This window comes from Amblyomma mixtum, chromosome 3 (assembly GCF_055824585.1).
Source record: "Amblyomma mixtum isolate Tamu chromosome 3, ASM5582458v1, whole genome shotgun sequence".
Lineage (NCBI taxonomy): Eukaryota > Metazoa > Arthropoda > Arachnida > Ixodida > Ixodidae > Amblyomma > Amblyomma mixtum.
In genome coordinates this window covers 128,427,597-128,499,685 of record NC_143014.1, presented here as the reverse complement: position 1 = coordinate 128,499,685, position 72,089 = coordinate 128,427,597, and the positions used below count along the sequence as shown (strand labels likewise).

Here is a 72,089-nt window from a genome sequence, read left to right as displayed (position 1 = left end):
AACGAACTTCGAAAAAATTTTCCTGCTTCCGGGAAGCGGACGCGCGCACATGCACACGCACACACGCATACACACGCACACATACACACACACACACACACACTCACACTCACACGCACGCACACGCACACGCACGCGCGCACACACACACACGCGCGCGCACACTCAGACACGCACACGCCCACCTGCACGCACGCCCGCACGCATGCACACCGTTCCTACCGTTCCTTCTTCTTGGAAATTAGCCAAAGTGCTCCCTCTTTTCAAATCTGGTGATAGACAGTGCTTGTCGAACTACAGACCGATTTCATTGACATCACAGTCATGCAAAATGTTGGAACACGTCATTCATAAACACATCATGCTTTTTCTTGAATCCAATAATTTGCTCTCTAACTTTCAGCATGGGTTTAGGCGCGGATTTAGTACGGTAACACAATTAACAGAATTCGCTCATGATATATTACATAACCTCGATGTCGGTAACCAAGTTGATGCCATTTTTATAGACTTCTCGAAAGCATTCGATACTGTTCTACATTCCAAGCTTCTTGCTAAACTAAATGCTATACTAAACAATCCTCACTTGGTTGATTGGATTTCTAGCTTTGTCTCATCTCGTTCCCAGTTCGTTTCCTATAATTCTTCTCATTCTGCTGCTGTTGATGTAACGTCAGGAGTGCCTCAAGGCTCCGTCCTTGGACCACTACTCTTTTTAATATATATAAATGACTTGCCACATAATATTTCTTCTAACATTCGTCTTTACGCTGATGACTGCGTTTTATACGAAGTAATTAATGGCCCTAATGATCATCGTCACCTCCAAGAGTCATTTGCTATGTTTTGTAGTTGGTGTAGTACCTGGCAAATGAGAATTAATTTCGACAAAACCGTCCTCATGTCTTTCTGTAACAAATCTTCCGTTTCCCATTTTAGTTACTCTTTCAATGGCCGTGTGGTGGATAGGGTCTCTCAGTACAAATATCTTGGTGTCATATTCACGCATAACATGTCTTGGTCTAAATACATTGATTACGTATGTAATAAAGCACTAAAAAAACTAGGTTATCTACGACGCACGCTACCCAATTCACCAAAAGACACAAAGCTACTGTTGTATAAATCTCTAATCCGCCCTGTTCTTGATTACGCAGCTGTAGTGTGGAACCCGTACAAGCAATTAGAAATTAACATCTTAGAAGCAGTCCAAAAGAAAGCTGTGCGTTTTATATGTCATCGTTATGATCGCGATTTCTCACCCTCTTCTACACTTCTCTCATTGAATTTAACCACGTTGTCTGCCCGTCGCCACACTGAATCATTAAAATTCTTACATTGTGTTGTCAATTCCTCAGTAAGGCTCTCAGCTAACCACTACATTAACTTTGCACCATTATCATCTACAAGAAGTCATCACGAGCTTAATTTGATACCGTATTTTGCGCATGCTAATTTTTTCAAATTCAGTTTTTTTCCCCGTTCAATAGAAGCCTGGAATTCTTTACCTGGGTCCATTCGTTCTCGTCCATTTCAAAACTTTGTAACTGCCATTGAAGACGCATAATAGCTGTGTATTCTTACCCTGTTGTTAACAGTTCCTTTCTTGTTTGTTATTTCATTTGTGATTTTAACTTTTTGTATTTCTCACTTTGTACATTTTGCTGCATTTTGTTTCCTTGCGTTTTGTGTTTTTCCCACTCCTGCCATAGCGCATACAAATTGCGCTGCAGTATGTATAAATAAATAATAATAATAATAAATAAACGCGCACGCACGCACACCCGCATGCACACACCCGCGCTCCTGCACGCATGCACACACTTACGCACGCCCACCCGCACGCACGCACGCACACGCACACACGCACGTACTGTCTTTTCCAAAAGTAATGGCGGCACTGTGGTTCCTTTCTCAGCCGCGTAGCGAAGCACTTATGGCAGCCTTTAAGCTCATACCCCTTACGGCGCGATTCAGGTGCCCGCCGAGATAATATATGTGAGACAGATACTGCGCCATTTCCTTTCCTCAAATACCAATTTACTAATTTTAGCTATAGGCCGTCGGCCTTCATTGGGTTCATTGGCGTTGGCGTTAACGTTCTACACTCCGATGATTTTGAGGAAAGGAAGCTCATAACTGGCTCCCTGGGTCAGTGGACACTCTCAATCGCGCTTTGAGGTACGTGACAGTGACGTGAGCGAGAGATGTGGGCTGCACGCGTTAGCGCTGACAACGTTGTGGCAGACACGCGGCACTGCAGGAATAGGCCGCAGCGTTCACTGGGTGAGCAAATTCTCGCGATCAATCATTAACTGCCACTTGCCAGGGTGGTAGGGTGGGTGCGCTACCTATCCAGTGTTCGGAATGCACTCAACGTTACAGACGCGAAGCCGCGTTTAGTTGCCCGATACACCACAGGTTTCGCTCTCTAACCAGCTTCAACAGTAGTTAAACCACAGCTAATTTTTCTCTTGATTTCGCGTGCAACTTTCCTTACGCCAAGGTTCAGGTGTCACCTGGAAAGATATAAGGAGAGAGAGAAAGTTAGTGCCTAGCTTCATTACCTTCATAGTTTGTGTGAAGTAAGGTGAACCCTTGTGTTCACGTTCTAAAACTTTTCGGTCTTTAGGTGTCGCGTAAAGATTCCGTAATACGGTTGAGAAGCTAAAGGCTGTTGCTCGGTTACTTTTGGCAAAGCGGGTACATTTTGCACAAGCGGGAACTGTGACGGACAAAAAATCTCGAATTAACTCCTCTTCTGCAATAGAGCTGCGTACACCTGGGACTATACGACTTCATCGCAGGGACTTTTGCGCTGCCTGTGATCGTTTATGTGAAGCGCCACCTGAATTGCTCCTTACTCATTGTACCTTTGTTGTTGGTATACTTTCAGTTTATAGTGCGTGAAGACGAACAACAGAAAAGAAATCTCCAAGGTTTCCTATTAATGCGTGCGCTTTCGAGAATAAAGTTTCTGTCGCGAGTTAGCGCTTGTACTCGCCGTTTCTTGTCGGTATTTCGTCCTCACTCACTCTTGTCTACCGCGTATCTTAAGTAACTGGCCGAACTTTATGCTCTTATCAGGGTTACTTTCAAATGTTTGCTCTGTCGTGTTCCGAAACCAAGATGTTATGATTGCCCCTGTGGTAGTACGCAGGCTGTAAGATAGGAGGTAATAGCAGAATGTGCATGTAATGGCTATCCCAGGTGGAGTTTTAACTTGTAAAATCTGAATTAATAGCTCCAGTCAACAGGTGCGCTGCTTCGTTGGAATATGAGGCGCGGCTTGACGCAAAGAAATATGCGGGGGATGCCTCTGATGAGTTCCTATCTTACCGGTGAATACAATGTTTCTCCATGCGGCAGCCAGATTACGCTGTTAAATGTGGTGCAGAGTTACTGATCATGCAGTTCACAACGCTCGTACTGCAGGCTTCGTCTGTTTTTATGGGTGTTTGGGTGTTGCTATACGCTTTGTGCAGCCTATTTGCTCTTGCATGTTAAGTATTGTGCGTACGACAGGTAGAAGCAAACATGAGTGTTCTTCATGTCATGTACTGTGTACTTTAGGGTCATTTGTAACTCTCCATTAAACGGTGGTCTTTTCTTCGCAACAAATGGATGTGATGTTGATTTCATGGTTTTGTGGCTCACGTTGAAACCCTTACGATACAGGCAATGTTACCTGACGCTTCACTGTGATTTAGGGAGACACTGTAAAGAAGCGCACTTACAGTAAGCAGAAAAGTTTTACGGAATGAGAGGTGTGCAAAAAAAGAAAAGAGTCAAGTAGTGAAGTAGCACTTAGCACAATCTGCATTATCGAGGGTGCAACCGCCCCTTAAGATTTTTAGATGAACACGCACATTAAAAAAAAAAGGAATTTAAAGCTGCATGACCAAAGGACTACACCTGAGTGCTTTTAAGCTACGTGGATGGCTAAGCACGCAAGCTCACCAATCGCTGAATGCGTGCCGTTCTTCGTGCCAAGTTTTTAGCCGGTGATTCTAGTTAGGAAGAAAAAGAGGGAAAATATGACGTTACAGTGGCTTCCCAGGGTAACGTCAGCTTTTCGTCGATTTGTATAGGCCATTCCAACGGCGCCGACGGCGATATAACGAGTCTAAAGAAAATAATTGAGTTTCCAGTTTAGCGGAGCTCGTCAGCGCAAAAAAAAAAAGAAAGCTTGGGTTTAACGAGCGCGCGCCTGGGGATAAGTTTAAGAAGCAAAAGGCATAAGTAAAAACCCTCAAGCGGCAGAACTTTAAGGGGAACGAAGGGGAGCGATGCGAAGTGAACGAAAGTAAGAGAAAAAGAGAAAAGGAGACGCCCTGCATGTAGGGGAAGGTTGACCGGAAGACCTTATTGAATCTCTCCGGACCGAAAAGCAGCGCCAATGACAAGACCGGCGCGCGAGCGCGCCCCGCGGCTCTCCCGAAGGAAGGTGGCGGCGCTCGGAAAAGGAGGGTTCCTCTTGAGGAGAGCGGATTAAAAGGGGCTGAGAATGGGGACCGGGGCTCCCTTGGCGCCCGCGCCTAAAGGAACGGCACGGAGTGGGGAAGCCGGCTTGCTCGGCGGCCCAAGGTAGCAATAAACGGACGATGGCAATAAGGGCAAAGTGCGGACAAGACGAGGCGAGCGAAACAATTGGCGCGAGGGAGAAGAGAAGAAAATGTACCCGCTCTCGGCAAGCAAGAAAAGCGAAACCTGTGCTGATCCCGAGCTCCGGGATTAGCATCAAATAATTCATGGTGCCAAACGAGATTCGTTGCGCGAAGAAAACTTGTGCCTATTTGTTTCTAAAGCTTTCTTTCTGATGCAGTATATGTATAGCTATGCCAATACGAGCGTTTTGAATGGTTAATCAGCGCACCTGAGTGCGAGGCAGCTTGGAAGCGCGTAGCCGCTTCTGCGGCAATATATTTGAGGCGTAATCACACCGGAAAGGTAAGAAAACGAACACAAGCGTTCGCTGCAGTTGAACCGCCTTTCTCGTCATCTACTGAGGCTGTATGAAGCAACACGAGCGCTGGATTGAGCTGCTTCAAATCCTTAATATTCTCCTCTAACCGAGAGGATGCCTCGGAACATCGTCATTATATTCTTCGTTCTTTTGGCACTCAGGTGTGCTGATTAGCTATTCAGAACGCTCTTACTAGCGTAGCTATACATATACTGCATCAAAAAAAGGTCGAGAGTTGTAGCTCGGAACTTAGCATATTCGCAACTTTTGGTTTAGTTAAACGAGTATGTTAAGAGAGCAAGAAATTGAAGCCGCGCCTAAATTCCGGATTAAGCGCTATTTTCATAGCTTGCTTTTCGATAGCATGCCAGTCCAGTAATAAAATGTAAAAGAAAAATTCTAAGTCTACTGATACAAAACGAAAAAATGTGATTACATCTATATATGGCAAGATTGCCTAAAACCGCAGATAAAGAATAACAGAATACGTTTATTCTTTGCTGCGCAAGGCACGAAGCTCAGCGAGAACAAGAGTTACCATTGCCCTTTCGTTCATTATATTTGTGTCCCTTTCCTCCGACGCGTAACTGCTTCTTTCACAAATACTGTCAAGGTGACCACCATCTCTCAGATGTACTGCTATCGCGCCTTCGATAAAAACTACTTATAACCTCCTCACAGACGTTTATAGAGCTACCCAAAGGTGTTTCGAAGCATTTGGCGGCATTCTACGACCCCCGTCCCGTTCGGTGACGCGAATGCGTTGAAGAACGCCAGAAATGGGGCGCTATGCAGGATGGCCTGAGTTTGGCGAAACTTTTGAATCTCCCCTTGCTCTCACGACGGCCTGAGATGAATGAACTAATGGTGCCAAGAAATAAAATCCTACGCTTGACACTCTCGGGGACGACTTTTCTTGGAAATGCAGTAGGCTAGGCGGGAAAGGGAAGGAAACGTACTTTGTCCCTCTGCCCTGTTAGTCACTGTTCGGCCTCATAGGTTCCCCCCTTTCACCCCTCCGCAGCCCTAGCCGGAACAATGAACAACCCGCGCCCTCACAGCACGGAGACAAAAACCCGCCTCCTGCCCTTTCCTGTCTAATCTCGGCAGCATATGACAGCCTATGCATATGCTCTGCAGCATAAGACAGAGTGCGGGAAATTAGTTGACACACGGCTACTACCGGTGTAATGACCGGAAAAAAGATTCAGAAACGTACACAATGTTACGCGATTGAACGAGTGCTAAAGTACAAGACGAGACAAAGAGCTACAAGGAGAAATAAAGAGTTTGAGAGAGCGGCGGAAGGGGTGCTTTATTTGCGGAGGGGCAATTCCGTTCGCAAGAAGCACCGCCGGGCTACAGATGCTCGTTGCAGTCCCGGTGTATTGTCACGGATGCCGGAGAGTTTGGACCGCGCCTCTTCGGGGCCGCCGCCATTCGCAACCAACGCTATTAGTGCAAAAACATTGTACGGCTAATCGGCAACGAAACCCGACGTCGGCGTTGACCAGCAGCAGTGGTCCCAAAAGCCCAAGATGTCACCGCGGTATCAGAGAAAAATAAAATTTATTTGGAATTTGCGAGGCATTGAAGCCAGGACTTCCAGACTGCGAGGCGAGCACGCAACGCAGAGGCGAGAAAACCGCGTTCTTTCTTGCCCAACAAAGGTCAACCTAGTGCATGCGTTGCCTTACGACTGTATGCTAATGAGTAGGTATATCGTTAGAAAGGAAGATAAAAAATAAATAAAAATAAAAAAGGATTAAAAAATGAAAGAGAACAATGTTTCTGCATTCAAAGCACGTAAGTACTCTTAAGTGCCCTCCATATTTGTCATCGCAGTTGTTGGGGCAGGCACCTGAAGTTCAGCCACACACATCATAGGAAGAGCTTCAAAGATAAATAGCAGAGGCTGCTGACATGCTACGTTCGCAGCCAGATGAATGTTTTAGCTCGTCATCTGTTTGCATCCTCCAGAAATTTTTTTCTTGACACGTGACTTTTAAGTTGCATTTTTCTTAGCATTTCTTCGGAATGCAAAATTTGCAGTTGATTTTGGATTATTTCTTCATTTCATTACTCCCACGGGCAGGTTGTCGATTTTTAAGGCTTGGGGATTGTTTTTGATACTCGTTTTTCCACCTTTGTACTTGCGTTTGGTTGTAGGATTACACGTCCCATTTGTTTATAAAAGCCATGCTGTCATTCACTAAATGTTCAGTTGGCAGTACATCCCTGTGTTGCCTACTGCGTCAATCCTGTGTCTTTTCGTTTTTTTTTGCCGTTCTAATGGCACCCAGAAAGGGCGCAAAAAAAAACATGAATAAACTGCCTCTCAAATAACGTATATTGAGGCATACGCCAGCCGAACGTCACGATAACAGAAGGCGTGCATATATATAATGTTGATTTAATATGTATTTCAAACTGAAGGTAGCAAATAGCACGATGGTTTTTTACCAGAACTCAGGCGAGTCGAAGACACAACCAATTCTTCAGGATATTTTGTTGAATAAGGCACTATTTTATGTTGCGATTGTGCGAGATTTCGTAGATTAGGTGTGCGTTTCTAGACCTCCGATTTTAATGTAGTGGTTAGTCGTTATTTAATACGTTAACATTTACAATACAGGACTTACGGAAGAAATATGAGGTCTGTTAGAAAAGTATCCGACCTTGGGCCGAAGAAAATAAACTGGCATAACTGGAGCGTTAGAAACCTAATAACCTTCAAATTAGTCTTCTTGGGGCTCCATATACATCTCCCAGCGGTGCTGCCATTGTTGGAAGTATTCCGAAAAGGGCCTTTTTGGAATGGAATTTAGCTCTGCTGTCGTTGCAGCCATAATGTCCTTTCTTTTCTGAAATCGCGCTCCTTTCAATGGCCTCTTGATTTTAGGAAACAGCCAGAAGTCGTAGGGGGACATATCAGGAGAGTAAGGAGCCTGTTGAACTACAGGAGTCTGGTTTTTCGCCAGAAAAGTCTGAATCAAATGCGAGGAATGTGCAGGAGCAATGCCGCGAGGGATGCGCCAATTTCTTGTTGACCTCAATTCCAGTCTCTTGCGCCGCACAGCGCCACGTAGGCGATGGAGGACATCTCTGTTACTCTTTAGTCATTCTTTGACCCTATGGGGTGCGTACTCGTGGTGTGCCACACAGAGGGAGTCAAAAAAGCAGTCAGCATCACTTTGACATTTCTGCGCACTTGGCGGGCCTTCTTTGGTCTTGATGACGTGGAATGCGTCCTCTCTGACGACTGTGATTTGGTTTCCGGGTCGTACCCGTACACCCAAGACTCGTCACTAGTGATTACGGCGTCGGCGAAAACAGGGTAACTGTTTGTGGAATCCAGCATCTCCTTTGAGACTTCAACACGAAGCTGCTTTTTCTCCACTGTCAGCAGCTTCGGCACGAATTTCGCTGCCACTCTCTCCATGGCCAAATCTTCGGTGATAATGGAATGTGCAGAAAAATTGCTGATGTCCACCTCTCCCGCAATTTCTCGGATAGTCACACAACAGTCCCGCATCACCACAGCGTTCACTTCGGCAATTACCTGGTCATTTCGTCATGTTGATGGCCGACCGGAGCGTGGCTCTCTCTCCACGGATGTGCGGCCGTCTTTAAACCAGTTGCTACACTGCTTAATCTGTGTGCTGCTCATAGCATCATCACCGAAAGCCGTCTGAACATTTCGAATGGTTTCCACTTGGCTATCGCCAAGTTTCTGGCAAAATTTGAGGTAGTAGCGCTGCTCCTCTCGCTGCGCCATTTTCCTTGCAACAAAAAACCGACGAGAGCACTGCGCACTGCCTCACTCAAACGCTGCTTGCCAGCGACTGAAGCTATCGGCAGGCGGGAAAAAATTCGTGCATGCGCCCGAGGGTTCAAGGTGAACTGCTGTAAGCGCGCTTGTTTCATATCCATCAGGTGTTCGCAAAAAAAAATAAAGTCGGATACTTTTCTAACAGACCTCGTATATACTGTTAGATTCATGTGGTTCGATATAGATGTGCGGAGCGCACTTTTTTGCAGTAAATGATTGAGCTGTATATTAGAGAAGGGTATTGTCACCCCCCCCCCTACCCTCTAACTCATTTGAGAGTAATTATGATTTGAATGAAAGAGGATTTTACACAGAATAATCTGACATATTTTAACAGAAGCCATCCGGTTCTACACATAATACTCGGCGCAACCTGCGCGGCTACTGTGTTGGAGCTGGCTTCCTGTGGAGAAACAGTGTCGCCTCCTTGGTAGCCCGGCGCTTTCCTTCGTCGCTTTGTCCCCTGCTACACGTGCGTTTCGAATGTTTTCCAATGTCATTCGATCGCCATCCAAATGTCATTCGACTCGATTGCCGAACTTACGCTGCTAGACAAAGTTTTTCAACGGCACTCGGTTCAGATGACATTCGAGTCGACGCGTTCCGCGGAGACATTGGAGATTTTGGAATGCCTTGAAAACGCGAACGCAGGCCGCACCAACCAGTAGTCGCCACCGTCGCTTCGCCCCGCATACAGCCCCGCCGCACGACTACTTCTTCTCTGTAGATGTTGACTTCGACATTCGCTGCCGCTTGCCTTCCAAGCGCAGACGTCGTATGGCATGTCATGCAGCATGTAAGGGCCAGAAAGTCAGCCGCCAATATTTTTTTCCTAAACGCTAGACAGCACAGCCATCATCATCACTATCATTGACTTCTACTATGTACTGTAAACTATAACGACGTGTACGCGCCAAGAGCTAAACGCTTTTCAGAACGTTTTATTGGTAGACTAATTTTTATTTATTATTCTACCTTAAAGATCCCACTATGCGGACAGTACTTGAGTTAAGAAAGCTTGCAGGCCGCTACTATGGTTCCAAACTTTTGTTATTGCAGAATCGCAGGATGAAGACTCCTTAATTGCTATTTAAAAAGATCAAACACGCTAAACTGCATGAACATCCGACGAGGACCCAAAAAAATGTTACGTTTTATCGTGAATGTAGGGCTTACGGGGAGTTTGCTACTGCAGAGCGAAAGTGTACACCCTTTTGATGGCCCAATAGTAATGAAGGTTTAAGTATGCAACTCATATAGCCACGTATTAGAGGGTACGTAATAAGTTCCAATGCGCTTGCCGAAAGGGAAGGCCAATTAACATCTACACGACAGGGAAGAAAAATAGCTCTAACGGCTTGACATGGACATGGGAGGCCTAGTGTCTCCTCTACACGCTGAATGAAAGCCGAAACGTTTCATTGCGACACACCAGCCTTGTGTATAAAACAAGGGCGTTTTCTTTCTAGAACTCGCTAAGTACGATGTTGTCGTCGACCAGTACGTAGATAAAGCACATCTTAATGCTTTTGACCATTCTTGTAGTTGCAAAATTGCATACAACAAATAGACACAGTGACACTGCACTAGCATCGCGAAGTATAACATTTCATAATTGAAATGGCAAAGCGGACGACGCACTTATGTATGGCAAGGGTGGGGGGGGTCAAAGCATCGGGTGTAGTTTAGTGGACTCGCCTAAGTGTAAAATCTTTGGGTTAGTGCAAAATGTACCCAACAGCCAAATATTATGGGTGAACGTTTGCTAGTTACGAAGCAGCTAGCAACAGTTACACGCCGATATAATGACCGGCACCGCTACGTCGCGTGACCAAGTCTGCGTGTGGACAGCTTCTTCTCCACCGCTACTTTGGACATTACAAAGCTCTGCGCTCAACTTCAGGTGTTACTTACGAGGTTGTTGCAGACGGTACGGTGCGAAGTTACAGTCGTCAGCGCGTGTCTCGGTGCATGCACTTCACATGAAGCCGTATTTCACCCGGTGAAAGCCCTATTTCACGCCAGAAATATTTCTTTCTGTGGAGATGTCTTTCATTTAGAGGGAGATAATGCAACCTGGTGGTTTCAGGTGGCGCCCGAAAGACGACGAAGTTGGAGACTCTCGCGCTCTTCGATCTGGGGCTTGCAGAAGAACAGCTCTTGACTCTGTGTCCGCCGTTTTACTTTTTGTACACTTCTCTGTTTTCGTGACATAATGTATGTATGTATGTATGTATGTATGTATGTATGTATGTATGTATGTATGTATGTATGTATGTATGTATGTATGTATGTATGTATGTATGTATGTATGTATGTATGTATGTATGTATGTATGTATGTATGTATGTATGTATGTATGTATGTATGTATGTATGTATGTATGTATGTATGTATGTATGTATGTATGTATGTATGCATGTGTGTGTGTGTGTATGTGTGTGTGTGTGCGTGTGTGTGTGTGTGTGTGTGTGTGCGCGTGTGCGCGTGTGCGTGCGTGTGTGCGTGTGTGCGTGTGTGCGTGTGTGCGTGTGTGCGCGTGTGCGCGTGTGTGCGTGTGTGCGCGTGTGCGCGTGTGCGCGTGTGCGCGTGTGTGCGTGTGTGCGTGTGTGCGTGTGTGCGTGTGTGCGTGTGCGCGTGTGCGCGTGTGCGCGTGTGCGCGCGTGCGCGTGTGTGCGTGTGTGTGTATACACTCGAAAAAGGCTGTTCCTCCAGCCGAAACGTCGTGAATTAAATCCTGTTATGTTTTTCAATTTCTGGTGACTTTATCATATATATATAATAAGGATCAAACGGGGCACGCCACCGTTCTTTCGAACGCTCCCTGTTCAATCACCTCTTCGCTCCTTGTTGCTGCCTCCGCTCTCTCTTCGTTGCGACTCCTGTACACTATATATATATATACAGTCACACACCTGGCAGGTAGCACACCGAGTTACGGGCAACACCTGCCACAAAGCAGACCTTAGACAAGCAGACAACGGCCAAATGCGAGAAATGGCCAAAAATGCTGGGGGCTCAGAGGCATGGATATTAAGACAAGAAGGTAGGACGCTGCACTTGTGTAGCGAGGTGGGTGTGTAACTTTTTGCTGATAATGTGAGAGATAGTGTGTATAAAGGCGTCCAGACGCAAACAATGTCATAAGAGAGATCACGAATTTTTCTCAGCACCGCTGAGTCCTGTGGCTTCGTCGAAACAGTAAATGAACCCACTGTGCTACATTTCGCGGCGGCACCGCCTTCAATAAATCTTCACCTCGGGTCTAAGTTTGAGCTCTCACAGTTTGAAACGGTTTCAGTTCCTTAAAATGACGTTCACTAAAGCGCCGGATTTCCTGTAAATAGACCGAGCGGGTTTCGATTGGTTTTCTCGATCCCTGTGAGATGTTTAAATATTTATACTATCATATTGCGATGCACCGTACCGAATACAGCTGTCTACTGCAATAGACTATAGGCTTTGATCTCCGTGAAATTGACTGGCCGCGGAACTTCAAGGAGTCGATGGCTGCGCATCTTTCCTGTGTGTCGGTGTATTATTTGTCCGCACTCACGGAGCCACAGGTCGCGGAGAGCCAAGGAAGGTGGGAGGATTCAGTGATGCGTCACGATATGATGGACGATGGAAAAAACGCGGAACCAGTGAGCTCAATTCAGGGCACAGCCTCAACTGACTTCCTACGAAGTTCTGCTGAAGTCCGGCAGGACTTTTCTAGACAGAAGGTAGTGGGCATATATCTTCCGTGCCAAGTATAAACGCTACAAAAGGGGATTTCACCTTGACTTTTATTCCTTGCAAAGCAGTGGCATTAGGCTATACGTGCGGTGCGCGCATGCCAGTAGAAAATGCGACTGAAACGCGGTTAAAATAGCGACAACTCCTTGAAATGAGTTCCATGAAAAACACCTTTATGAAAACTTTTGTGAAAAACACCATTTCAGTGATAATGCCGCCTGGTCAAACCACTTGAAAGGCTCAGGGTAGTTGTTTAGAATAGGTGGTTGCTCATACGAAGAAAAGTTCGGAAGAGACACTTATGACTGTTTACGTATGAGAATGCGAAAGCATTATATGTAGAACTGCGGAAAGTAGATGGAGAGGTTAGTATTTCCAATGCTTCCGATGCTGCCGTACCCAGTGACTGGAAAGCCAGCGCGAGGCACATTTATAGCTTTATTGCCCTGTGTCGCCGCCTGGAGCCCCGGTAAACGGTACTCTGCGCGTGTTGATGCAGAATGATCGTGCAGGCACTGCAAAGGGGGCGAAATTTGAACCACTTGCCCAAGCAATGCATGGTGGTCATGCGCAGATGCGTCGACCACGAAGAGGCGGCACCGAAATGAAATTTGGTGCCACGTGAAAAGATGTTCTGATGTCATTCGAATTTCGTGCCATGGGCGGCGCCACATGGCGGACGGCGGCTTTTGTGCTAATGAGACGCACAATGCTTTCGCATTGAAGCTGCAGTACAGAGACTGACAGAAGCGGACAGCACTTTCGCTAACGCACGTGTTTCGTCTCCTGAAAGGCCATTCAGAAACCAGCTACACGTATTTCTCGGGATGTTCGGAAGGACGTGCGGAGAGACCTATTGAAGCAACAGTTCAGTCGATTATACGCATTGTGGCATGACACTTCTCATAAATCCTTTCCTGTAGTTTTGTGGAAGGGATTAAAATTTCTTTAACCGGTTTGTCTAAAATGAGCAAAGCGACTGTTTTAGGCAACTGAGCATAGTCATCAAAATCTGAACGACCATGGCCGTGAACGAAGGAGTTCTCGTGCCGTACAAATTTTTCAGTCATTTGTTTCCCCTTGCAGTTTTAATTCGTACTGCTAATTACCCCGTACTGTCGGTTTAGGCAGTGAAAATTATTGGTAATAGGATTATACTTCCCTGGAAGTGTTCAAGTTTCTCTGGTTGGCACCGTATATTATGAAAGTGTATAATTTGTTTTATGATTTTTGACGGAATTTTTTATTTTGATGACGCAAACGTACCATTTCAGTTGACTCTTCGGTATATCGGACACATTAGCCATTGTTTGGGATTAACGTAGAGTCTGCTGCCTAATACATTGACTCCCGGTCATGTACGTGTTTAATAAGTTTTTTCCTGTGTTACTCCCTCACACAGGAACAATCAGTCAAACCTTGCCGCAGCAAGGCAGCTTACTCATACCCTTACAAAAAATGTATCATATTGTATCACAATTGTACCATATTAGCTCTTACCAGTGAGGTGGAAACTTGGAGGGTAACGAAAACGTTTGACCGTAGGAGCGCAGTGAGCCATGAAGCAGAAGGTTATAGGGCTAACCTTCAGAGTAAAGAGAGCAGTGCCATGACAGACATAACATGTATCATGACAGAACAAACATGAGAGTCATGGCTAACTCCACCGGTGGCCAACAACGACCTAAACCTCAAACTCATGTCAGTTTCAGCTTCTGGTTTCAACTAGGACATGAAAAGGGCAAATTTCGCTGGAGTTTATCACATCTTAGCTTAGAAAAGAAGGATAAAATGGGCTTGGGTAGAAAATGTAATGGGGAAGACCGATTACTAGTGGGTTTCCAGGAAAAAAAAAAAACCTAGTACCTTGGTCGCCGGCAAGTCAAGTGGAGAAGCGAGGTTAGGGAAACAGTCCTCTGTGTTAGGGCGGACACGACTGAAGGCCAGTGAGAGAGGCCTTCCTCCTCTAGCGGATAGTACCATGCTGATGATGATAATCGTGAGCTGCGGCGAATGCAAGGGTACAACACTAAATAAACAAACCATATAAACTAACCCTTCGTGCCCCTCCCGCTACCCTTCAGTATCTATTATGTCATGTCTGCCATCCTTTTAAGCGCTTCTGAGGCAGTTAGCTACTTCGCGCTAGCCGGTAGTGAACAACGGGCTCTGCCTGAGCCGCGCGAGGAGACAGCCAGAAGACGGTCCCTACGAAGTTACTGCTATGCTTGTCTCTGTTTACCTGGTTGATCTCACACCTTCTTACCACCAGCGCTCACGTTCTTTAAAAATGCACTGGCTATTCACTTGCGTTACTGGTACCCACTAAAAGCGACGGAGTTTCGGGAATAAAAAAGCGCACCGAATGCAGAAGCTTCTGGCTCAAGAAACGGCACTTCTTTTAGGAGAGCGGTCTCTGCAAACAAATATACGGGCCGCGTACGAGCGCACGCCGAGACGCGTAAAAGAGGGCGGAGCGCGCCTTCGCGATGAGGAAGCAAAAAACAAAGACGCGCCTGCAGACTCGGTTTACATATTATGCGTAACTTGGTTTGGCAAACCGCACCGTTAGAAAGGAAAAGAAGATAAAAGAAGCCGCTGCTACGTTTTCGTGACAACACGGTGAAAGCGCCTTTGGTTGGTTGTTCGGCCTAAAATAGCCTCCACTTCCGTGGCGGCCGTGGGGCTGCCGGCGCATCAACGATGCGAATGCGCCGTCGTTTCTTTGGGAAAACACGGATTTCGAGCCATAAATAAAAGAACAGCGGCGCGGTGGCTCCAACCACATGCCTGTTTCATTTTCTATTTCCCTCCACGTCTCCGGCGCAGGCAGGACGCAGGAGGCAGCATTTCGAGTCTTGTATTTCGTGCGCTTCTTTTCTGAGGCACTCCTTTCTCGTGTTTTTTAATACGTCAGCTTAGGACAAGCTGAACTGAGAATGGTAGCCAGCAAAAGGGCTAGGTGCTACCTGAAATACCAAGCTGGATTTCTGTTCTCCTTTAGCACACGAAAAGAAAAACAAAGAAGTAAATTGTAAGACAGTACCATGAAATTCGTATAGTTTTTACTTAGGTAGAAAGTTGCTATGGAATCGTCACACAACACTGGTAAGAGTGTGCCTAGAAGATTGTTTGTGCAAGTACTGCAATGAAATAGTCATAAAACTGGGTGCTTTTAATTATTTGCTGCAGATTTTTTTTTTATAGCCGTGAAGGATGCTTCGATGCGACCCGTGCAGTTGAGTTGTGCGGTAGGGTGGACATTACTTGTGTGACAAAGTTAAATCAAAAGGCGGTTAGTTGAGTAAAGTTAACTGGTAAACTTTAAAATTTCTGATTTTAGAGCAAGAGGTTCTACTGCGAAATTAAAAGCCGTCTACATCGAGAGCGAGCCCGAGATCGTTTTTTTTTAAATTTCGGAATCAGCAATGCCATCCGATATACTGAACGTGAAAATCATGATTTCAAACCTATTAGATAGGCTTCCCATGTTGCGCATTCACCAAATGGCGTCGATATACGTGGTTTCGTCACGGAAACAACACCATTATGCTTTGGGACACAAAACACACGAGCTCAAAACACGTGAAAAAATTTGAGCGACACTATTTGATCTATATGCAGTGTGGAAAAGCTAACATAACAATTTTCAAGAGCGGGTGTTTAGAGTTTTATATCTCGATCCACAATACCTATTCTGACATTTAAAAAGTCAAAATCGCCTTCTATGATAAAGGCCTTCAGTTTCTGCGCTGCTATCTTGGCGCCCATAACCAACAAATAAAGGGTAGCTTAGTTAATTCTTTCCATTTTTATTTGCAATTCGTCTAGCAGATAATGTCCACCTTTCCGCAAAAGTCCCCTGCGCAGACCGCAGACCGTAGAAAGCAAGAACTTAGTCGACTAATTTGAAACGCCAGGTGTATCAAGACATGAGGGTACTACCTCCTTCTGTTTCCGAGATTTCCAGACAGCTTCTGATTTCCCAAATTTACAACATCCCTCGTACACGTATAAGCAAAATTAGCTACCGGGAGTGATGTTCACGTCTGCACCGTGTTTCTGGTTTTCACGATACTGAAACATTTGGGCGAACTTTTGCTCGTCCGGCTGTCCCAGCGACTGAAGCCTTCACACATGGGCCGTGCCATCTTCATTCACAAGAAGTGGATGAGTTACACGAGTCTGTAAGCCGGATCCGGTATTAGCGTGAAGTTTTATACGGCTCTCAGACACTGCGGCTTGGCTGAAAGAGGCTGATGAAAGCAGAGATCACACCGTCGGCATGCGGTTGTTTTTTCTTCTGCTTTTCTAATCAATTACCTTTAAGCGATAACATATTCATTAATGTTCTAAGTTGATCAACCCCACAAAATAAATAAATTAAAAAAAAATCCCCTGTGCCCCTTGGTTTCTGTGGCTGTTGGCTTCTCTCATATTTATAACGAGCCCCTCATTCCCCTTCCCTTGTTTGCTTAATTGCTTAGCGAGGGCCTCGGTTCTGGCAGCCTTGATGCCATAGGAAGCATAAGAGGGTTCTCACACAGCTTCCACCCTCGCCGTTCGATGGCGTTCTACGTCACACCAGCGGTAACTCAGGACGTTCTACGTCCGCCGCTTACGAACATGGGTGGCGCTGATGAACACTCTCAAGGTTAGGTGATTTGTAAACATAATATACCCCCGAAAGCAGCAGATTTGACAGCCGTCGCCGTAGCTCAGAGGTAGAGCACCGGACGCGTAATTCGGAGGTCGTGGGTTCGGATCCCACCGGCGGCATGCGGTTGTTTTTTCTGCTGCTTTTCTAATCAATTACCTTTAAGCGATAACATATTCATTAATGTTCTAAGTTGATCAAAAAAAAAAAATCCCCTGTGCACCTTGGTTTCTGTGGCTGTTGGCTTCTCTCATATATATATATATATATATATATATATATATATATATATATATATATATATATATATATATATATATATATATATATATATATTATATATATATATATATATATATATATATATATATATATATATATATATATATATATATATATATATATATATATATATATATATATATATATATGAGAGAAGCCAACAGCCACAGAAACCAAGGGGCACAGGGGATTTTTCAATTTTTTTTTTGTGGTGTTGATCAAGTAAGAATATTACTGAATATGTTGTCGCTTAAAGCTAATTGATCAGAAAAGCAGAAGAAAAAACAACCACATGCCGGCGGTCGGATCCCACCGGCGGCATGTGGTTGTTTTTTCTTCTGCTTTTCTGATCAATTAGCTTTAAGCGACAACATATTCAGTAATATTCTTACTTGATCAACACCACCAAAAAATAAAAAAAATAAAATAAATTGAAAAATCCCTTGTGCCCCTATATATATATATATATATATATATATATTGTAACGACGAAGAAGTTCTTGTTCCGGCGAAGACGACGACGAACTTCTGACCGTTGTGTTGAGCGGCATTGCCATCGCTTTGTGTGTGAGCTCTCGGTGCTAGACCTGTGTGTCTACGAGGTCTGTGTCTGCGTCTACCACCGGCGCCCTGCTCCTCTAACCGTCCCAGTGCCCATCTTACATTTGGTGGAGGTCGCCGGGTAGAAATCTCCATCGTGGAGCTGCGTAGCCGCACTCTTCCCACGCTTGAAATGCCAGAAGACGCCCAAAATCAATCTGTCCAAACGGGACCAGCTCTCATCTGCGCCGGCTCCCTTCGCCAGCGAGATCCGGCAATCTTCAGCGGAGCAGATGAGAATGACGTGGAAGACTGGCTCGCGTCATACGAACGGGTGAGCCTGTACAATAGATGGGACGACGATACGAAGCTGAACAACGCAATTTTTTATCTAACGGGGGTCGCTAACCTCTGGTATCGGAACCATGAGGGAGACATCCGAACATGGACAGCCTTCAAAACGAAGCTTGCCGAAGTCTTTGGTCGCCCCACTGTCCGGAAACTTCGGGCTGAACAACGTTTGCGTGAACGCTCGCAGCACGTCGGCGAAAGCTTCACCAGCTATATAGAAGAAGTCATTGACTTATGCAAACGTGTCAATGCGAACATGTCCGAAGCCGACAAGATAAAACACATCTTGAAAGGTATCGACGATGATGCCTTTCAGATGCTATTAGCCCGTGACTTGCGCACCGTTAAGGAAGTGTTCACGCTCTGCCAAAGCTTCGAGGAGCTGCGCAAACAGCGGTTATTGACTCGGAAACACCAACAAGCCCAGGTTGAATCGCTTTCTGGACTGGCGCCTGCAGCTGACAACACCTCTATGCTGCAACAAATCAAAGATTTCGTCCATGAAGAGGTAGCTCGGCAACTTTCTCTTCTGCCTAGCCCTCAACAGGCGCCGCCTTATTTGGCCCCGGCTCTTCGACAGGCTATACAAGACCAGGTTACTGAGGCGCTTCCATCCTTCCATCCTCCGCCACCTGTCGCCGCACCCTTGATTTACGCCGATGCTGCTCCTAGGTCTGTCACCAGTCCCATGCCTTGCGCCGACGTCGCCCCAAGACCTGTAGCCGGTCCTCGGACTTACGCCGACGTTCTAGTACAGCCCCCGCCGTCGTCCTATCCTACAATGTACGTGCCTGTGCAAGCGTCGGCACCTACCCTGCCACCGAGCGCCATGTTATCGAAGAGCAAGTTGATAAAATGCTCCAAGACGGCGTGATCCAGCCCTCCAGTAGCCCTTGGGCTTCGCCTGTAGTGCTGGTCAAGAAGAAAGACGGCTCCATCCGATTTTGTGTCCACTACCGCCGCCTTAATAAGATTACGCGGAAGGATGTCTACCCTCTTCCGCGCATCGATGACGCTTTGGACTGTTTGCAAGGGGCCGAACTATTTTCTTCCCTCGATCTTCGTTCCGGATATTGGCAGGTCCCCATGGAAGCGGCCGATCGCCCCAAAACCGCTTTTGTAACCCCCGACGGCTTATACGAATTTACAGTTATGCCATTCGGCCTTTGTAATGCGCCTGCAACATTTGAGAGGATGATGGACACCATTTTGCGGGGATTAAAATGGAAGGTATGCCTCTGCTACCTCGACGACATCGTCGTCTTTTCTGCGGATTTTGCCACCCACCTTCATCGCCTGAGGCACGTCTTGAACTGCCTTTCTGACGCCGGTTTGCAGCTAAACTTGAAGAAATGCCGTTTTGCCGCTCGTAAACTCACTATCTTAGGGCACGTTGTCTCGAAGGAAGGCGTTTCTCCAGACCCAGCCAAACTTCGAGCGGTCGCTGCTTTTCCCAAGCCTACATCTGTCAAAGAACTGCGCAGCTTCCTTTGCCTGTGTTCCTACTTTCGTAGATTTATCCAAAACTTTGCATCGATTGCTGCCCCTTTAACACAACTCCTATCCAGCAGCTCCGACTTTTCACAGTGGTCACCCGCATGCGACAACGCGTTTTATACCTTACGCCGCATCCTCACCGCACCACCTATCCTGCGCCATTTCGACCCGACGGCCCCTACCGAGGTCCACACCGACGCCAGTGGTGTTGGTCTCGGAGCTGTACTCGCGCAGCGCAAACCTGACTTTCATGAGTACGTTGTCGCCTATGCAAGCCGCACCCTGACGAAGGCAGAGTCCAATTACTCAGTGACGGAAAAAGAGTGTTTGGCTATCGTTTGGGCTCTTACCAAATTCCGCCCTTATCTCTATGGTCGTCCCTTTGATGTCGTGACGGACCACCATGGGCTTTGCTGGTTATCCTCCCTGAAAGACCCCTCCGGCCGCCTCGCAAGATGGGCTCTTCGAATGCAGGAATACGATGCCCGTGTAGTTTATCGCACCGGACGCAAGCACCAAGATGCCGACGCCCTTTCTCGCTGCCCACTTCCGGTTGAGCTCTCCGGCCTCTCAACACTCGACGACTCCCCTCCGTTGCTTCACATCAACGACATGCCTTCAGCGCAGCGCATGGACCCTTGGATTGCGTCTCTGCTTGATTTCCTCTCTAACACTACGGCGGCTTCTCCATCACGCGCTCTCCGTCGCCAAGCTCCTCACTTCGCCATTCGTGACAATCTCCTTTACCGCCGCAACTACAGCGCAGATGGTCGCAAGTGGTTATTGGTTGTTCCTCGCCACCTCCGCTCGCAAGTCTGTGATTATTTCCACGCTGACCCACAATGCGGACACGCAGGAGTATTCAAAACATACAATCGGATCCGGCTGCGTTACTACTGGCGCGGAATGTATAACTTCATCCTTAAGCACATCCGCTCATGCCTGCCCTGCCAACGTCGCAAGCGCCCTGCCCACCCTTCTGCAGGCGAGTTGCAGCCACTACCTTGCCCACCGCGCCCATTCGACCGCGTAGGCATTGATTTGTATGGACCTCTTCCCTACACTGCAGCCGGTAACCGTTGGGCTATCGTCGCAGTTGTAACGACGAAGAAGTTCTTGTTCCGGCGAAGACGACGACGAACTTCTGACCGTTGTGTTGAGCGGCATTGCCATCGCTTTGTGTGTGAGCTCTCGGTGCTCGACCTGTGTGTCTACGAGGCCTGTGTCTCTGCGTCTACCACCGGCGCCCTGCTCCTCTAACCGTCCCAGTGCCCATCTTACAATATATATATATATATATGACTGAAGCCAACAGCCACAGAAACCAAGGGGCACAGGGGATTTTTTTTTAAGTTATTTTATTTTGTGGTGTTGATCAATTTAGAATATTACTGAATATGTTATCGTTTAAAGATAACTGATCAGAAAAGCAGAAGAAAAAACAACCACCTGCCGTCGGTGGGATCCGAACCCACGACCTCCGAATTACGCGTCCGGTGCTCTACCTCTGAGCTACGGCGACGGCTGTCAATTCTTCTGCTTTCGGGGGTATTTATGTTTACAAGTAACCTAACCTTGAGAGTGTTCATCAGCGCCACCCACGTTCATAAGCGGCGGACGTAGAACGTCCTGAGTTTCCGCAGGTGTGACGTAGAACGTCATCGAACGGAGAGGGTGGAAGCTGCGTGAGAACCCTCTTATGCTTCCTAAGGCGTCAAGGCTGCCAGAATCGAGGCCCTCGCTAAGCAATTAAGCAAACAAGGGAAGGGGATGAGGGGCTCGTTATAAATATGACAGAAGCCAACAGCCACAGAAACCAAGGGGCACAGGGGATTTTTTTTTAAGTTATTTTATTTTGTGGTGTTGATCAATTTAGAATATTACTGAATATGTTATCGTTTAAAGATAACTGATCAGAAAAGCAGAAGAAAAAACAACCACCTGCCGCCGGTGGGATCCGAACCCACGACCGCCGAATTACGCGTCCGGTGCTCTACCTCTGAGCTACGGCGACGGCTGTCAATTCTTCTGCTTTCGGGGGTATTTATGTTTACAAGTAACCTAACCTTGAGAGTGTTCATCAGCGCCACCCACGTTCATAAGCGGCGGACGTAGAACGTCCCGAGTTTCCGCAGGTGTGACGTAGAACGTCATCGAACGGAGAGGGTGGAAGCTGCGTGAGAACCCTCTTATGCTTCCTAAGGCGTACTATATATATATATATATATATATATATATATATATATATATATATATATATATATATATATATAGTACGTGGGGGGGTCACATTGAAAAACTTTACCGATTTATTCAACGTTTCGACCAATCCCTGGTCTAAACGTGTAATAAATCTGTTAAGTTGGTCAATGTGACTTCTTCAACTTACTATGTTTTTAATCAGTTTGCCTTGAATAATTTGATATCCTTTGTATATATATATATATATATATATATATATATATATATATTTCAGTTTTCTCCATCAAGGTCCATGATATTCCTTACTGTGCTTGGTTGCAGCGATTTACCGAAGTTAGAAGAGTGACAGCATAGCGGACTCCATAAACTCGGCCCAAACTTGCGTTTAAGGCAGCTGGTCGAAATTTGTGCCTAAGGCCATCAGTGCACCAGCAGGTCACTCAGGCATGCTTTATAAACCATCCTCTGTCTGCAGCGGTAATGTTTGGCCCTGGCAAAGATCAGCAGGGCGCAGGACGAGCAAAAAGGATCGTTCATTCCCACGAGCCACCGAGGAACCCGAACTCCAAAGAGGACTTCTGATCATCGAATATGCAAGCTGGTCTTCTTCGTATGAACCGTGGCATGATCCTCTCCACTATCTTACTTCCCTTTTCCTTCACACAATGCTTGGTAGCGTGCAACGCCTCCATTAACCGAAACGGTCATTGCGCCTGCTCTCGCTAATCTTTTAGTTTCTTTCTACATTCTTTCTTCTATCTGAAAACTGTTTTCACCTCTGCGTCACAGGTGCGTGCCCCCATAAAAAACGTCATGAGCAGCTGAAGTTCAAGCTACTATAAAGCTTGCTAGGCTTAGTCTGCTGTGGGTATATCAAGCCGCCTTAGACACTGCAACGTAAAAGCCTTTGAGCCGCACTTCTCAGTCTCTAATCTAGGGTTGTTTATCAGGGAAGCGGATCAGGAAACATTCCACATTATCAAAACACCAGCTCTGAACTGACGTCTATTCGCATCAGGGCTGAGCACGATACCTGAAAAAATATCTTCGATACCCGATGACCTCAAAAATTGTACTTCCGATACCGATGCAACTTAAGGAACCAAAATTCGTTTCCGATACAGATACTCGATACTGTGTCTTCGATACTTGAATACATCACTGATATTGCCAATAACAGAGCTGGTAATAATATTCGCTGAGTTCATGAATTTTTCCTTGTTTTCTGCAATCTTTAGTGGATTGCATATAGCACACTGGTTTTAAAAGCACTCCCCCCCCCCCCCCCCCCCCCCCACACGACAGTGCTTTAAATTTCACAGCACTGGCGGTACGGACTGCGGAGTCAGTCATTGAACATGCAACAGGTCAGGTACAGGACAACAAGGCAGGGCGGAATCTTTCCGTGGTGATTAGAGGCTTGATTGACGTTCTTAGGGGGAAAGGAGGAGCGGTGGCAAGGCGCATTGCAAGGGGAATGGAAAACCTGTGAACGCTGACCCCGCAGGTGCGGATCCCGGTGTGTCCAGTGCGATAGTTGTGTTACGAGGGCATCCGTGTGGAGGATGCAGTGTTGGCTGCAGACCTAGATACCAGGAAGCTGGGATGTGAAATGCAGTTTGCGGGAGTGGAAATCAACACGCAACTGTGAGTAGCGGGACACAACAAATTGTTCCTAGGGGCTGGCATCTATATAAATACGAGGAACAATAGGATGGCGGCTTGTGTCTAGAGCAGTACGTTTTTGAGGGGGTCCAAAGTCACTCAGAAAGAGAGAGGAATGGGAGACGGGCAGTTTTCGGAGCCTAAAACTAAAGCACGCAGGGAAGACCTTTGTGCTGAGCCCAAAAGTGGGCTGGAGGACCCAGACGACAGCAATATGACGAGGCGCGCAAGGAAATATGAGCGAAATCGTAAAAGAAAGCAGAGGAAGAAGGATAAGGTTAACAATATAGCAGGCATAAATAGGCAGGGAGGAAGGGCGCCAGCAAAGTAGCTTGAAACCAAACAACAGATAGAGAGAGTATAGCGATTTGCGTGCTAAAGGAAACACACCTTTCGGACCTCTGAGAAGCTCCGCTTATTTCAGTTTGTAGTTGGGAAGGTTGCAATAGGGAGGCTGGAGAACGAAAAGCAGGAGGGGTAGGAATATTCCTTAGTCATGGGCTGACTTGGCAAATAGTAAATAAACAATGTGAGGAGCATATATGGGTTAAATGTATTACTGCAGGCAAAGAAGCCCTATTAGGAATAGTGTATACTGTTGGACGAGAAGCAACAAGGCGAGAAACGAAGCTTTGATCAAAGATATCAAGCTAATGCGAGTCAATGGAGAGGTTCTTATACTGGAGGATAAGAGCGCTCACATAGAAGACCTTGACGGATGCGTGGACTGTACAGGAAAAGTGATGTTAACCATGTGTGAGCAGAATCACCTTATGCATATAGGGAAGTGATATGTGAAGGCGTAATCACTTGAGAATTGGGCGCTTCCCACTCCAGCATTTCATAATGACTGGAGATTTGCATGAAAGGCTGAATGTAATGAAAATATACGAGGAAGGAATAAATAGCATTGGGAAGGACTGTAAGAGGTTAGTCGTAATGGTTGAGTACAGAAGAAAGGATCAACATGCTCCGCGAAAACAACATGCAGCACAGAATTCTGTATATGAATGACAGTCATTTGATGATCGCATCACAAGCGGTAGAAAAGTTCATTCGAAAGGGTTAAAATAGATCATGGACATATGATACATTTCTAGCGTTAATTCAGAAAGCTAGTTTAATACTTCAGAAAAAACGATGGAGGAGGAAACAGAGCCCCGAACGTTGGTGGGACGTGGTTATTAAAAATGTAATATCAAGCCGCCAAGCAGCTCCCAGGGCACACCTGAAATCAAAACAATAAAATAGACCTTTGCTCAAAATTCAAGAGAATAGGCATGACTACAAAAAGCAAAAGAACCAAGCCCAAAATACGGTCCAGGAACAGATTAAGGCTATAACCGATAAGTGAATGGCAGGTATTCAAAGAAGAGATAAGCAGGCACCTAGAAAGTTCTGGAGCCGCTTTAAAGCGCATGGTACTAATTCGAAGGAAACGCTTCGACATACACTGGATGACAACAGTTATTTATTGGAAAATGAAATGGCCCTGCAATTTATTTCTGAACAGTTAAATGAAACTTTTAAAGCGTGTGATAGCGCCAGCAGTACGCAGCTTGATTCAGGCACCTGCCAAGGGGAGGTTTTTGACCTAGACTAGTTAGGCTGGAAAAAAGCGGAGAAAAAAACTCCCTTTCATACAGCAACAGGTTTGGACAAAAATGCGATAGAGACTAATTCCGTTGCTTGGCAAAGAAACAAGAAATAGTTTATGTGCTGCTTTAAGTGACGAAGTGAGAACTAAATAAAGCCCAGCAAGCGAAAGAGTACAATAAGCCTGATATATGAAGGTAAAGGTGGAGCAGTTGGCATTATGTGCTATAGGCCTCTAACGGTGACATCGGTATTGTATCGAATAGCAATGCAAGCTAGAAGGTTGTACTGAACAGGCAGATGTTTTGACAGAACAGCAGGATGGATTCAGACAAGGACGTAGATTCGAAGCCAGCTTGTTCACAGTCATTCACTGCATCGAAATTGCTGCAAGTGAAAAACGACCACTGTGGATGGCGTTTATAGACATGAAAGGTGCTCGCGAAAATGTAAACCTCGCGCTGTTATGGCAAATTTAGGAAAAAGTGGCTGGGGGCTTTGAAACAGTGTGTCTTACAAGAAGTTTATAACGAGAACAACGCAGCTGTGAATTGGCAGAAAACAGAAGGTGCAGGAAGAGTTGCCGTTGAAAAGGGACTTGGCTAGGATGTCTTTTATTGCTGCCCCTATTTATGCTCTACATCAGAGAGATTCAATGGAAGGTAGAAACGAGCGGATTAGGGTTTACCATTAGTTAAGGCGTACAAGTATGTTGGTATATGGGTAAATGGTTTCGGCTTTTTGGTTTTGCAGGGTTTAAACATCCCTAAGTGACTCAGACCACGAAGGACGCCGTAGTACAGGGCTGCGGATAAGTTCGACCACCTGGGATCTTTAACGTGCACTAACATCGTACAGTAAACGGGCCTCGAGCATTCCACCTCCATCGAAATGCGACCGCCGGCCGCGGACGGGATCAAACCCGCACCCTTCGGGTCAGCAGAAGAGCGCCATAACCACTGACCCACCGCGGCGGCTATATGGATAAATGATTGCAGAGACTACATGCGAGACCAAAGGGAGTAAATTATAAAGAAAGCGAAAAGAAACTCAGCTGCCATGAAGAATCACGGCCGCTAGGGATAAAAGAAATATGAAAGATTTTAGATTTTAGATTTTTTCTAGATTTTAAGAAAGCTTTTGATTTAATTCCGCACATTAAACTTATCCATAAACTTGAAACTGCACTAAAGTTACACCAACGAATACGCTTAGTTGGAATAAACATATTGACGCCGTATGCTCTTCTTCGTTTCGCAATCTCTGTTTTCTTAGGCACAAGTTAAAGCAGGCTCCCCTAATGTTAAGCAACTTGCATATTACACCATGATTAGACCAAAACTTGAGTATGCATGCATTGTTTGGGATCCTCACACAAAGGCTAACGTTAATGCCCTGGAAAGAATTCAGCGCAAAGCTGTGCGGTTTATATTTTCTAAATATCGCACCACTGACTCACAAACTGCTCTATTGCTTAAACATAATACACAGTCCCTTGAAGCTTGGCGCAGAATACTAAGGCTAAGATTTCTCTTTCTATTAAAAAATAACAAATTTTCAATGAATCCCGATTTGTATCTTCAACCGATAACGTACAGGTGAACAAGAAACAGGCACACTGAATCGTTAAAACCTTACTTTGCCAGAGGTAAGATATTCCAATTTTCTTTTTTCCCCGCACCATTACCGAGCGGAATCAGGTACCACCGTCATAAGTAATTGACACTGGTGCCTCAGAACAGGCCGTTCATTGAATTGTTTTTGTTGATGTCTTGCCTTGTACTTTTTGTTTTGTGCTTATTGTGTCCCTCCTGCAGGGCCGTTCACTGTGCCTGCAGTATGCTCTAAATAAAAAAACAGTTACATGAGGAATCTGGAGCGGCTCAATGGTGCCGGACTTGACGTTTTCCACCGCTGTGATGTGTTTGAGATCTGCCGCAAATTCGGCACTGGAAATAAAGCATAAGGCGGTCGGTAAGCTTGCCTTGGAAGCACATTAAAACACTACTAATGAAGCAGTTCAAGGTGATAAGGGGCGGTCAGCATTTGAAGTTATAGTGACACAACCTTTAAAAAGAAAGTACAATCCTCAGAAAATATTCACTGGCAAAAGAAAATGCTGGATAAGCCGACGTTGGTCAAATGTTTAGGGGAATCCCCCAAGGTGGAGTAGATTTGTAATAAGGGAGTAATTACTCATTGGCATCCACCCGAGCGCAGCCATACGGCTAGAAAGGAAAGCTATACAGCTTTCTCAGAAACTTCGTAGTTAAAGAAAAATTCGTCCTGGTCCGGGGTTCGAACCCAGGACCACCGCCACACCGGAGCAGTCGCTCTACCAATTGAGCTAACCAGGACGGCAAGCTTATGGTAGGACGAGAGCGAATTGATCAATAACTCTTGATAAAGTGGGAACTTGATAAAGTGGGAACTGTGTTGGTCAAATGTTTAGGGGAATCCCCCAAGGTGGAGTAGATTTGTAATAAGGGAGTAATTACTCATTGGCATCCACCCGAGCGCAGCCATACGAAGTTTCTGAGAAAGCTGTATAGCTTTCCTTTCTAGCCGTATGGCTGCGCTCGGGTGGATGCCAATGAGTAATTACTCCCTTATTATAAGCCGACGTTGTAGCGATATAGGGCGGCTAAATCTCAGATTGAAAGGGAAAAAGCTTTGACAATTCCAAAGGGAGAGGTTTACTTTTCGAGGCCAGGGCTGGGTGCTTGAGGACGAAGTGTTACCGGTAAAAACGTTTTACACCACAGATGACGTTCGCTGTATCTGAATGCAAGACAGGGAAACGATAGAACATATACTTATCCAGTGTAAGACCGTCCTACCCTCAGTGCACGATACCTGCCTGCCCATCTGCCCGCCTAAGGAAAACCTGCATCAAGCATTAAAAGCGAGATCACGCCTACCATCATCTTTAAGCTCCAAATGCTTCAGGCCCCCTGCCGGCACAATTAGTTGTGATAAAACTTCATCATTTTTGCACTGACTCCATAATGAGTAGAAACGATCACTTTCATTGGCAGCCTAGCAAAATCTGTTTTGAAAGCTAATGTTCACGCTAACTGGTCTCTAAGCACTTGACTACGAAGGAATAAACTTGAAACTTTTTCTGATGGTTTACGTTTGAAGTTTGAAGCCCTGTGCTAAATGTGCAAGCTCTGTTTGATTGGGAAATCAGAACAGTTATTTCTCCAGAACTGTGTTGAACAAACGTTTCAAGTTAAACATTGTGTGTTAAAATCTAGAAGGAAAATGAGAAAAAAAAACTTGTACGGTGTTTAACCTACCCTTAAGAGTACAGTTCGATAACATTATAATTCCTTCCCGCGCAAGTACTCTTTCTCTACAAATCTATAGAATTATAGATCGCGTGGATTCCTAGTACCGCTACTGGCGCAGTGGTACAGGAGTTTAGCGACGTGCCACTTTTCCAGCATGCGGCTGTTTCAAACCCAGGAAACGGTGGGGTTTGCGAGACCTAGGTTGCTCTTCCCAAGTTATTGCGCGAGGATGCACGCTAATATTTCATCGGCAGGCTGTCTATCTCTCAACCAGTGAAATGATGTTAAATGACATGCTGTTCAGGTGACGACTCCATTGAATTTATTTTAATGAATTTCACGGCCACCTTCCGCGGTGGGCAAACTGGCCACCTGCTTTATCCGTGTCATGAACGGACGGTCACCAGCATTTCTCGTGATTGTGACCTGCAATGTAAAATGCTAAAAGTGGTTATTTGGTTATTAGGCAAAACATATACTGCTTATCTCTATTGTTTATATTTAGTTAACTTTGTCTGTCCTGAATGTTTTTGTTAAATCCTGGGATTTTCTATTGACTTATTCAGCTTCTTTACCCTCTCATGCAAGTATAAAAATGTCGCGCGCATGTGCAGGGGCCGAACAATGGGATCGTGCCCTCCTCATATGAAGGCGCCAGGGCGCAGTGGTCGCAGTAGCCATGTATTCGGCACGTAATCTTTAATCTATGCCTTTTGGTGCACTAATATATTTAAGGGACAAAACCGTCGTCTTGATGAACTGGAGCGCAACTGAAGCTTATGGGAGCAATAAGCCCACGTGAAAAGCTTTCGAGCAGTCGTTTTTCAGGTACTCAATCCGGAATCTGATTATTCTTTATTGATCCTGAGTGTTCCGGTAAAAGCTCTATCTTGAAACGCTTCTGCTTCGCGGCCGCTAATGGCCATTTTCTTCAATCGAACATCCTTTTCTCTAAACCGCCCAGAAAGCCTTGGCATTTTCTGTGGGTGCAGTGTGGAACATGGTCATTTTCCGATACTTCTATGCTGACAAGCACTGCTAATTTGTTCCTAGTGTTCCACTACACTATCGCTGAATGCGAGCAAATCGATTTTTCGTATTTGTTTTCTTTTATTACTTCTACCATTTAATCTTCATCTCCCTTTACCTTTGCTTCTCTTCTTACCTCTACAGATGCTACTCATTATGGACGTTCGGCAACTTCAAGTTCCACAAGCCCACACTAATAAGTTATCTCACAGAAAAAAACGTCCGAGGTGAAATTTTCGCTTTTCAAACAAGAAAGCAACAAAGTTTTATGAAGAGGCTTTTGTTATATTTAGTTACGCAACTACCAAGCCCTGACTACGTTTAAAGAGTACATGGAAACAATCACGCACTGTGTACATTTATTATTATTTTAATGATAGAAAAACATTTTACTTGTGTTATCGTCGGCAGCAAACTTCAAAAATATAACTTTATGACAGCGCTTAATTGCGTGCTTAAAGAATAAAAACATATGAACATGTACACCCCCCGTTAAAAGTATGCAGCCCAAGGGGTTTGCTTGCAAGGCCTTCAGCGTGCCTGGTTATGCCTACTTAGGGACGAAAATATCCTGATCGATAAATGGATTCGAGTCCTCAGTCCTCCCAAGCCTTTTATTGCTAGATGTTGTGGGAGCCCTACTAAAAGCTTAGAAGTGAACCTCTTGGTCAGCACACTTTTGGCGGGGGCTGTACATACTATGGTGTCATATTGTATGACTACAGACACCTAACTTTACTTTGTGTTTTTTTCTTTCAAATGATGCGTTATACAGAATATATGGGTCACCACTTAGTACTGACCTAAGATCGCTAAACAATTTATGATAGAATTTCTTCTCTCGTGCTGTTTCAATTTAGGTTTCAACCCAACGACGGCTGTAACGTGTAGTTGAACTTTAGGTCACGTGAGGCCTCCTCGTCCTTTCTGTCATTGATTGTGGAGAAGCGCAGCATGTACAGAGGGCAAAACACATGTCTAGAACGACCGACCTGTGTGTCCGACAGCTCCCAAAGGCACTGCGACCAGGAAGGCAAAAAACTACGATTAAATCCTATGAGCTTAACTGCACCTGCTTACACCCATATCATTTCTAACCAAATATTATCCCTAGATATCCCGTCTTCAGCCGGAAACACGCCCAGAACGTGTTCTAGGCCAGCGTTTTACCCTCTGTACGTCGTCTATCTGCCAAACAATGTGTTTGGAAGTCTTACCGGGCCAAGGCCATTGGCATCGGCTCTTGCTAATTCTACTCCATCCCTTTTTTTCAGCGTGCTACCACTTGAGTGAGTAGCCTCAAAATCTCCGGCAGTTCTTTAGTTTTTGTTATGGAATATTGTAAAATACACGGTACAAGAAAATTGTATTTTCGACACCGATACTCCGATTCTTTCATATTTGGCAAGGAAAACATAATAGGGATACATAAAATGTATCGAGAAATAGTATCGAATGTGCATGCATCTTCCAGACTGCCCATTCGTGATTTTGCGGGCTCTGCAATGACTTAAGCATCGGCGATACAAGAGCCTCCTATAGATGGTTCAGATATGTGACGAGGTTCCGTGAGACATGTAGTCGCACTTCTCCAATATGGCTATGGCACTGTCTCGTTTTCTGACTCGAAACAGCACCGAAGAAGCGCAAGCCTATAGGAAAACAAAAAAGGATTCACTCCACACAGCGCTAAGTTCCAACAGCATCAACTAGGAAACGCGTCCTTTACATCGTGAAGTCGCAAAGAGTACCAAAGGTATTCACAGAGAGAGGAACTATCCGCATGCAAATACAAAATGCATTCAGTCTGGACGAGATATATTATGTCGGGCTAACTGTGCGCTGTAATAACTACTGACTGCGGGAGCACGATTGCAATGTTACAGGGTCCATGTGGGATGGCTTTCATAGCGCTGCAGATTGTGGGGCTGTTCGCCGTTGTTAAGTTACTGCATCATGCTGAACAGGTATAAGGACGGTGTATAGCGTGAAATGAAGGCAAACAAACAACCTGAGCTGCTTATACGTGCGTCAACACAACTTTTGTGTCACTCGCTTGCAGAAAGCCTCCTAAATTTCAGGTCGACCATGTCTTGATCGGCCAATATAAGCTTCACTTTCTAGGATCATCACGGTAAAACTATATCATCACGATATTATCATCTATTGGACGTGTGCTTCCTTATAAATGTCAGTAGAATTCAGAGCACTATGACGCGTTACCTTCCCTCCACTCTCTTGTGCTCTCGTGCTGTTGTTCCAATCAAATCAAACGACTTACTTTCTTTTTCTTATATCAAATAATTTCTTTTCTTTTTATAAAGGAGGGTTCAGCCGCAGAATGCTGCTGTCAAAACAGCTTTCATGTGGCAACTGCCTCTGACTGGCCGGCAAGACGTTTTGCTTACAAACCTTGATTCTGACATTTGGAAAGTACCTGTGCACAACTTATACAGTTAAATTAGTCACGCTTAGAAGCACTTGGAAAATACACAAGTACAACTTTACCAATAAGTGAGTTGGGCTTAGAAGCATTGCAAAATACATGCGCATAAGCATATATGTCAAAGGAAAGAATACTGCTCAGAACAAAAATAAAAAATAACTGAGGACGAAAGAGACTTGACACACATGGACGCACATATAATAGAACAAAACAAGCTTGCAAACTGCTTTGTTACGATTTTTCCTGATCAGTCCCTTTCCCCGTAAAATTGTTTAATAGCCTCAGGAACTAGAGCGTCAGTAAAAGAAAGATTTTAAATCGAAGTTTCTTTAGACTCTCGGTATAAGCCAAATATCTGGGAGGCGCGTAATATATCAGCTTTATTTTACTCTTAACACAGCTGAGTCACTTAAAAACAAATTAATTACTTTCTGTAGCCTAGAAGAATGAATGCGCCAAATGATATTGGTAAAAATTTCTTGCCTTAATCACCCGATATCAATCAAAAAGTTTTGCAATGTGGATGTAAAATGGACAATAATTGGTAATTATTCTATAAACCTTTTTCATTTTTGCGAAAAGAATAGGTCATCCAAATTTTTCCTAATATACGTTCCCGACGCCAAAGGAGGGTGCAATTTAATTGTATTGCCGCAAAGATTGTAGCGTTTGTTTTATTATGTTCAATGCCGTCGGTACGCGGCTTTATCACTTCGTTTATGACACAAGATGCGACCAGCGGCCGAATTGCGGAAAAATCCCAATCTGTTGGTCTGCACGGACAGGTGGACACATCGACCATTAGAAGCGGGGCTAATGGACTCGTTTGTGACATGTTTGCGATTTGATCGTTCTGCAATTCGACCGCAGCTTTATCTTGAACGATCACAGCCACGTGCAACTGCTTCTACGTTGTTCGAGGTTCTGTTGCTGTAGGCCGCTTGTTGTTCGAGGCCGCTTGTTGCTATTGCCGCCGCCGAGTTCTTCAGATCTTTGTGAGCGTAAGTCATCTCCATAAAGAGCGTCTTTTGAAAGCCTTTCACTGGCATCCATCACCAGCACGCGGCAATAATTTATAACAATAATTTGACGTGTTTCGGTAGCGTGAACTTGTATTTTTTTAGCAGACCTATTGTTCTGCACAGTTTGTTGTGGATTTCAGTTATATGGTGGTTTCGAATTAAATTGCTGGAGAAGTGCAGTTCTGAAATTTGAAATGATTCCTGTATTTCTACCTTTCTACCATTTCTGTACCAAGGCTTTTACTAGGTATAGTATTGGTTCTTTTCTTTGGCCGGAAAAGCGATGGTTTTGTTTTACTCTAATTTAATGATGAAAACTGGCTTTCGTCAAAGCTAGCTACAGCGGCAAGGTTCCTTAGCATAACGTTTCAGTGTCTATATAATTTTTGCCTGCAACGAACAAGATGTTTGTGGTCTTGTTGTAGTGTGCAAATCATTTTTGTATGTGCAAGGAGAAAAGAAGTAGTCTTAAAATGTTTCTTTACAGTACACTTGCGGCACAGGTTTCAACTCTGATGAATATTCATTTAGTCAGACATATTGCCTGCGGTACTTTAAATGAATGGCTAAACGATTAAATGCGACGCTATGTACACCATGTGCTCACAGTTGCAATGTTTTAAGCAAAGTACGATGACATAAATCGGAAGCTTTTGATTAGAAATATATAGCCCTGCAGTGATCAGTAAGTTTTCACAAATGACTTGTGTGTGTGTTCTTTAATGAAGCAGTTTCTGTAAAACATAATCTGGAATCCATGTTGGAAATTATGCGAAATAGAGTGTTTATTCAAAAAATTGACTGTAAAATGAATTACTTTTTCTGCAGCTTTCGAAAAGACAGGTACGATTGATATTGGTCTGTGGTTTTCAGCGTGCTTCGGGCGCCACTTTTGAATATTATAGTGACTTTCGCAATAGGCATCTGCTGCGAAAATACGCGATTTCACAAGATTAAGGGAAATATATGCGTTAAAGGACGAGCTTCACGTTTCACATGACTTCCTGCCTTTGTTTCGTGATCTCCTGAAAAATGGTTTCCAGAATGCCCTGAAAGACTTTCTTCTCGCGTTTCCTGGCACTTTCTCTCGCACCGAAAAGAGATGGTCGCTGATGTCTTTACGACAACATGCTTCTGAAGTGCTTTCCAAGTATTCATAATTAAGAAATCAAGTAATGTTTACGACATTTGTGTAGCTCTTGTTGAGGGTGTGTGAACAAATCAAATCCAGTTATAACAACAATAGGAGCAAGGATTATAGGGTTGTACAATTTTTAACATTAAAATGCCCATCAACGACTAATTGACGTTTGTTTTCTGTTGCATAACATAGAACATTTTTAAGGAAACAAACAATATTTTAGAAAGAGTCTGCCAGTGACCTATATAATCACAGAAACATGTGTTTGCCGTGAAGAAGAGCTACAGCTTTGTTATCAGCTGTCAGAATAGCATAGTTACTATCCATCTGACATACAAAAGACCTTTTAACTAGAAAACAGACGACACCGCCGCGTTTACCTTCCCGTGTTAACAGAAATGACAGTATGACTTTGGTGCACGCATGTGCGAGTTTCTGCCATACCTGGTTTCAGTGAGATTAAGCGTAGAGAAATCAAAGCCCACACCATGAAAAAGAGCTCTAATTCATCAGCTTTAAACTATTGCTGAGCGACAGTTTAGGTTCGGAAAAGAAAAATGAGGCTTGTGCCTTGTGCTTAAATCCAAACTCTCGTGGGGCAAAATGGCTATACCGCACAAGTACTCTTACACACTACGCAAGTTTACGTATTAGGTGACGCCGTTTAACTGCGTCAGTTATTTTACGGCAGTTGCCATGCCACTTGTGTCTTTACGTAGAACAATTATGCTGTTTGAGTGCGAAGCAAAGCGTTATACGTGACATATTTTGTTTCGTAGAGAAGATCCTGGTTTTGTTTCGGTATGCGCTCCTGTATGAGCGTAATGTTACTTGTATATTTTCGGCGCTTTTGCTTGCTTAGCCAGAAATCTCCGCTTGTCTGGCGGTCGTAGCGTAGTAGACCGCCCGGGACCTTGCTTGCTTTTGCTGGAAGTCAATGAATGGCATCTACTCATTCAAAGCGAGACAAGGAACTCGGAGATCACTGCTTTTCATTTGTAGGCTTCCCCAGGTGTTGCCAGTATCGATGAAATTCCAGGTTTCGGAGCTTGCAGGTCGATTCATATTGATTTGCGGCCTCTTCTACCTGGGAAAGCCTTACAGAAACTGCTTCTTTTTCAGTTGGGCTAACACATTTCTGAAGAGGCATTATATCATTATCTTCACCATCCAAGCGTTTTACATTTTAAACAGCCCTCTGTGACATGGCATCAAGTGAACGCTTCACCGTTTCTGTGTCCCTGAAAAGTATTAGTTGGTCTAGTTTCTTATATTACTATTGCTAGCTGCAAAAAAAAAAAAAGTGGGGGACACTTAAACTCCACTTTAAGAGTATGACGCAATATCCCTTCGCCGACACGGACACTTCCCTTTATTTTATTTTGTTTCATTTCGGTTTTATTTTTCCCACAAGACACATTAGCCTCCTATTTCCGAAGAAAAAAGGTCGCAATGTTCAGTTTAGCCCAAACCGTGACCAAGAAGCTGAGTGTTTAAAGCAGCTAGGTGGGGACTAATTATTTAGACCCCTTTTCTTGGCTGGATAGTTTTATCTTGCTCTGTTAGCAGAAGCTGTACCAGAAGAATAGAGGGCCGCAATTCAAGAGCATTGACCGTGCCCTTGTTTGTGATTGAGGCATTATCCTTCCGTTGCTATAGCAACATTAGGTTGATAATGAATCAAACCAAAGCAAAGGTGAATGCAGATCTACTCTCGTTGAAAGCCGGCGCGCCGACTGAGCTTTTCTGTAAGGAATTTTCGCAAAGATTTTCTTTCCTTGCCTTCCATTTGCCTGTAGTGCTTTCGTGACTTAAAATTTTAAAATGTTTTGTAAAGGCCTCTTGTCGCATTTGGAGGGGCAGCACGCTTCGGACAATGCCCTCGCCTGTCCGGGATGCGCACGTGGTCCTGCTCAAAACAGCTGCGAGAAGCTTCCTATGCAAAACTGTTTTCCCTCTGTTGGTCTGCATCCGATCTTATTAAGGGTTAAGAATGTTGCATAACCAGCTTAAGGCCTAGAAGCCCTTTTCGTGTTTGCTTATTAGGTAACGCGCGAACTTTTCAGTACGCAGCCCTGCCTTTAGTACCAATTGCGAGCTGTTAATGCCAGGACTTACAAAACACTGAAAGTTTATGCAGCGGAAAATAACATAAATATTCCCCCTTGCCACGTTGCTTCAAAACACAAACGCATCCATTGCGAGTGCAAGAAATATTCTATAAGGGGTGTTTCTTTAGTACTCATCTTACTCAAGATTTGCACCTTTATACTACGGAACGATTCCTACACGAAGTCATGAGTTATTTCCCGAGACCCCACGTTATTATAAGAAAGAACAAGTGCATACGAATCGAAGCGAAGACAGCAAACTTAACAGTGTGCTTGCACCACAGGTTTTTCCAACCATCACAAAGTACAATGAAAATTGTCTGATTGGCTCTTAATAAACTCTGCTCTCACAGTGTGATGAAAATATTGCCTCCGATGTTTAATCAGCGTTATTTTTTCTCCCACTTTAACAAGGTTTTTCTGTGTAAAAAATTTCTTTTATTATGGCCCTTGCATCATTTTTCCGGCTATGCTACCCGCTCAAGCATAGATTCAAGCGATATCCTCTCATTTGGTCTTTCTGAAAACTTATAGCCAGTAGTAGGTACAATGTATAATTATATGCTTGAAAGAGTGTCTAAAATGAAAAATGCTGCAAATAATTACGGACCAAGAGAGTGCTAAACCACTAGACACCAAACACACCACCGCTTTCGAAAGACAGCGGCGCACGGGATGTACTCAACTATTTTTTTTTTTTCGCCGCTATGCGCGATGAAGTAACTGCAGTTTCGGCATATGTTTTACTGGGGGGAATCGGTTGGACCTGAAAACTGACCACTTACCTTCACTCCGCATCGTATGCAAAGTGAACTGTAGATTTGTTCACTTTCGAAAAATTGTTGTCAAAATTATACTGCAGACAGCTTTCGAAAGTGGCAACAGGCCTATGCAACATTTGTTTAAAAAACAAAAAAGCCGATGGGTCTTCCGATGTGGCATGCCGACGGCCTAACATTCTACGCGTAACGCGGAACACAATTTAGAGCCCACTGTGAAGAAAATGCACCTTACAGTCGCTTCTAAGCTAAGGAAACTTATGGAAGGCTGTTGTTTATTCAAGCCACAAGCCGCGTCTTGGCTTCTTGGTCGCACTCAATGATGTACTTTTAGCATAGCGCGTACCGCGACCCCTACCGCTACAGCTTACCGCGGGCCGCTCCCCATCAATGAGCATGCGCAGATCGCCTTGAGGGCAACAGATAGCGTCACGTTCCCGTCAATAACACGCCCACGTGTCGTGTCGGAACCAATAAGCGCGCGGGCAGTGGCGGTACACGGTACGCGGTACGTGCTATGCTAAAGGTAGCTAATTTGCATGCTCGTCTCACCACGCAGAAAGTTTTGTCCATCCACTGAAACCTAAACCTTCCATGAAGCCGTGTAGCACACTTGGCCATGTGTTTAGCTGATTGTGCATGTTAATCGTCTCGCTTCGTCTCTCGTTAACTTCGTGCGAGGAGCTTTGCATAGGTTTAGCTTTCTAGGCTGCAAGGTTTTTTTTGAGTGATGGAAGTGACAGATGCCACAACAGGATCACGGTTTAGAATGTTCACATTCATAGAAGCGTATCACTTTTCATAGTCCCCACTTGCCGCGATGCTCTTCGGCTGCTAGCGCATGGGTTTTCAAGCCACGGTGACGCTTCGAAATTATGCTGATGTCTGCCCCTTTCAATAATAGTCTTGTCCGGAATACATTGCTGCCCTAGCGGCATCTATTATCATTAAACAGACGGCAAAAAATATCTGGCCTTAGTCGAGACTAGCCTAGTAGACTACCCATCAAACTGACACCAAAAGCTGGCACTTTACATACATTAGGAATATGAAGGAATAAGTCGCAGACCTGGACCCTAGATTCGTTAAACAACAGATATGTTTTCTTATTACGATAATTAATTTTTACTCAGTTTTTTCACAGCACTGTGCAAATAAAGGAACGTATAAATAAATGCCCGTGTTTCAAAACAGGGAGGCGGGTGCCCGATCGAGAGACCGACAATTTAATGAGGAAACGTGATCAACAGACCGCGTCTCCAGTTTCCGAGCAGGCGAGGGCCACGTCTATCACTAATATTGGCGTCGTTGAGAGAGTCATGAGACTTGGGTTCCAGGTGTGCGGTTTAGGAAGCAAATATGATTTGCGCAAGAGTTTGACCAACCTGACTTGGTCGCTACGCACGCACGCACGCACGCACGCACGCACACACGCACACACACACACACACACACACACACACACACACACACACACACACACACACACACACACACACACACACACACACACACACACACACACACACACACACACACACACACACATACACACACGCGCACACACACACACACACACACACGCACGCACACGCACACACAAATTTGCACACATGCAGACACATACATGGACGCACGCACAGAAGCGCACGTACAGAGCCGTGAGTAGCAGCCACGCAGTCAAGTGAAAAAAGCCAGCTAAAATAATCGTTGCTCTAAACTTGAGTGGCTATCCAGACCCATCACGTTTGGTGTCTTACGTAAAATGTCCTTACCTAAAGACAACGCTCACATGGCAGACACGGGGGCGCTGCCTGTGATGTATAAAGGTATGATTAAAAAAGTCCACCGCGTCTGCTGAGAATGAAGCTTAAGCCAAGATGAGTTTGAGCCTAGATCCGAAGTTACACTTTTTACAGGCATTTGTTATGTTTTTCATTAAAATCATGTTTACAAGAAAACTTTGTTGCATGAAGGTTAACGCTCCGGTAAACCCTGATCACACAAGATACCAGTTGTATGCGGCACGCACGCATATACAAATGCACAAGCATGCGCACACACACATACACATGCACTAACATGGACACGCATAGGGATGGACGTGCGCGCATATAAGCGCTGCTCTCTGCTCTAACGGATAGGCTTTATATATATATATATATATATTGTAAAGACTGAAACTGAGACGCGCTGAGCTGTGCTGAGCTGAGCGTCCGCTCGATTGCCTAGAATTTCTTTTAATTCCCACTTCCTCGTTTTCTTCCGCCCGCTTCTCTCATCTCCACTTCATCTTTGTTGTCTCGGCATCACACTCGGCCACGACTGCGGACCTGAAAAGAAGAGACAGCACAGTCTTAATCAGTCTTGCAGGCGAACGACCCTTTTCTTCAACCGCGACACGTACACTGCGAAATTGTTTCTCCTCCGCCCGTCCGAGCCTGCTTGAAACGCCGCAGTACACACACGCCACGTATTGTCACCTAAGTGCTCAGTGATTACGTAGGGCCCATCATATTTCGCGGTCAGCTTACGCCCTGTTGATTGTAGGCCACGTCGCACCCAGACCTCGTCTCCAACTCTATAGCGAGGAGCTGGTCGATGTCGGCGGTCATAGTTGCGTTTTTGCGCCTGTTGCGCACGAGACACTCTTTTCTGTGCTTCCGACCTGATGCGCTGACAAACAGCCTGTCGCGGTACAGGGGTCTCGATGTTGGTAGGTGTTTCTAGTTGCACGTTCCTGCAAGTTGAGGCTGTTGTCCGTACACAATCTTATAAGGCGTTGTTCCTGCAGAACTTTGCACAGAAGTGTTGACAGCGTAGGCCGCCGCTCGGAGGTGCTGGTCCCAGTCGGCCTCGCCTTTTTTGTTATTCATGCAGAAGGGAGCGAGTCGCGATTGTATGGTCTGATTCGTCCGCTCGGTGAGACCATTCGCTTGAGGGTGGTACGCCGATGCGAAGTGGTGCTCAACTCCCGCCCGGCGCAGGTAGGCACGGATTTCGCGACTCCGGAAGGTGGTTGAGCGGCCCGATATTAGTTTTCGTGGAAGCCCGTGCCGCCATTCGAACCGGTCTTGTGAAAATTCAACGACGTAGTGTGCAGCGAGAGAGGATACAGCAGCAACCTCTACAAATTTTGACAGAGAATCTACAGCCACTAATATGTACCGGTTGCCCACTGCTGATGTCGGCAGAGGTCCTATGTGGTCGATCCCTACGGTGTGAAACACAGACTCAGGCAAAGGGATTGGCGTCAGAAGCCCTGGTTGACAGTCTGGAAGACGCTTGTACTGCTGGCAGACCTCGCAGCTGGCAACGTACGCGTGGATGTTGCTGCTCATCTTGGGCCACCAGAAGCGTTCCTGCGCCTTTCGCAACGTGGCTCGCTGACCAATCTGCCCTCCTGTGGGGGAGTCGTGAATAGCATGGAGCACCTTCCAGCGGAGAGCAGCAGGAAGTACGAGGAGATGCTGTTCTTCCTTGCGGTTTTTGAGCCAACGTCGGCGGTATAACGTTGCATCCCGCAGGACAAACTTGGAGTTGCTTCCAGTGTCCCCAAGGGAAGCCATGATAGCCGCCAAATCTCTGTACTCTTTGGGGGCCTTCTTTATATCCTGCTGACAAAACAAGAGCCAACTTTCTCTGTGCCGAGCTCGAGAGCAGCCGTCATCACTGGGGTGTCGCGACAGGGCATCTTTAGCATGCTCGTCCACGTGCGGGCTAGGGACGGCACGGCATGAGCGGAGTTGCACTTCGCCGTTTTCGATTGACAGTGCCACGTCCACGGACATGAGGTAGTCTGCGCCCAAGATGATGTCAGCAGGCAAGTCCACAAACACCGGGACGCCCACCAGGACCTTGCTGCCAGCCTCAGTCCAGATGCAGATATCGACTGCACCAAGGGGAACAGCGCTTCCCTCCAAGCCTTGCAGAGGAGACGAGGTCCATTGACTCATCGGGCCCGGTGCATGACGTTGAAGCAATGCCGTTCGCTGAGCGCCGGTGTCAACCAGTGCGGTAAACTCCCCAATGCCGTCAACACGCACCGGCAGGAAGGGAAGAGGGTGATTCTAAAACTGTATGCGTGGGCGGGCAGCATGAGGACAATCCTTGTACATGTGGCCATGTTGTCCGCACGAAAAGCAACCGCGGCGTTGCTATGGTGCTGCGGCAGGTGTACCGGCGGCAACAAGGGTCCCGCGACGACAGGCGGTGTCATGCAAGGAGGCCGCTCGGTAGACAAAGATTGAGAGGCTGTCAGTATCCAGTGTGGACATAATCTCCAAAAAGGGCTCCCCAAAAAGGGCTCACCTGTTTCATGCAAAAATTACCGCCCCATTTCTCTCACAAGCGTCTGTTCGAAACTAATGGAACATATTATTTATTCGCACATAGTCAAATTCCTTGTCTCCGTAAAATTCTTTCATACTAACCAGCATGGCTTTTTGAAAGGACGCTCATGTGACTCCCAATTGGCTCTCTTTATTAATGACCTAAGCTCCAACCTTGATTTAAACGTTCCTACTGACACTCTCTTCCTTGATTTCGAAAAAGCTTGCGATAAAGTACCGCATAAAAGACTGCTACTAAAGTTATCGTGTCTAAATCTTAATTCGTTAGTATTAGAATGGCTTTCTAACATTTTGACTAACAGAGAGCAATTTGTCTATGCTAACAATCATTCTTCTCCACGTAACCCGGTCATTTCAGGTGTTCCGCAAGGTACAGTCCTAGGACCTTTGCTTTTCCTCATATATATTAACGATCTTCCTTCCAGTATTTCCTCTACCATCCGTTTATTTGCTGACGATTGTGTAATTTACCGCCCAATCACTAACAGTACTGACGCTGGCATTCTTCAACAAGATCTTAACCGAATCAAAACTTGGTACGAACGTTGGTTAATGTCTCTCAATATTTCCAAAACATGTTTAATCTCATTCCATCGTCGGCAGATGCATACTCCTTCTAAATACACTCTTTTCGGTTCAGAAGTATCGTCCGTCTCTTCCTGTAAGTACCTGGGTATTACTGTAACGCAAAACCTAACATGGTCATCTCATATCACGAACATCGCTAACGAAGCTAATCGTACCCTTGGTTTCATACGGCGCAATCTACGTTTTGCCACCCCATCCATCAAATCATTAGCATACATAACTTTTGTCCGTCCTAAACTAGAATATGCTTCGGCAATATGGGATCCTCACCAGTCTAACCTCTCTTTAACCTTAGAAAAAATACAAAATCGAGCTATCCGTTTCATTTATTCTGACTATTCGTACTACACTAGTGTGTCTGCCTTAAAAACTAAAGCTAACTTCCCAGCCTTGAAACGCGACGAAAAATTTCTCGAGTGTGCCTCTTTCATATGTTTTATCATTCATCTTTAGGAGAATCAGTCATATCACCTGCTTATTGCCTCTCAAGCCGTATTAACCACCATAAGGCCGTCTACGCCCCCACCGCAAGAACTACCGCTCATTCTCGATCTTTTTTCGTCACGTCATCCCGGGACTGGAATGATCTACCACAGGACGCCGTGCATCACATCAACGCCATCCATTTTAAGAACGCCATCAAGACCATTATTGTTTAACTGTCATGCCCATCCCTCATGTAATGCCCCATACCAGGGGCCTTTGAGGTATCAAAAAAAAAAAAAATCGATGCGTGGGTGGCATCGTGAAGCCCATCGACAATGGCTGCCGACGCGGGCCACTCGATGTTGCAGGCCTGAAGAAGATGGACCTTATCTTCATCTGGAGCCTGGCGCCGCGCTCTCATCGTCGTGAGTTTGGCGTCGTGCGCACTGGCCAGGTGTGTAAACGCGGCAAGAAGGGCAGAGGTCCAGGCCGATCAAGTGGTGTAGCGGCGCCATTCGTACTGGTGCCAGGCGCGGGCGGTACCACGGAGATTGTATTCCGCGACGGCAAAAGTGGTGGCTGGAGACCAGGCGGAACGCCGGGCAGCAGCGTCGAACACTTGAATCCACGCTTCGGCGTCGTCAGAAGATCCACGGAACTCCGGAATTTGTACCGGCGATACTGGGTATCCAGAGGACAGCGAAGCGCGGCCAAGCGCTGCAGTGAAAGAAGCAGATAACTCCCGGAGGGTGGGGAGGGCTTCGGGAAGAAGGGTCAAGGCCGAATCCGTCGAGGAGGCATGGACGCCGTTCTCGGACGGAATAGGGGTCCCAGGCGCCGAGTGAGCCGGCCGTGTGACTGCCCGGCCGCTTCGAAGGAGGAGCGGCGCGTCGGCGAGGTTCGGGTCGGGCTCGACGTTGGTCGACTGCGCCATTGTAAAGACAAACTGAGACGCGCAGAGCTGAACGTCCGCGCGATTGCTGTTGTTGTTTGTTTTCCTCTAGATAATGGCGCGTACCCACTGCGGGGGATTGGCCAAGACACAGGCGGCAACTGATAGGTGCACAAAATGTTAAACAAGAAAATAATGATGGGGAAAAATAAAATAATAATGATAATAATAGCCTTTGTTTTAATTCCCACTTCCTCGTCTTCTTCCACCCGCTTCTGTCATCTCTACTTCATCTTTGTTGTCTCGGCATCACAATATATATTTTATATTTATAAATACCCCCGAAAGCACATCTGACAGCCGTCGCCGTAGCTCAGTTGGTAGAGCACCGGACGCGTAATTCGGAGGTCGTGGGTTCGGCTCCCACCGGCGGCATGTGTTTATTTTTGTCTTCTGCTTTTCTGATCAATTACCTTTCAGCGATAGCATATTCAATAATATTCTAAACTGATCAACACCACAAAATAAATAAATTAAAAAAAAATCCCCTGTGCCCCTTGGTTTCTGTGGCTGTTGGCTTCTCTCATATATATATATATATATATATATATATATATATATATATATTGTTACGGTGCATAGTTGCTAGGAGAAGACGACGTTGTTTTGGGACGTTCGGCAGTGAACGACGACGAGGACGTGGCAGTTTGTGCTGGAGTGATTTAGCTCGGTGTGCCTTCTGACTGTGGCCTGTACCGTCTGCCGCTGGGCTAACCCCCCGTAATATTTGGTGGAGGTGCTGGGTATCACACCGGGACCCTGCCCTGGACCTACGCAGCGGTCGTCAGCTTCGAGCCACCACTATGCCGTCCAACCCACCTCCGGCCGCAGCATCACCACCAGCGCCGACCGTTGTCGTGGCGCAGCCTCGCGACCCAGGCACCTTTTGTGGCACCGATGACGTCGATGTCGAGGATTGGCTCGCCATGTATGAGCGAGTCAGCAAGCACAACCGCTGGGACGCGACGCTCATGCTTGCTAACGTTATATTCTACCTGGCGGGCACGGCGCGCGTCTGGTTTGAGACGCATGAGGAAGACCTCACCTCTTGGGACAACTGCAAAGAAAAGCTCAGAGACTTATGTGGCAAACCAATTGGGCGCAAGCTGGGTGCTAAAAAAGACCTTGCTTCTCGAGCACAGTCATCTACGGAGTCATACCTCTCCTACATCCAGGACGTCCTCGCTCTGTGCCGAAAAGTAGACAGCGCCATGCCAGAGACCGACAAGGTGGGCCACATCCTGAAGGGGATTGCTGATGATGTATTCAACCTTATTCTTTGTAAAGATTGTGCAACGGTTGACTCTGTCCTCCAGGTATGCCGGCAATTCGAGCAGGCAAAACATCGCCGTATTGCTTCTCGTTTTGATCGCCTTCCGAACACTGCGGCGACATCCTCCTGCGAAGACCTGCCAACACTGCGACAACCGTCCCATCCTGCCAATTTAACTAGAATCGTCCGCAGAGAACTGGAAGCTATGACTCCCGTCACCTTCGCCCCTCAAGCGGCCGACTCTACGATTGCGCTGATCCAGGCCGTCGTTCGCCAGGAGTTTGCGAACGTGGGCCTCAATTCTGGCCTGCCGTCTGCGTCGCCCTGTTTGCCAAACACCGCTCCACTGGTTGCTGCTGCTTCACCGACTCCGACCGTACTACCACGTTACCGCTACCGGAATCCTGCGGATTGGCGCACCCCGGACGACCGCCCAATCTGCTTCCCAATAATATGAGAGAAGCCAACAGCCACAGAAACCAAGGGGCACAGGGGATTTTTTTTTAATTTATTTATTTTGTGGTGTTGATCAGTTTAGAATATTATTGAATATGCTATCGCTGAAAGGTAATTGATCAGAAAAGCAGAAGACAAAACAACCATATATATATATATATATATATATATATATATATATATATATATATATATATATATATATATATATATATATATATATATATATATATATATACTTTAAAGAAAGCAGACGAGTTGATAAACACTTTACTGCACTTAACGTTTCGGTGGGGCACCGACCTTCGTCCTAAGCTGCGTGCAGTCTCTTCAGTTTATATGATGACATCATCACTACCTGCAACAATGACGATTAATAAGAAAAAAGAAAACACAAAGCTGAAATGAGCTCAAAATCACGCAATCGCAAATGCGCTAAACTAATGTATGAGGCGCCATCTAAAATATCAAGCGAACATAGACACGTGGAAAATATGAAAGATGGAGAATACTGCGGAGCGCACGCGCGTGAGAAGAATGCGGTGAAAAGTTAAATAATTATATAAAAGGAGACGAGCTGAAGCTGCATTGTGGATGATAATGCGTAGCTTGCAATAAGCACATGTTCAGTAAAATGAGTAAAATCTTGTGAAAGGGGAACGACTGCCAGTGGCATACAATCAGAAGATAGACGTCTTGCATAGTCACGTGTAACAGATTTTATAACCGGAATAGAAAATACTAGTCACGTCTCTGCCGTTGTCAAGAAATTGATCAGAAAAATGGGGCGATTAAGATAGGCAAGTTTGCTTACCTAAGCTTTGTTTATTGCTGGTGATACGGCTTTAAATTTGCGAATTAAAAATGGTGGTCTGACTTCTAGGTCGAAGATTTCAAGATGGTGGCAGTCAATTTATCAAATGACTGACCCAAAACATTTACATGTTTAGATAAGGGCTGGTTGGGTAGACTTGCGCTGTGAACCTTATCGTTGTTCAAGCGCAATCTGAAACAAGTCGCACTTTGACCTTTGTGTTGCAGCTGAAAGACGGAACATGCCAGTAGATAAATTTCGTTTTCACTATCGCAGGTGAAGTTGCCTATAATTCTTAAACTGTAGCTAGAAGCAGTCCTAACAGCTACCTGTGACGTTGTCATTTGTAGGCAAATTTTAAAGTGGTATTTCTTGCATAGTGCACAGCCGGGAAACACTGGAGGGTCACTTTTGAAGAAGTTAAAAGATCTCGCAAGTTTTTAGCACGTCGGAAAGCAGCTCGCGATGCCTCCTTAAAGGTGCCCTTGAAACGGTCACGTTGGATCATGATATTATGATGTCTTCTTAGAATGCCTGTTACGTTTGGGTGAAGGCCGCATAGGTTAAGAGATAATTAGTTTTGTTTTCTAAGAGAAGTTCTTTTTTTTTGCAGAGTAATGACTCGCGGTCACATGCGTCTGCGCGTTTCATGGTGTCGCCACTTGCCTCTGCCGGATACATTGCCGGGCAGACAAAGGCAGCGCTATAGTGAAAATGAATACGTATGATTACATCCGCGAGGGCCTCAGACGGTTAGATGACGGCTCTTTTAGTAAACGCTTGATTAAGATTCGATGTTGCAGTATAAATCAGAAGTCACTGACATGCTAGAAAGTCTCTTGACAGATCGAAAAATTACAGATGAAATGGGCCTACCGTTATTTCCTCTTAATCAAGTTGCCGGAAGATTGTACTTATCACCAAAAATAAACAAGGCGAATAATCTGGGTGACCCATTGTCTCCGTTATGGGAATGGTTACCGAAAACACTTCTAGTTATGTCGATTACCTCATTAACAATATTCCTCCTAAGTTCTCTTCTTTCAATAAAGGATACCACTCACTTCCTTTCAGGTGTCAAGGGCCCTAATATGCCTCAGGCGAGCTGCTTCTCACATTAGATATGCCTTCATCGTATACAAATATACCTCATATGAATAGTGTTCAATCCGTAATGACCGCCTATGCAGAGCAGTGTCGCCAAAAATCTGTCGATAGCTGTCCTTTGAGCACAGTTTTGGAACATTTACTTGTGCTTAGCAATTTTGAATTTAATAGAACTCACTGCGTTCAGGTTAGCAGAGTGTCAATGGGCACCAAAATAGGACCTAATTATGCTAATATCTTCAGGGGTTGCCTAGAAGCCAAATTCCTTGAGAGCAGTCCTTTAAAACCGTTGTCTTATAGACACTTTATTGTGGATATTGTTATATTCTGGCATCACGGTGAAAGAGAACTCGTTATGTTTATTGCGGAATTTAATAGTTTTTATCCTTCAATCTTATACTCGCACGCGTACACAGCTTGAACTATTAATTTTCTTGATGTCACAATGTCTCTTGACAAAAACAACCATAAACCTGCCTTTATCGCAAGCCTACGGACTGCCAACAGTACCTCCACTTTAACAGCAGCCAAGTAAAACTTTATAAACTATCATTCCCTACAGTCAGGCCGTCCGCTTTAAACAAATATGCTCAGAGTAATCGCAAGAGCCATTACAAGAATTGCGCAGTACTTCGCAATCTTCTTACGAAACTTAAGTATCCGGTAAATGTAATTGACGACGCCGTGAAACGTGCAGACGCATGTGACAGCAAGTCATTACTGTGGGAAAGAAAAGAACATATACTGAAAAACCAAACTAATTTAGCCTTTACCAACTCGGCCTTAAACTTAATTCAACCTACGCGGCCTCTGTCCACAACGTAACAGGCAGTCTAAGAAGACAGCATGTCATGATGCAAAATGACCGATTAAAGTACATCTTTAAAGAACCACCGCGAGCTGTGTTTGGACGTGCCGAAACCTTGCGAGATCTTTTAATTTCTTCCAACGTCACCCCTGCAGTGTTTTCAGGCTGCGCACCACGCAACCAATTTCGCTGTAACATTTGCCTACTATTGACGACTTCACAGGTAGCTGTTAGCATTGCTTCAAGCTACAGATTAAGAATTATAGGCAACTGCACCTCCGACAGTGAAAACGTAATTTATCTACTATAAAGTTCCGTCTGCTAGCTGCAATACATAGGTCAAACTGCGGCGTGTTTCAGATTGCGCTTTAACAACCATAAGGCTCACAGTACAAGTCTACCCAACCTGCCCTTATCTAAGCATGCAAATGTTTTTGGTCACTCATTCGGTAAATTAAATGTCCCCATCTTGAACTCTTGGTTTCGATCACACTACAACCTAAAAGTCAAAGAATCGTTTTTAATTCAAAAATTTAAAGCCGAATCGTCAGGAATAAACCAAAGCGTAGAGGTAAGCTAACTCGCCTATCTTAATCACCCCATTTTTCTTACCAATTTCTTAAGAACAGCATGGCCATGACTGGTATCTTTCATTTCGCTTATAAGATCTGTTATGCGTGACTATGCAAGACGTCTACATTCTGATTGCATGCCACTGTCAGTCATTGCCGTTTCACGCGTTTTAATCGTTTTATTGGACGGGCACATATTGCAAGCAACGCATCATCATCCAGAATGTAGCTTCGGGTCCTGTCCTTGTTTATTATTTCTTTTTGGACCGCATCCTTTTCACCCTTGTGTGCTTCGAATTATTTTGCACCTTTTATGTTCGCCACGTGTCTATGTTCTCTTGATATTTTAGATGAACCCTGGCACATAAATTTAGCGCCTTTGTGATTGCATGGTTTAGAGCCCATTTTAGCTTGGTGTTTTACACTTTTCTCCTCATTCACTTTCATTCGCGCAGATAGCGATAACGTCAACATATAATTTTAGGAGACTGCCAGCAGCTCAGTTTCTTCAGACGATGGCCGGTCCCTGGCTGAAACGAGAACAGTACAGCTTTTTGTTCACCACGTTGCTTTTCTTTCAAGTGTGTGTATATCTATAAGCCATGTCCTCCGAATTTCGCGTCCAGTACTATACCAACTTAGCGACGGCTGCCTGACCTTCTGCTTTCGGAGGTATTTATCTAACCTTGACAGTGCTCACCAGCGCCTCCCTCCTCCATAGCCCTTTCAGGCGCGTTGTACATGATTGTGTAGACAGCAGGCTTACAGCCTTTTCTTAGAGACCACTGCACCTAGTAGTGATTTCATTGTATCAGTGGAATTGAGCACCCTTCTTGCCTCAAATAAGTTGTTTTTTTTTTTTGTATCGTGCAGTGAGCAGAGTAAATAGTATTTCATGTAACACTGTTCTAGGTAGCCCTTTTTCCGCTATTTTTATGAGGACAGATTTTGCCGCAAGTTAAAAAATCGAATGTTATTGCTCAGTTTTCAGAGTAACGTGCATCTTCGAAACAAAAAGGGATTGAACGATCCCTATCCACTCCCTACTGTAACGCCCCACTGGGGCCCTGAAGGTATTGTAATAAATTAATAAATAAATAATGCTGGCCAATAATTTGTTTGTCAAGCCACTAGGAGTGTACCATCTGCGTACTAGAATACATGAAGGTGCTTGCAGGAATAACTTAAATCATTCACATATAGATTACACGAAATTGGCACAAGTATGGCGTGAGTTTCTCCATTACATTTTTCTTTCTTAAATCATTTGGCTCACTTTAGCTGAGACGACCTGCATATCCGCCGCGCTTCAGCCGCCTGCAGTCGGAAGCGATTTGTCTTTCCGCTTTCGTCAGTTGCGTTTTTGAGCTTTCCGTGGTACACAGAAAGTAGATTGAGGTTGAAAGTGACCTCGCCCGCTCCACTGAAGTACCGCGGGTTCCGTGGTACACAATCAGATAGTCCAATGCGTGGCTTTTTCGACACGAGTTACACTAATTTTCTGTCGGAGAATGCACCATCAGTATGACAGGCGCCGCCGATGACGTTGGCGACAGATGGGCAAGCTGGCCCGGGAATTCTAACTAATTGCTATTTGGGGCTAACCTCTGCCCTTAAACAAAAGTCAGCTAGGTGGCGGATAAAGCGACACGTGCCGTCAAAGGTGAAAGTGTCCGTCGTTTTCGGCCGCGCTCAATTTAAGATTGATAGCGAATGTTCGAGCTAAGACACCTGAAACGTCTACAACAAACTCAAGGGTCACAGAAACTGCCATGCCTGGTTCATTATTCCTCCTAATTGCTCTCGTCATTACTCGCGTAGCAAGCACAAACGTTAAGGCACGCTTCGACGGCTATAAACAAAGAACATAGAAAAACAAACATAAAAAAATCTTCGCTGCAATGTTTTGCAAACCCTAGTTTAACATGACAAAAGCCTACATTAGGATGGGAAGTTGGGCTAATTGGGTGATGTTCGATTCGAAGGAAAAAAACAGCGCACGGGGACGAAGGACGAAGAATAAGAAGCACACAGCCTTTGCGTTGTGCCCTTCACATTCTGCGGCCGTCGCCCCTATTCACGCTGTGTTTTTAATTAAAAAAACAAACAAACCTACAGCACCTAATTAAGCGCAATAGGTTGAATGAGATTTTACATCTCAAAGTGAGTCAGGCCATCAAGAACGTCATAGTGGAGGAGTCCGGGTAATTTCGACCAACTTGGGTTCTTTAACATGCATTAAAGTCGCACAGTACACCGGCCTCTAGAATTTTGCGTCGATCGAAATACGACCGCCGCGGCCGGGATCGAACTTCCGTGTCTTTAGGGTCAGCAGCCAAGCATCTTAACCACTGGGCCACCACGGCGGCTCGAAATTTAGCGTAATAAGTGAGCAACGGGTGAATACAGTGGATAGGCTACGCTCGAATAAAAACAAGGAGCACCCGAGTAAGAGTAAAAGAAAACTACTCTTAGTTCCAGTCTGCTGGCCTGCCAATTCTGCAGCTTTGTACGCTGAGAAGGGCAGATTTCCCACCCGCAAGCAATTTACGAACAACTGCCAGGTTTCGTAAGGTTCGTTACGTCAACGAGTTATGAGGGACGCCGCATTCAAGAATGTATTGAATTTCAATAAACGACTCCTGTTCCTTATTGGCTACAAAACGGACCAGTGGCATTCACCGCTAAATTGCAAAATTGCAAAACGATCACTTGCTTAGTCACGTTCCTATAGCGCACACATACCTCGCAGAGACAATGCAAAGATCGTGCGGCGTAAAGCGAACCTTTAGAGAAAAATTCATGCGTTCCGGAGTTATGAAACCAGTGCAGCGTTTTTGAAGATTTTTTGGAATATGCATCTATGTTGTAAACAACCAAGTTGGAAAATATTGTGTGCGAATTTGTGACTCATAATATTTTCATGTGAGGCGACGGTAGTCCAGCAGTCAGGAAGACAATGGGAGGCTTCTAAAAGAATCTATTTACTGGGTCTGACTTGCTCCCACAAGGGACTGAACAACTCGGCGGCTGCGACGGCAGAAAACGTGTTCGGTGATCGTCGAAGAACGTAACCACGACCCCTTTCGGTCAGGCTTAATTTAAAACTGACGAAGAACTTTCGGGATAGGGGGCTCAAAAAGCTAGAATAATTTTGAACAACGCAGAAGTAGTTGCGCACGATTACAAAAATTACAAATAAGACCTGTCGAATCTATCATTACAAAGTGACAAAGATATGGGCCTGCAGCTTTGACCATGCAAAACAAACAGTGCAAAGTTTCACACCAATATGTAGAAATTTCACAAGAGAAAGCTACGGATGTTAATCCGGAGTACAATATATAGAGTTACCTCCAAAGAGTGATCATCACTCTGATCTTGTAGCGATAGCTCTATAGAGCGACCCTTTTTGAGAAATTGCCTGGTGCCCGAAAACCTTATTGGCGAAGCCAGCGTGGGCAAATACAACCTCACCTTTGGCCCTTCGTGGCTAACCATGGACACAGCGAAGAAAGATTTGGGATCCTTGGCAAAACACGTAAAGCAAGTAATGCAACCGCACCAAAACGAAATCGTACGCAGCGGAGACCCTGGACTTGAGGTCACTAATGACACCTCTAGCTGCAGTAGTGGGTCAATAGTTATGGTGCTCTGCTGCTCACCCGAAAGGCGCGCGTTCGATCCTGGCCGCTGCGGTCGCAATTCGATGGGGGCTAAGTGCTAAAGGCCCGTGTGCTGTGCGATGACAGTGCGCGTTAAAGAACCACAAATGGTCGAAATTATCTGCAGCCCTCCGATACTGCGTCCCCCATAGTTGAGTCACTTTGGGATGTTAAACCCCCGTAAAACCGATCATAATACTTCTGAATGTTTCAGTCAAGATGCCTTGGTTATTTTCTTGCCTATCTTACGGGGTGCACGCGGTGTCTGCGATCTAAATTTTCCCGGCGGTGGCGAGCATGGAGAGTGGAATAGACGGCAGGCACAGGTCGTACGTTAGGTGGCCAAAGACGCAGGAAGTGAGTGGGACCACGCGAAGGATCTTTACCGGGGGAAAGCGATGTTGCGTCGGTTGATAATTGACGAACCTTCTAGAAATTTCGGCTGACTTCCTGGGGCCGAGTATACAGTAGTCCGCGGCAAAGAGCTCGAATTCCGGGTTTCGTGGTCCCTCGACGCGGTGGCGGCGGTTCACAGTGCTGCGCAAGTCTAATCACACACACATACAAAGACGGCAAATTGATTGAATTTGAATTACGGGCCTGACGTTCCCGCTTAAGCCGTGAGGACCGCTAGATATCCCGAATGCGAGGCATATTCACAGCGCTGACTTGACGTGGCCACATGAGCTCAAGGGGTTACATGACTTCCCTGGCGCGCGACGGTCGGCAGTGACAGCTGGGTGCTCTCGATTTAATTGACAAGAATGCTAGCTTATCCTGACCTGCAGCCAAATGGCGAAGCTGGCTCGAAGAGCTGAAGGCACACCCCCTCCCCCTGTGTCTCCGAACGGAATTGACTCGACGATGAAGGCACTCATCGCCTTGGACCATATGACACTGCGGAGGAAGCGCGCTTGGTTTCAGCAAGGGGGTCAACTGTCTGGTAAATTAGTGCAGCTTAAGCGGCATTATACTTCATCTGATTCTTTGTTGGGTGGTATACTCGTTATGTGGTACAGAACATATGCCAGCTTGTGTTCGCACTCGTCCTTGGTCCCACACTACAAGAGGTCACCTGAGCGTCGGTATGCTCTGCATTTCATTAGATGCCCATTAATACTATCGATATTTACAGGAGGCTGCCGGTCAGCAATAGCACTTCTCTTCAGATATTTACGTTATACAACTTATGTTTAATTTCTCTTCTCAAATGCGTGTTATATTCCCAGATCCGTAAGATTCGTAATAGTACTTGCTACACGCGGGCAGTTACGTCATTAGAGAGTTATAGGACATTGTTACCGGGTTTACGTTACCGTTTGCAGGGATAGACTGACGACATGTGCACATACGCGGCCATTACCTGGGCGCGAGCACTTTGGTGCATCTCTTTTAGCTTTTCAGAGATCAGCGTTCGCAAACTGCCGGGAGACAAACTGCGGGACATGGCAGCGGGCTGTTCTCCCGCTTCGGACCAATACCGCATCGCCACCGCATTCTTCGGCGCGATATCTCCCTCTCAATGGCAGAATTCGTTTTTAATTCGTATGCGCTCACTCATACGCCAAGATATAAGTGGCTGTTAGCATATTTTTCTCATATAATTAGGCAATTTTCAAGCTGTCAAGCCTAGGTATATGTCGTATGCATGCCTTAATAGAAACGACAACTGTTCTTCATCTTTGTGGCAGCTTTAACACCTTCTTCTATTTCCTTAGTTTCTTCCTTGAAATAACGAAGGCTGGTAATGCACTCACCATAGTCATTAATAATTGCAGAAAAAGCGTTTCTTCAGCCCATAGTTGAAGCAATTTGACATCCTGTCACTAGGTGACTCCACAGCGTGTACTTCCACTCAAGCGACGCTGCGGCACGGCAGTCTAAAAGCACGTACTTTCGCTGTCCAGCTAAAAGTGTTTAGCCTCACGGACGCCTGCGAAAACCCTCTGAGCCGGTTGCTAGCTGAGGCGTAGTACGTATTATTGTGAGCAAAAGTAAGAGACCCCGTCGCCATCGTGTTCCGAGCCTTGCCGCTGTGCATGCGGTCGCCACCTCAGAAAGCTCTGCCGGTGTCAGGTGGCGCCCCCGTGCAGAGTGGAAAGAATAAGAACCTAAGGTGAAGAGGTCTCCTATATTTGCTCGCGATAATACGCCTGTACATGCTAAGATGAATATTATGAAACTGCTTGGAGCACCTCGCAGCATGATAATGCTTGCAATGCGTGCGTATTTAAGTTTGCAATAAATGCTGCAACATTTCCCATCATTTTTTTTTTGCCTTGCGGTTACTTAGTCCGGGGGAGGCGCTATGCTAAAGCAACTTCTGATGCTTTGCACCGCTAACCGGAAAGTCCGGCGTCCGGTAACACGGTAAACGGCAACATAAACACGGTAACAATATGCTATCATTCTATTATGCCGCTGTTTCAACAAACCATTTTGGAAAATGATTAGAAACAGGGTGGTGACAAAAGAAAAGACATCTTTTCAGGAACAAACTCTCAGCGGCGGCGAATCCCAGTAAATTTAGAATCATGCTAATCATCTCGCTAATTAGCGATTATTTACAAATTGACATTTTAATTATCAGATTTTGGCCGTCATGGCCAATGGCGAGTACGCGTCCTCAGACAAAATGACGCCATATCAGTTTTCAAAACATATAAAAAAAAATGTTCTCTAAAGCCTTGCGCCTCGAAGAATTCTGGCGCTTCTGTACGCAGAAAATCGAAACCAAGCGCATGAGCTGCGCAGGAGGTTCAGTGCAAACGCAACGTCCGTTGTTGACAATTTGCAAAGCCTACGACTCACAACTCGAACTGTCTGCACTATTGTACCTAGACATGTGCTTTTTTTGCTTCGCCGCTCTCAGAAACGGCGACCACCTAGTTCACGATGAGCCGCAGCGGTGGCTCAGTGGTTATTGCGCACGGCTGCTAACCCGAAAGATGCGGGTTGGATCCCGGCCGCGGCGGTCGAATTTCGGTGGAGGCGAAATTCTAAAGACTCGTGTACTATGCGATGTCAGTGCACGTTAAAGAACCCCCAGTGGTCGAAATTTCCGCACCCCTTTACTATGGAGTCCCTCATAGCCTGAGTCGCTTAGGACTTTAAACCTCCAAAAACCAAACCAGTTTGCAATGTATACACTTCTATTGCCCCAAGTGACGAAGCAAACAAAAGTGCATGTCGTGGTCCCGTAGCGCAAGAGGAGTTGTAATAGTGCACCGCTGGCTGTGCAACCCATCATCAGCGGACGCAGCGTTTGTACAGAACTTCCTACGCACCTCATGCGCCGTTTCGCTTTGATGCGAAAAAAAGGGGTACACATTTTCTCACGTTGCAAGGACCCTTTTTCCGTTTCAAAAACATAAGGCGTTGTCTTGTCTGTGAATACGAACTCTCCATTCACCCGAACTGTTACACACTGTGCTAATTTAAAACACACGCGCACACACAAAAAAAATCACAGGGCAGTTACCCGTGCGTACCGTGAATGTTCTAGCGTTAGCTGTAGTGTGGCATCAAAGAAGAATCCGGGTGCGGGACCGGGGGACGCTTGTACCCATCCTTTTTCGGTGGTGCATTTCAAACCAATCACTTCCCGCGGTCAAAGCGGACGCTCAAGCCAATAGGCCATCCGTCGCATCCCCCCTCTTACCTCTCACACTTTCCCTCTTTCTCCCTCTCCTCTAAAGACGTAGTTGCCTCTCTCCCCTTCACTGCCTCTTGCTTCCCACCCTCTCTCCCACCTTCCCTACCCTCATCTTGCATAAAAGTGGAAGTGGATTTCCCTCTCTATACTTAGCCACCTGCCAACCGAGGCAAATTACAGGTGGCGCTGATGACGCCGAAACCGACGACGCCGACGGCGCGGAACTGAGGAGGAGGAGAAAAAAACTAGGGCCAGCAGGGGTGGTGGTGGAAACGTTTATTGCCAATGATGTGAATCGTGGGGGCGAAGCCCCCTACATGGCTCTTGGATGCCTCCTCAATGTTAGGCGGAGGCACCCTTACAACGCGAAGGATAGCCCCTGGAGCGCAATCCTTCGGTGAGCGCTGGAGATGATCCGGCGCTGGTCTTGAACGGACGAGCTGGTCAGAAGAGACTCCCAGTAAGACTCCGCCGCGGTTGGTGATGGGGATGAGGGAAGGTGGGACATGTGAGGAGGGTGTGTAAGAAGTCTCCTGGTTTGCCGCAAAGTTTGCATGAGGACGGGAATTGGTCTGGGTATCGGGCATGCAGCAGTATTGGGTATGGAGCAGTCCGGGTTTGTAGTTGTCGCCAATGTGCAGCCTGACCTGTGGTGAGGGATGGAGCTGGGGGTGCGTATTCCGTTCGTTTGTCTCGGTAATACGAGAGAATATCACGGAAGGAGAGCAGGCGCTCCGAGGCTTGTGGAGGGGGCTCGACTCCTGCCCGGAATGTGAGACCTCGGGCTAGAGAATGAGCCTCCTCGTTGCCCGGGAGGCCAGCATGTGCTGGCGTCCAGATGAAGGTTATGAGGCGCCGGGGCTACCAGAAACGTAGAAAACGAGCATCGGTGCTGAGTATGTAGCCCTTTGCATAATTTACGAGCTCTCAGTGTAAACAAGGGCTGAGAGAGGAGCCTCAGTGTGCTTAGACAACGTTTCTACTATACTTGTCTTTGTCTGGAGTGTTGATTAGCAAATATATTCAATTAGCTAGTTAAGTGGCATGTTTTTGACACGAGTGACTTTTGCGTCACAGTGTTGCCTTGCAATTTGATATTTTAGTACCAAAGCACTACTGACATCATAACCTGGAAACTGCCGGTGTGTGGTGAAGCCTTTGATGTTAGTCACGTGATGAGGGAAATGAACGAGTCTTTGAATGAGGGTGTCCCTGGCCAATCTGGACAAATAAAATAAATATTGCCGCGTCTGAGTTTCGAACCCGTGGCGGCGCGAACCGATCAGCTTCGCTTCGAACTGCACGAGAGCGCTATGCTATCGCCGCATTCTTTTCCAACATGGTATTTACTACACGAGGTCATGCATGTACAGAGAGGGGCTGTATACAGGAGCTTGATCTTAACCTCTTTTGGTTCCGGGTCTACGACAACACAGCGTCGATTCTGTACCAACAAGTCGCCGCATGAGACGAGCTTTTCTTTAGACTGTGCAGATTTGCAGGACACCATTCAGACATGAGGCATCTTGAATTGTCCGAAGGAACTCATTTTATTTAGATCCAAAACAGTCCGCAAGGCATCTCTGAAGTCTTGGGCACGGTATGGAAGTCAGGCGAGGTCGGCATGCAGAAAAACGGAGCCAACAACGAGCTTACCAGTCAGAAGACGAGGGAGTACAATACGATAATCATTACTGCCGGTGTTACGCTGAGCAGAACCCCGGCTAGGGTCGATTGGACCTTTGTCGCTAAGGTCATCGAGGAACGCAACCGAATGGGACGGCGTCTACGTTTTTCTCCATGCTATCGCCGGAGCCGATCACGCGTTGTGATAAACTGCAACACACTCTCGCGCTGTGCATTGCAGCCTTCGTTTTCATCAAATTCCATCTATGCTCTAGTCACAAAGGAAAGGAAATGCGCTTTTAATCACGGTTTCAAGCTCTTTGCTTTGGTGTCCTGCGCAAAAACCTGCTTTCGCACAATATTTCGTCTTTAGCAATGCTAAACCACCAGCAATTTTATTCGTATTTCGATCACCCTGCGTTTAAGAATTCTTGAAAGTGATCTCTGAAACATCTGGTATGCTTCGTGTACTATGAGGAAAAAGGCACCGAGTTGTATCACTCTTACGGGCGATAGTGTGGCAGCGACTGCCACAGGGAAGTCAGAAACTGCGCCTAATGCGAATCTGCATCCACGTCCTCCGGTTACTGGAAAACGAAGTGGAAATCTTCTGAACCCTGCACCAAACGCCTAAGACAGAAGCGTCATGGCTCCCTGCACTTACACATCAGAGTGGAAGTACGCCAGCTTCCCGGCAGCCTGAAAGTCTCCACGTTGCGAAAACCATCTCTTGCGACGGATAGTGCGCCACATGTTCAGCCTTCACTTACGGGATGTGGGAGTTAGATGCTTATTTTGCTTTATTTTTTGTGGGGCAGTCCTACCGCAAGTTCAAGCTCTCAGTAGCTGTGCAGCCGAAGGCGACCTCCACCGCTTGCTGTCCGAGAGGAGGCGCCCTCCTGGCAGGCGTGACGCCTGCTAGCTAGCTAACACGTTAATCAGTACGCTTTCCTATCCTGCTAGGAAAAGAAACACGCGCGAACGCGAGCACTGCGACTCCACTCACGCTGTCACTGAGCAAAGAGCGCGTCGGTGGGGGTATCAGTGAGCGCCAGTGGCAATCGATAACTTGTTACCTGCACGTCACCTGGCCGTCATGCTCTTTTTGTGTGCCTGCGTCGAAGCGCTTAACCTAGGCTCTCCCTCGACATTCGGTGGACGTCACTATTTTTCTGCGACTCCGTTTATTCAGTCAGCTGCCGCAGGCACTGGACGTGTTCGCCTGTTGCTAGGGTGTTCTGACACCCGGTCCTTCCGATAAGGAAACACAAGAGTCAGGGTCATACTCTGGCTTCAAGTGGTATGCTGGCGCCGTCTCGCATCAGCGGATTTTGTGCACGATAGCCATAACAATTAGTACGTTTTCCGTTACGCCAGATTTTTTGGCAAAGTGTATGCATTAGGCCTTCCGTTAGACCAAAGGAAAAGCGGGAAGAAACCGAATTTGGGCATTGTAAGAGTAGCCTGAGAAATATTAGCTTTTGTCGGGAATAAGATTTGATTTCATTGGAGGGGTTTAACGGCCCAAAGCGACTAAGGCTATGAGGGACGTAGTAGTGGAGGGCTCCGAATAATTTCGAGCACCTGCGATTCTTTAACGTGCACTGACCTCGCACGTCACATGGGTCTCGAGCATTTCGCCTCCATCGAAATGCGACCGCCGCGGCCGGGATCAAACCCGCGTCTTTCAGATCAGCAGCCGAGGACCATAACCACTGAGCCACTGCGACAGGTCGGGGATAAGAATTTTATTGGTGTGGCTGAAGCGTTTAGTGCGCCGTTGCCTGGACAGTGAACAGGCGAAAGTGAGAGCGTAGTTCTTCGCGTAGCTAATTTATCCCAAGACATACTTATCGCTTCAAGTGGTTTATACATCACATTTCATATGATGCAAGTGCCATCTTTTCGTAACGAGACTGCATACGTAACATACGCTTTTTAATACGTAAATACATGCTGGAAAAGGTTGTGATACGAACAGAAGTCATAAAAAGTAGGCTTCTGTTTTAAATACCAGCTGGCTGATTTTTCCAGAAAGCGGAATTAATCACGGTCAAAGGGAACTAATATCACCACTGTAGGTATAGACAGGCGTCTTTCTGAAATTTCAAAAATCCTTTAAAACCATTATTTTAGTTTCCTAAAGAAAAACTTGGGGAAATTCAAAACTATATAAAGTATTTCTCCAAAAAATAATCTTTCCCACAGGAGCCACCTTACTTAGATTTATATACAGAGAGAAATCCGAGTTGGGGAATTATGTACGCGATATACGGCGGCTAGGGTGGGTATCCGCTCCATGACATGGTCCCTTCAAGCTATCCTTGAATAATTGGTTTTCATCGCTGAACAGCAGAGTGAACAAGCTTATCAGAGCGAGCAGAAAATCAAGGCTTCACGTAATAACTTATCCACAGCCGTGTAGCCGTGTATCATGGACCTGCCTGAACAGTTGAATGCGCATAAACATCGGTACAAGACTTAGCATTCTTATTGGAAGATTTAAGGCTGTGAGCAAGCGAAAAGGCTGCCATAGAAAACCTAGTATTGAGCATAAGAATGTGTCATTAATCGTTGATATTTGCGAGTTATCAGGCACTAATCAAGAAGAAACGCATTTTGATGAAGGTGGGACGAAAGGGGTTGTTTTTGTGCATTATGAATGCAGTTGAAGAATCTGCCTTTGAGAAGTTAGAATGACGCGTGACAGCACTAACGGATTTAGTACAGAAAGGTTAGAGGAAAACTCCGTTTTTTAGGACACACCATAAAACTTCGTCGCTCTGTAAGCACAAAGAGAAAAAAAAAATCATTTTTTTGCAGAGCGCTCAAAGAACTCCGCAAAGAGAATGACTAGTTCCTCTCGAAATGATGAATAGGCGTTCGTTAAACACAATCCACCGTGAATTTGGACATGTTTAGCATTCTTGGACAAACATTTCGATTATTGGAATATTGTAAAGTACTGCCATGAAAGTATTTAAGCTAGCGGCCCATTCTTTCGAAGCGCAGCAGAAAATTTTAAGGATTTCTATTGCTCGCATCGAATACTTATGACTGCCCTAGAAAACCAATGCGCAACGCTTTTGACGATAACAAAACATTAATAGCAAAAAAATACAAGCCTGCTAACGGGAGGTCTGCGGATATATTGATTCTTATAGCGAAATCTTAGAATATATAAAAAAATTGCGTTCATAAACACTTTCTGGTTGAAAAATGCTTTTGTCCCAAATTGCTGGAATTGCGGTCCAGAAGTGCTTGCGTTTTAAATCTCAGCCACAGGAAGAGATGAAGTGGCATTTTGAAAGAATATATAGAGTTTTTTTCCATACATTTCAGGTGATATTACAGTCATTTGTAGAAAATATGGGTGTTATGGCATTGCAGCATGTTAGTCTCATAGAATAGCCATAGCTCAGAACGTAACAGCGCCAAAGTGACGACAACATTACGGCGTAGATTTTTTAAAAATTGCAAGGTCGAACGCCCACCAGGTAGTCGTTATTTAACGTTACATTCAAGTGAGGAAACTGCGGGGATTTACAGATTTAATGCTGTGACAACTATTTTACTCAAAGCTCAGGCAATAAACGCCCACCTGAAGTGTAGTAGTGTGCGAAAAGGTAGGATATTTTCTAACTTTTCATTAAAATTGAAAGTGTGAGGATAAAAAAAAATCTATTTGCTATTTCTGAGTAGATAAATATAAAATAATGCCCTCTTCTTACGCCAAGAGCCGCTGGAAGCTTAGATGTTTGGCTTTACTTCGTTTTACATTTGTGTCTTTTCATGGTAACTTTCCTGGCGTTCATTTTCCGAGTGCAGTGGATTATTATTAACTTTCTGTGTTTCTGAAGTGACGTATTCCGCGGTTACATGTATTACTGCACATTTTTGTAAGCAGTAAGTTTAGTGTCAGGCTAACATCACGGTATCAAGACTGCTCAAATCGCAATTATCCGCGGCCACAGCTTTGGGATGAAGCACCATCAGCTTTCACTGAATTTCAGAGTAGCGCAGGCCACGCCTTCAGAAGTTTTGATGATATATAGGTTCAGTGAAAGTTCGATTTTTACATCTTCTCAAGAGACACGCCAGAACGCCCAAACAAGTTGTCGAGAAAGACATTGTTCGCGCGAGCTTAAAAGACTCTATAGAGAGTATGTTATCGACATTTCCGAAGATTTGGCTCTGTCATGGGGCTCTATAGTGGCTCCATCGAGTATGAGACATCTTGTGCAATGTTCTGGGCTAAACGACGGGAGCCGAGCTCGAAACCCGCACATCTCTGAAAAGAATTGTTTCCAGGATGATGCAGCAAAGGAACATCTGGTGTGGAAAAGTGACGGATAGAAAAGTGCGATTTCTTTAGAAGACTCGAAGTTGCGGTGGTGCAGAAATGATATGATTCGTTGTATACGTCGCCCCAAACTCTATTTATATGGACCTTGTTATCAAAATTCGAATTAAAACCACAAAGGCGGGAACGTAACGGCATGGGGCTGATTCTCCAGTCGTGGAGTTTATCTCCTTGACTGAATTCAGGGTACTATAAGCGTAGATGTTTATCAGGACATTTTTGAAACGGGTATGCTTTCATAGGCACGCTAGAATCTGGGATTTTTATGTGTTTCAACAAAATTACGTGCAGCAGCACACTTCTACGCTTGTGCGGTGAACCTTACTGAGTGGCCAAGCAGGCCTAGTAATATTATTTCAATTGAATATATTTAGATAAGCATCGCACATTGTTCGAGTGACAATAAAGCCTGCAGCGTCTTGCAGAAAGTCGACCAGCTGCAGCAAAAGTGGGGAAACAGAAAAGACGTTCACGGGCATCCTTTTGGACTTCATGCTTCGATGGTGTCAAGCAGTCATCGACATAAAAGGCTTGCGTGTGAAGCGCTGGCGGGGGTTTTGTGAAAAAGCATTCTTGAAATTGTTGCCTCATTTAGTAACAAAATATAATATAGCCAGAGAATTTAATGTTGTTTAATATCATGACAAATATTGGTTGCTGTTGTGTAAAACATCTGATACTGACGTCCCATCAACCTCGTGCGCAAAGTTCAGTACGGTAAAAAAGAAGTTAATCCGAAAAAAAAAATGCTTGTGGTTTAGCTTTGCTGAGCACTAAATATTGTGCGAAAGCAGGTTTTTACAGGCTGACACCTCTGCCACGTACCTGATAGTGCGATTGAGGTGTCCACTCAGCCAAGGACGCAGTTCAGCGCACTTTACTTTGCTCAAAAATTACATTGTCAGCGCCAATGCCAATGAACCCAATGACGCCGGCGGCATATTCCTCCAGTGCCTCGTTTCCGCCAAAACGTTCAACGCAAACGGACCAGTGGACAACCCTCTTTTAGTACCGCCATGTAACTCATAGCTCGACTGAAGTGTCCTCTCACCCAGGGAGCCAGTTATGTGCATTTCCTTTCCATTCGTGACTTTTGTGCACAGGGGGAAGTTGATGAAGACGACGATGTGCAATGCATGCGCGAGAGTGTGGCAGTTGAAAACAAGGTGTGATCGGCTGCGGCGATAGCATAGTGCTCTCATTGATTGGTTTATTGGGGTTTAACGTCCCAATGCGACTGAGGCTATGAGAGGCCGTAGTGAAGGGCTCCGGAAATTTCGACCACCTGGGGTTCTTTAACGTGCACTGACATCGCACAGCACACGGGCCTCTAGAAATTCTCCTTCAAGAAATTCAGCCGCCGCGGCCGGGATCGAACCCGCGTCTTTCGGGTCAGTAGCCGTGCTCCATAACCACTGAGCCACCGCGGCGGGGCAGTGCTCTCATTGAGTAGCCAGCCAAGCTGATCTGATCGCGCTCTTGCCACGTCAATATTTTCTTTATTTCTGCAGGTATCTGAGAGGCTTCAGACAAATGTCGCCTTTTCGGTATTGCTAGTGAAATAGTGCTTTCAGACCAAAACTGAACTATATCTTTTTGTTCACTACTGTGCCTGCCGGCTTCTTTTGCTTCTGTAGCATTTTTCTTTCCTCTTTAGAAATAAAACATCTGAAGTAGTAGCGTAAAAAGTAAAACTTCATTATTGCGCAATGTCTTTATGACGCTTTCATGCCGATAAAATCTCGAAAATGTTCTACTATATCATGATTCGCTTAAAGCTTGTGCTTGTTAACGCATGTCTACAAACGTAGGTAGCTTACTTCAGAAGATGTTACCTCCTTTTAAAGATCTTCACAAAATTTTCTAGATTCGCCAATAAAATGCGTGTATTATAGCTCATCGGCCATAATTTTGCGCCTCTGAAGATTGGCTGTTTTTGTAAGATAATGAAATCAGCATAGGTGTAAGCATAAAATTCGCTTTTTGGGTGAGATAGCTTTTTTGAAGTCGCGATTTTTATTTTAAGCTTCGTTTGTAAAGTCAGCACACTTCGACAGATGAATTAAATTGGTGGCTGTCCATGGTCCAGACCTAATGTTCCAGGGTAAAGAATGAGGGTGGTCAGCGCAGGTAGTTCGCTTTTTGGCGAAGAATGGCAGCTCTGCAGCGTTTCGTCATCTAGAAAATTTTTATCAGAATCAGTACGTTTTGACGCGGTTACCAAAACTGCGGTCTTGTTTCAGCGATTCTGTCTACCGCTTCCTTGAAAGTCAGTTGTTATGTACTACACATAGACCTGGCAGTAAATAAGAACACACGGAATATCCGCAGAAGTGATAAGTCCGCCTTGCATCCGCTAGGTCCTGCAGGTGGCTTCAATATCTCAAGTTGTTCTCACAGATCAAACCACAAAATGCTATGTTTTCCTTCATGGGGTGCATTAACTGGCTGCAACAAAAACTGAAAGAGAAGTAGACTTTGATTCGCCGGAGCGCAACTGTATAAAAACGCTTGTTCAGCTTAAAACATTCAATGATTTCTTGCAATGCTGCTACATGCACCACGTTGGACCTAAAGGATGCACCACGAATTGTAAGCGGAAATAGGCGGCTAAGAGTTTTGGTGAAATTTGACATGAAATCCGACTTTTACACATTGTTGTACAGTGCACCGGACGGCGTGCACGGAGTGGAACCACATAGTTGCAGAGGGCAGATAAAGCTCAGAATGGCAAGGCATGACTGACGGCTTGATTTTAGGGCAATTGTCGTCATTCACAAAGGTTTCGAATCTTGGCAAGTGGGTTTCGATCACGTTCAAGAGAAGCTGAAAGGATAAATTGGAGCAAGGTGTACTTCCATTTGACGTGTAAACTAGTGTCCTATTGTTTGGCCACATAGCAGAACTCTAATTTGTTGAAAGCCTTTTTTTGTCACGGAATGTAAATACACCATCTAAAGAACACTGGTTGCCATTTCGTCTGCGCGATCTCATTTCCTGCCGCACCGAGTCTTCGCTCTGGGGTATGGGTGCTTTTAGCAGAGGATAAAACAACTTTCACTGCTGTTTACTGTGGACGTACAAGCCGTTGCTTGAGTGTGGGATTTTTAGTTCGCCTTTAGGTGCTTCGTGCTGCCTTTCTTTTCGCGTTTAGCCAGCTTTCTCAGCGTTATTGTTCTTTGAAATTTGCAACACTTTGAATCGACACTTCAGCACGCAGACAGCACTGCAATAACGTGACTGCGGAAGCAATCAACATTACCGATTACGTTGCCACTATGCACGGCACAGCGCCAGAAATCGCGCCAAGGTAGGAGTTCAACGATATGCATAGTGCGTTTCCCGATCATGAAAATACACGTGTGCACATGCAGAACGGCATCGGCCGTCGTCACTGAATATTGAACACTGGCATAAAAAACTGTGTTTCTGTCGTTTTTAGATGCAATTACATTCCAAGATTCTGTTTTACGAAGACTCGAGACCGGATACAACAAGTTGTTCGTGCTTTCCCGTATGTAAGCTGTGTTCGTTGTCTCTAGCGACTGCCCGCCGCGCAGGCCAGTCACGATAACCGGATTAGATGTAGTTAGATATAATTTCCTGTCACTGCTAATGCGCAAGACTGTGCTGCCATGAACTAATATTGCGTTCGAATACTTACCCAGGAACACTAAGGAACTTAGTACCATGTTCGCAAAGCTGCTTTCACATCAGCGTTCATCAATCGGGTGCAATTATGACATTCCTGCTCAGCCAAGGCAGCCAACAAGAAAAGCGATAATCACATGGCGCACTTGCAAAGAGAAGCTTGGGATTCATCGATTATACTGTTAATTGCCTTAGTTTTAATCTCGGATTGTTTTTGCTGCTCGCAATCACAAGTCCACAGGAGGTGGGAGTGGATAATGTCACTGGCGCGTAAACGTAAAGCAACGAAAAATTATGACAATTTACTCATAAGAACGAAAAATGACAGAATTTTCCCGTAAATTTTATAAGCGTGCGAAAGCAGAACTCCATGAAAGGTGACAATCATGGAGACAAAGAATTCTCTGTCTGTACCTTCGAGCCGTAGATAGAAGTTGCCGAAGACGACAATGTGCAATGCACAGCGCGAGAGTGTGTTGGAGTTTAACACGAGGCGTGATCGGCTGCGGCGATAGCCTTGTGTACTGGGGCACTGCCCAGTGATATGTTCGCGCAGCCGCGGGTTCGAATCCCAGTCGCGGCAATATTTGTTTGATTATTTGATATTTATTTACTTCACTTGGCCCGCAACCACAAACATAGCCGGACCTTGCAATGGGTTTACTCATCGGAGTAGTGCTGTCGCATGAAAAAAAGCTTGAGCCAGTCTGATATGAGGATTATTTTCTGCAAATTCTATTAAATTCTCGCGTCATCCGCCTCTCCGAGCGGCCCGTCCCAGCGTTAAGAGGATGCGAGATAGTTGCTTTTCTTGAGCCAGTGACGAAGAGTGAATAGAATGGAATAAGACGATTTCTATAGAAATCATGAAACTATACCGGCGCTGGCCGAGAGCTTGCACAATGCCATGCAGTATAGATTTCCCATAAATAACTAAAAAGAAAGAAACGAACTAGTATTGCTTATCCGTGAAGTTTGTCACGCTAGTTAAATCAGTCCAGAAGAGTAGGGGAATGCCGAATTTTCTGGTTAACTGTTGGTGACAATACATATTTGTGGAATATAGTCCAAATTTTAAGCACACATGATTGGACGCAGTTCCATAGGGTGCACAGAGGGGGCTTTTTTCCCGATAAAATGCGCTGTAATTGCATAGAACTAAGCGGCGACATTTATTTCCACACAACTCTCTCTCTCGGTCAAAGGCGCGCAAGTAAATGCAGGTACCTGCCTCACCAAGGAAATTATCTAGATGCACTGAACAGAGAGAAGGCTTAGCGCCACTGTTGGCGCACAATAATACGTAATGTGGTCATTTATCTAGCAAGTGGGCACTAAAAGCTGGTAGAAATACCAGGCAGAGCATACGGGGGCTTTTCGATAACCTTCGCCTCGTGGCTTCTAACTTTTTTCACTAAAGGGGCTCTGAAAAACCTTTTGACATGAGTACATCAACTCGCTCAATCACCGCATTCTTTCGTTATGAACACGTGAGCCAAACATTGCACTCCGACACGCAGCAGAGAACCTACAATCGCGCGTGAAAATTGGCGTGTCCTTTACGGCGACTCTGTCATGCTTGCGCCCTCCTGCGTTTCATTATCGTGCGTAATTCTGTTCAGAAATGGTTGTTGGTTAGATTCTTTCAGGCGTCAAGTAGCTACCATGATCGCGGCCAATCAGCAGCGCCGCTCCAGCTGGTCAGAAACCTCCGCCTGTATTGAGCCTAGGAACCTAGTATTGAGTGCAGTAACGCAGACAGAGTATCTATCGCACGAATCTGCCGGTCGGCACGAAGAATAATCAAAACAAATAGTATAGCAGGAAGGAAGTTGTGATATTATGCTGGCCCTGCTTTCGTTTGTGCCTCAGAAGTCCACTTGTAGTTGAGAAATAATCATTTTTCTATTCCTTTTGACTCTTTATAATTTAACTGGTCACATAGGGAAAGAAAGCAATAAACAAGCAAGGAAGAAAGGCCAGACAGAGGAAAGGAACAAGGAAGGAAGGAATATAGTTCAGTAGCGTGGCTTTTTGGGCTTGTTGGTACATACTTCAAAGACACTGTAGCGCTCGTGCTGTTCGTCTCTCGTTTCTTGTGTCCTCGTCTTTTGCTGCGCTACAGTGTCTTTGAAGGAAGGAAAAAAGAAAGGATGGAAAGAAGGAAGGTAGGACAAATGAAGCAAAGATAGCTAGAAAGGAAGAAAGAAAGAATCCAGTAAAGCGGGTGTGTTTGTGTTTCCGTACACGCCTGTTACGCTTCGGAATGTTACAAGATGCAAGCGAAAAGGGCTAAGTATGACGAATTATACTCCTCCTGTGACGTTTAACTCGCTCACATTCACATTAGTCTGACAATAATTTTATCGCCTTTTCTTGCTGCCTTGATGCCTTTCCGTCACCAGATTCAAAAAGAAAAGTAAAGGTTTTTGGGCTCATTACTGACTTTGCGTGCGTGTATTGTTTAAAAACAAGGGGTATCGGAATTAGAAATTGGTTTGGATTATGGGTGTTTAACGTCCCAAAGCGACTTAGGCTATGAGAGACGCCGTAGTCAAAGGCTTCGGAAATTTCAACCACCTGGGGTTCTTCAACGTGCACTGACATTGCACACTACAGGGGCCTCTAGCACTTCGCCTCCATAAAAATGTGACCGCGCTGCGGCTGGGATATTACCCTCGTCTTTCGGGTCGAGCAATCGGGTCGAGCAATCGAGCGCCATAACCACTGATCCACCTCAGCGGCTAGAATTATAAATTTTAGAACAAACTTTTTCAGGAATTCTAAGAAGTGGTGTTTCAGAGAAGGAGAAAATGCGTGTGTACGGCATAAACAGAATCTAGATGTCAAAAGAAGTACACGCGGAAAGAGAAATAGGGCTGAAATAGAAGTTACACGATATAACGAAGCGCAGAAAAAGGAAAACGTGCCATGATTACCGGTACGTGAAGAGAAGCTACAGAGAAAGACTGATGGGGCTATAGAGAATGCAGACACTATACCGTAGCTGAGTGGGCCACCCGTCCTGGCAGGCTAGCGCGGCCGAGAGCTAAACCGCTCCTTCGGCGTGGCATTATCTTGTTCGTTTCCAGATGTGCTAGGTAGCTTAGTTTGTGGCAACACGTTCTGTGCAGTTCTTTACAGTAAATCATTGCTCCGAAACTTCACTGCGTTAGCAGGCTGAGTGCCCTTCGAGCGGTCCTACGAAACACTGCAGCTGAGAAACACGTAAGCATTCCAGACAAAAAACCGCGAAGCTAAGGCGTAGCCTCGCGAAGATACAGTCGTATGAAGGGACGAAGTGCCAACAGGTCCTCCACACAGCGCATTAGAGTACACAGCAAAGAACGCCACTTAACACAACAGTCGTTACTTACTGTTTCATTTTCTTTTTAGATGGGAAGTACCATCAGTACTAAGAGCCAATGTAAAAAAAAAGTAGCTTTGATTCTGAAAGTGATCCGTGAACGCCAGTGAATCCAGAAGCAGTATTTCTCAGTGAATTCAGACATGCCCCGAGGGGTACTCTCAAAACTTCTCTTACGTATTGTTGCTTACGCAAGTGAAGGTTCTGAGAGGCGTCAGCGCTTGCTCGTCGGATATTCTGATAGTTTTCTTTGTCTAGTTGGCCATCATGCCCGGCGAGCGCTCGGGCCTAGGGCACTGAAGGAGAAAGCCTTTTGTAGGTTTTAAATTGGGAACAATCAACCTTAGGCTGTCTTGTGCGAACGCGCCATTCCTGTTGGTGTCGGTGTGCGATTGTGGACAAAATGAGTCGTCATGGTGGTTTAGGTCGTCATGAAATGTTTTTTTGAATCTGAACCTTTTGGGGATACAACTATTACGCGAGAACTACAGCTCGTTCAAAGTTATATGTTCGTGAACTATGCTTAATTACAGAAACTCTTGTAGCTAGTGCTTGTCTTTCTGTCCATCGTTCGTCCTGTTTGTGCGCTTCATTCACCGAGGCATATCGTACCAACGTGCCCAGTTCTTTGTGCAGTTATATTTGAACACCGTTAACCTGGAACCCGACGGGAGCATGGTTAACAACAGTTGCTATTATTTTTGCAAAAATCCAGACGCACGGAACAGGTAAGTTAGGAGTGAGCATCAGTTCCGGACTTGACACTCATCTTTCACTGCTTCCTGTGCACGGCGATAACCTTTGAAGGACTACCCACATAATCCTATTAGGGCAACAAACGCACGACAAGTCGCGCGACATTAGCGTAGCAAGGAAGGAAGACGAACTACGTGCTCTGTTTTCAAGAGCAGGTTTCTCGCAAATGCGTGACGTCAGCGGCGCTACTGACGAGGTTCTTTGCACCAGCAAGAAAGCGAGTTTGGTTCGGGAGCCACATTTTCACTCTCTTCAGTAGCAACTTACAACGCACCACAGGACTACTTTAAATTTGTCGCACGACGACGGGTCGTCGGCTTTATTTTACAACTCCATAACTAATCGATGTGCTCTGTCGTTTTCATGTTCTTCACCCTTCTATACTTATCCAGTGCATGCGTCACTCTTGTGGGCATTTAATCGTAGGTACGCGCCTGAAGTGTTTATATGAAATGGCGCTCCGGGCACGTTGCTTGCTGGCATGTCGAACCGGTGCTTCGCGTCGCCTTCCGTCAACTTCCTCAGTCGCCTGAAATATCAATTGCGGCCAATAGACAAGGGTTATTGCAACTGTGGGCTGCCACCACTAAAAAAAAAATGGTTTTTGAGGAAGGAAATGGCGCAGTATCTGTCTCACATATCTCGGTGGACACCGGAACGGCACCGTAAGGGAAGGGAGGAAGGCAGAGTGAAAGAATAAAGAGAGAAAGAGGTGCCGTAGTGGAGGTCCCCGGAATATTTTCCACCGTCTGGGGATATTTAACGTGCACTAACATCGCACAGCACACGGGCGCCCTTTGCGTCCCGCCTCCATCTAAACGCGGCCGCCTCGGTCGGGTTCGAACCCGGGTACTCCGGCTCGGTAAACGAGCGCCTTCACCACTGAGCCACCGCGGCAGGTAACAACTATAGGGTCCTTGTATCGATTTCATGCCAGTGAACTTTTTGTGTCGCCAGCAGTTTCTGTTGATCTCGTGCAGCTGCTGCGGTGCAAGACGCGGCCGAGGCGTTATTTATATATATAAGAGACCATAAATTCATTTCCTTAACCCGATGCAAAAAGAAGTCCGGCAACCTCTCGGTTTCTGGAATAACTCGGCAGCTGTTCTGTATTTCTTGCGACCAAAAAAGTCAATTGTATGTTAACCCTGTGATGTGGCTTCAGCAGTGGCGCAGTGGAGAAAAGGGGAGGAAGACGGTAGTGGAAGCAATTTGTAAGCAATGGCACTCCACATGCTCTGCTTATAGAAGGGGCTTGCATAGGGCTAGTTAATGATAAATTAAAGGCACTTTTCTTATATCAGTCACACGTCGTCTGTGGAGCGCGTCTCAGTGCGGGGTTTGAAAGCGGTTTCCAGAAATTTAGGCTCTTTTAACGGGTGCTGATGTCTCACCACAAAAACGCTAGTGTCTCGCACATTGCCTTCATTAAAATGTCGCCGCGGCCGGCTTCAGACCCTGAGTCTCGGGCTCATTAGCAGAGCGTCATAACCATCCAAGCGGGTTTGGCACAGCATCTTTTTCGAGTGTGAGGGTGTATAATGCCGCTCATGCCAATGTCATTCACAGCAAAAAATGAAATTCATAGAAAAAAGAAAACAATGTCAGTGTTCTGATGTGTCAGCCTTGTAATGGTGAAAATCGAAAAACCTTCGCTTCCTGAACTCTGATGAAATATGTATAAAATGAAAACCACACCTCCTCCACCTTCTGACGGAAACGCAGTTGTAGGGCGGTTGTGTGTGCTGTGGTGGGGACGTTTAGGGGCAGTGAGCACTGCTTACCGCTTTCCCTGGAAGGTAAGGTTCCTCTCAAATGCTCAGTAATAGCTTACATGCCACGCGCCCCACGATTCGCGGTGCCTGAGGGAAAGCAGCCCGAACGGTGCTATCGCATGGCAATTCCCAACTTCCTTCTCAGTTTGCGCAGCATTGTAGGACGCTCGTCACAAAAAGCATAGTCACAACAGTGCAGAAGCCATACGTCGCCCAGGCAAAAATTTATTCTCAGTGGTGACGGGGAATGTTGAACCTTCTGCAAACACTCTGGCGTCTAGGCAGAGCCTGCTTTCTGTCGCGATAGGCGCCATGTGACGCAACTAAAGTGTAGAGGAGGCCGATGTGGTTGCTAGATCATAAGCCATGAGCTTACTTGCGTAGATGTGTAACCTCATGTACATATGAAATGGGGGCATATTTACGTGCGCATTACGCTTTTCGAACTTATATTCATGTACCTGCATGGCGGCATACGTTAAACGCGACTTAGTGTCCATCTATCAAAACCAAAGGAGAATCGATATTTGAGCATAGTAGGCTGAAGCGAAAGATAAATGACATCTGCTGACTTTCACACACACTTTTGCCGCGCAGAAATCGCACTGGTGGGAATTGTTGAATAACACCAGCAGACTCGACTCTGGCCAACACTCAACAACAGACCACCCACAAAAGCGACAACACCCAGAACGAACACAGCCTCCTCCCGCTAGGACCCAGGACACCTCCA

General features: G+C 45.7%; 1 protein-coding gene and 1 pseudogene across 1 annotated transcript; one reads left to right on the top strand and one right to left on the bottom strand.

Annotated features, from left to right (window-relative positions):
• Nucleotides 1-39,428: 39,428 nt before the first annotated feature.
• On the bottom strand, nucleotides 39,429-42,937 carry LOC149351797 (uncharacterized; annotated as a pseudogene).
• A 1,316-nt stretch (nucleotides 42,938-44,253) lies between these two features.
• On the top strand, nucleotides 44,254-45,198 carry LOC149351796 (uncharacterized). The gene has a single exon (XM_089575650.1). It carries the CDS (start codon nucleotides 44,272-44,274, stop codon nucleotides 45,196-45,198), a length of 927 nt encoding a protein of 308 aa, XP_089431776.1. The 5' UTR covers nucleotides 44,254-44,271.
• The last annotated feature ends 26,891 nt before the right edge of the window (nucleotides 45,199-72,089 follow it).

What these genes read in the sequence shown, in the direction of transcription:
- LOC149351796 (XM_089575650.1), top strand. Translation starts at nt 44,272, where the DNA reads ATGCCGTCCAACCCACCTCCGGCCGCAGCATCACCACCAGCGCCGACC.